Genomic DNA, 72,089 nt, shown 5'->3' with positions numbered 1-72,089 from the left:
TTCTACCTGGACTGGGCTACCTTGAGCCTATCGCGAATCAACTTAACCTTCCGTTCAGACTCCTTAATCAAATCTGGTCCAAAGAATTGTCGGTCTCCAACTTCGTAACTGTTGTCATGGAACGAAACTGGTATCTGATACGATACTCCTCGGGACTCCATGCAAACAAATGATCCTAGTCATGTATATCTTTGCCAACTTAGCACTGGTGTAAGTGGTCTTAACTGGGATGAAATGTGCTACCTTCGTCAAACGGTCAACTACTACCCATATCGAGTCATAGCCTGCTTTCGTCCTGGGTAGTCCTGTGATAAAATCCATGCCTATCTTATCCCACTTCCATTCGGGTATCGGCAATGGTTGTAACAATCCTGCTGGCTTCTGATGCTCTGCCTTTACTCTCTGACATACGTCACAAACTGCTGCATATGCTGCAATATCCTTCTTCATTCCGGTCCACCAGAATGTTTCCTTCAAATCCAAATACATCTTGGTATTCCCTGGGTGAATCGAATACGGTGAATCATGTGCCTCCTACAAAATCAACTTCCTGATCTCTGGGTCATTGGGCACATAAACACGGTCCTCAAACCATAAGGTATCGTGCTCATCCTCACGAAATCCCTTAGCTTTTCCTTTGCTAAGTTTCTCCTTTATAGCGGCAATCTCCTTGTCAGATTTCTGAGCTTCTCTGATTTTATCCATCAATGTTGACTGAATCTCCAATGCTGCTACATAGCCTCTCGGAACTATTTCCAAACATAGCTCACGAAGGTTTTCTGCTAACTCCTTTGGTATACTCCCCGTCATTATCGTATTGACATGGCTCTTACGGCTCAATGCGTCAGCTACTACATTAGCTTTTCCGGGATGGTAATGCAATCTCATGTCGTAATCCTTGATGAGCTCCAACCATCTCCTCTGTCTGAGGTTTAACTCCTTCTGCGTGAAAATGTACTTCAAACTCTTGTGATCCGTGTACACCTCACAATGATTTCCAATGAGGAAATGTCTCCACGTCTTCAATGCATGCACTACGGCTGCTAACTCCAAATCATGCGTGGCATAATTCAACTCATGAGGCTTCAGTTGTCGTGAAGCATACGAAACAACTCTTCCTTCCTGCATAAGCACTGCTCCAAGTCCTCGACGTGAAGCGTCGCAATACACCTCATAATCCTTGGTCTGATCTGGCAAAATCAATACTGGTGAGGTAACCAAACGTTTCTTCAACTCCTGGAAACTAGCCTCACACTCCTCAGTCCAATTGAACTTAGTATCCTTCTTCAACAACTCCGTCATAGGCTTCGCAATCCTTGAAAAGTTCTCACTGAATCTCCGGTAGTATCCTGCGAGTCCAAGAAAACTCCGGATCTCTCCAACTGTTGTTGGTGCTTCCCATTCGGTTACGGTCTCAACCTTTGTGGGGTCAACTGCTATACCTTCTCCGGATATAACATGTCCGAGGAATCCTACTTCCTTCAACCAAAACTCACATTTGCTGAATTTGGCGTATAACTGATGTTCCCTTAGTTTCTCCAAAACCAAACGCAAATGTTCCTTATGCTCTTCTTCATTCTTTGAATAAACCAGAATATCATCAATGAACACTACGACGAACTTATCCAAAAACTCCATAAACACTTTGTTCATCAGGTTCATAAAATAGGCAGGCGCGTTAGTCAATCCAAATGACATAACGGTATACTCATACAATCCATATCTCGTGATGAATGCTGTCTTAGGTATGTCCTGCTCTCGAATCTTCAATTGGTGGTACCCTGATCGCAAATCGATCTTGGAAAACACTTTAGCTCCTTGCAACCGATCAAACAGATCGTTGATCATTGGCAGTGGGTACTTATTCTTGATGGTTACTTCATTCAATCCCCGATAATCTACAACCATCCTTAATGATCCATCCTTCTTTTCCACTAGGAGTACGGGTGATCCCCAAGGCGAAGAACTTGGGTGAATGTAACCTTTATCCAATAACTCCTTAATCTGATTCCTAATTTCTACCAAATCCTTTGCTGGCATTCGGTACGGTCGCTTCGATATTGGGCCTGTGCCTGGCAATAACTCAATCAAAAACTCAATGTCTCTATCCGGTGGCATGCCTGGCAATTCCTCAGGAAATACATCAGGAAAATCCTTTACCACTGGTACTTCTTCTTGCACAACTCCTGTTAGGCAGTTCACTTGTGTCCTTTTTGGTACATGCCGGGATACATACTTGATCCTTCTCCCTTCTGGTGTAGTAAGCAAAATTGACTTACTAGCACACTCAATATTCCCTTCATACTTTGATAACCAATCCATGCCTAATATCACATCCAATCCTTGAGATTCCAATACTATTAGGTCTGAGGGAAACACATAGTTACCAATCCTTAATGGTAACCGATCACACCATCGTCTAGCCATAAACTCCGCTCCTGGTGAGCTTACTAACATGGGTGACCTAAGGGCTTGGGTTGGCAGGTTATAATTATCCACAAATCCCCTTGATATGTATGAATGCGATGCACCAGTGTCAAAAAGAACGAGTGCAGTAAATGACTTAACCAAAAACTTACCGATTACTGCATCGGGCTGATCTTCAACCTCCTCCACATTAACGTGGTTCACCTGTCCCCTATTGAAGGGGTTCGGCTTCTTCCCAGAGCTTCCATTGCCATTTCCAATCTGGCCTTCAGGACATTCATTGGCATAATGTCCGGTCTTCGAACACTTGAAACAGGTGACTTGACTCAGGTCTCTCTTGGTTGGGGTCGATGGGGTTGTCCGGTTTTGGCCGTTGCTTCCTCCATTCCCATTACCATTCTTGTGGCCATTATGGTTGTGCGAGCTACCTCCTCCATGGGTATGCTGAAACTGAAATCCCAGTTTAGGGGTAAAACGGGGCTTCTGCTGGGCTCCAGAGTTATACTTCCCCTGTCCATACTTCCTCTTACGGTTCTCCATCTGCTGTTGCTTCCCTTCTATCATGATGGCACGATCTACCAACTCCTGGTAGTTGTTGAAACTTGCTACCATCAACTTCATGCTTAGCTCATCATTCAATCCTTCTAGAAACTTCTCCTGCTTAGCTGCATCCGTAGCAATGTCATCTGGGGCATAACGTGCTAACTTGCTAAAATCGTCAACGTACTGGCCAACTGTCCTTCCTCCTTGGCGTAAGTTGCGAAACTCACGCTTCTTTATGGCCATAGCTCCTGCTGAAACATGGGCAGTGCGGAAAGCTTGCTGAAACTGATCCCATGTGACAGTGTCAACTGGGTAAGTGGCTGTGAAATTCTCCCACCATGCTGCCGCGGGTCCGTCAAGCTGGTGTGCGGCAAACTTCACTTTCTCACCATCCGTACATCCTGCAGTGGTCAACTCCCTTCCTATCTTGCGGAGCCAATCGTCTGCTACTATCGGCTCGGTGCTACTGGAAAACACCGGCGGATTCAGCCTAAGGAAACGGGCTAAGTGGTCAACAGGTGGTGGTGGTGGTGGGTTGTTGTTGTTGTTCTGCTGATTCTGAACTAACATCTGCATCAATTGATTCTGCTGCTGAATCAACTGAGTGAGCTCCGGTGGAAATCCATTGTCACGTCTCAGAGGCATCTGAGGGTTTTAGAAAAGACGAGAATTAAGAATAGAGGGGTCTAAAGGGAAAACACTACCCATATGCACATGAGGCAAATGCACACAAAATCACTTCAATCAATCAAACAAGGGCTTACAAACGGTCTAACTATCGCAATAGTGCTCGACTATATTGTTTTACATGGGGGAATACTACTACTATCTGGTGGTCATCTAGAAATTTGAACCGGTGGAAGACTCCATGATATCTGCTCCAACTTCGTCTTCAAAGTCGGGTTCACTTGGATCCGAATCGGTGTCGTCAATGATGATGTAGTTGTCAGGACATGCGACGTACTCGTCTTCCTCCTGGGATGCTAACTTCCTCTTGAGTTCTTCAATCTCCTGCTTATGATCGTTATTGTGCCTTGCTAGAGCTACGATCTCGTCCATGTAGTCCTTGCGTGTAGACTTCAGTTCTCCTTCTAGCTCGATGATCCTTGCCTTCGCATTCTTCAACTCCATCATATCATTGCACATCTGGTTCTCGTGGCGTCGAATGTGCTGGTTTAACTCCTGGATGAATGCTGCAATGGATCTATCCTTCTTGGTGCTGACTAACTCCCATTGTTCATCTCGGCGTCCGCAAATCTGGTAGATAGTGTCCTTGAGGTCTTCTTGATAAACTTCTCCAATGCGTCCTATGGTGATATGAGCTGCCATGCTCCTTCCCAGACTCCAGGTTGGTGCATTGAAAACACTATCTATAGGCTTCGTGATTGGCGCGAATGTCCTTCCCGAAACATGAGCTTGAATCTTCCAGCGCTCCTCTTCAGGCAGAGTGGCGTTTAAAGTTCCCGTGAAGCTTGGTAATCCAATGTTCAGGTACTTGGTGACTTCCTTCAGGTGAAATCCAAATGGTGTGCCTTCATCCGGTTGAGCGTACTTAATCTTCACATTCGTCATCCTAATAGAGTAGAAAAGATGAGGAGTTAGAAAATGAGAAGAGAATGGAAATCTATGGCTTTAACTTAGTGGTCGTGTCCTACAGTCAGCGTGTGCTCTGATACCATCTCTGTAGCGACCTGACCCGAATGGATCACGTCTACTGTGCTACGGTGTCATCCCGGGATCAGTAATGCTGACACCACACAGTACATCGAGGTTTTATAGCAGAGTTGCAATCACACACTTATTACATCGATGGCTCAAAAAGAACTTATTACAACAAATATGGCTGAAGGCCATATAATAACGATAACAGCGAAAGACTTGGAAGATAAATGGGTCCATCAACTCCAGCGGCATCACTGAGGATAGGGCCACGACCTAAACGCACCTCAATCGTCGTCTGAAAAGTCTGCAACATTAACGTTGCAGCCCGAAAACGGGTCAGCACATGGAATATGCTGGCAATGTAACACATAGAGAGTAATGGAATGAAACAGCTATACTACATGCATATATGGCTGGTGGAAAGCTCTATGGTTACAGTTTTGCGTAAAGCCAATTTTTCCCTACTGCAAAGGAATAAATTTATTTAACTATTATGGTGGTTGTGAAACATTGAGAATGGTTGACAGCATTCTCAATCCCAATTAAAAGTAATTAAAACCCAACAACATTAATTAGAAGTAACATGTTGAGATTCACAATGATATTCAAGTACTAGATACTCAAGTTGTCCATAACCGGGGACACGGCTAATCATGATTAGTTTGTACACTCTGCAGAGGTTTGCGCACTTTTCCCCACAAGACTCGATCGCCTCCGCTTGGTTTCTCGCACTACATGGTGTTTGAGAAGACGGATGACCGAGACACAGTCTTTCAGAAGCGCTAGCACCTTACATGTGGGGTAGACCGTACCACCTACAACCCCTACATCTGCTAGTCCACCCCGTAAGAGTTCGCACAACTTAGTCAACTATGCCAGAGCCCATAATGGCTTGTGGCTGCACACGGAAGTTTCTAGCATGAAAGATCTTATGATCCCTTTGAGCCTGGGTGGCGGTCCGAAAAAAAACAGGCAAGTCCTGATAGACATCAGGTGCCTCAATCCACCCAGATGTGTGTTTAAGTTGCCACCTTAGATAAACCATTAAAATTATCAACTCACATCTGTCATGGATATCACTCACCCAATCCACGTCTACTAGCATAGCATGGCATAATAAGCAAACGTAGAAGTAACTCCCAAAGGTTTCATAGTAATACAGGTGATAGGTACTACCTCATCTACTTCCCATTCCACAATTTAATTAGATCCTAATCATGCAATGTGTGAGGATTGATCTAATGCAATAAAACATGGGTTGTAGAAAAGGTATGATCAAAGTGTTACTTGCCTTGCTGATGATCCGCGAGTCCTAGGGTTTCGAAGTAACAAGCGGCGCAATCCGGGTAATCTATCGCAGACAAACAACAAGCATACAATAAGTACTCATCTAATGCACAGGTAAAACTCGAACAAGAGAACGAACCAGAAAGTTCAATTTAAGAACTCCGGTTGAGAAGAAAGAAAGAAACGAACAAAGAAACAAACGGCGAAAGAAAACAACTCGGTTCTAGCAAGTTGAAACTAGGTCAAATTTTACCGGGGCAAAAACTTGTTTAAGTTGATTAGACGGAACGGCGGTTTCGAAACAAAACTCCAGGCGCTTGAATCACCTGATTCCGATAGACGAGCGAAAAGAAAGACTAGAAAGAAGATCGGATCTGAAATCGCGATCGCGGAAAAGACGCGGAATAAATCCGACGAGAAGAAAAAGAAGAACGGTTAAACGAACGGACGTTTGTTAACCTAGAAGAATCCGGTGATCACGTTCATTAAGACGAACGGTCCGGCGAACGGTCCAAAGGCAACTAAATCGGAGAAGAAAACGAATCCGATCTAGGGTTTCGGAGAAGAAAACCGAAACGAAAAACCGATCTAGAACACCGGAACGGTTTGGCGAAGAACCGGAAAGAAAACGAATCGGAAAATAAGAATCGGAATGATTAGAAGAAAACGATCCGATGAAAAGAATAGATGTAGCGCGGGGCTACCTCCGGCGAGGGGCTCCGGCGGCGTGGGCGTGGGGCGGCGGCGACGGCTAAGGCGGCGGCGGCGGCGTAGGGCGCGGGCGGCGGCTTAGGGCGCGGGGTGCGGTGGAGTGCTTGGGGTTGAGAGAGGCTTGGAATTTGATGTGTTTAGAGGGGGGTGCTTGGGTATTTATATTGGGGAGGGGAGGGATTTACTTGGGGTAGAGGGCAAGGAATTGGACTAGGAATAGGAACAGAAAAGAGGGAAGGAAAAGATCTAGAAATAGAAAAGGAATATACGGAAGTAGGACCAAAGTCCTACTAGGATTCGGTACAGGAGAGAGGCGGCGGCGGCGTCCTGCGCCTGCGCCTGGCGCGCGGCTAGCGATGGCCTTGGCCGGCTGCTTGGCTTGCGGCGGCTTGGGCCTTTAGCCCGACTGGCCTGCGAATAGTTTTTTTTAACGGTTCAGCGCGCAGAAAAAAAAAACAAAAAGAGATCTAAACGACTCTGAAAAATCTACAGTAAATTTTTCCCGACTCCTAAAAATGAGCCGAACAAAATGAACTTTTCTCCGGACCTAAAATGCAATTTTCGAAAACGCGCATTTTTCCCTATCCAAATAAAATGCAAATAAAACTCCGGCAAAAAAAAATTGATCTATTTATTAAATCTTCATTTTTCCTAAATTTGGGAAAGTCATATTATTCCCTCTCTCATATATTTTTGACACCGGAAAAATTATTGAAGATAAAATAAATAAATCAAATGATCCTATTTTCAAACTTCGAGAAAACTCTCAAATATGAAAATAACGAAATCTCCAACTCTCTCCGAGGGTCCTTGAGTTGCGTGAAATTTCTAGGATCAACCAAAATGCAAGAAAATATGCTATGCATGATGATCTAGTGTATAACATTCCAAATTGAAAATTTGGGATGTTACAGTTTTTTAAAAAAAAACCGAACTTAAAGAAAAGAACCGGGGTCGGTTTATACCGGTTCGCGGTGGTTTGGCGGTTTTCGAGAAAAAAACCAGCGGGCGCGGCAGAGAGGGGAAACGGGTCCCGGGGCTCCGGATATATAGGAGGAGGTGGTGTGGAGGAGGGGCAAGGGAGGCGGCGGCGGTGTCCCTGGCGACCACGGCGGCGGCGCTGTCGTGCGGGCGCTGGAGTCGGGCACGAAGGCGGCTGGGCTGGGCCTGGCTGGCTAGCTGGGCCAGCCCAGTTCGGCAGAGGGAAGTATTTTTTTAAAACATTTTCCAGATAAACATAAACATAAAAACAAAAATAAAAGAAAATATTATATAGGCATATAATATATCAAATTTTTCAGAAAAAGATTTCCAACAACATGAACATTTTTCTAGCATTAAATAAAATTCACACAAATTCAGATAAAACAAAGAGTGCTACTGGTCTATTAAAATCCAACAAAAAACATTTTTAAAAATACCAAAATGATTTCAAATTAATTTTTCTCCCATTTTCTATTGTAGGGAATCATGTTACCTAATTTCCATATATTTTATTTTTGGAGAAAAATAATTTGAATAAAACTCGAATAAATCCAAATTGAAAATTAATTCCAAAAGGACTCGAAATTGATCCTTTGAAACTCCCAACTCATATTTCATAATTTGAAGAAGTCATTTTATCTTCTCTCGTGAAAATCATTGAGTTGCATAAAGTTTCTGAAGTGGAAAATATTTCCCAATGGAATTCAAATATTTTTCAAACACCCCTTTCATTTTAAATGGAAGAAGTCATGTCATCTTCTCTCTAGGGTTTTGTGTTGAAAAGAATTTAAATTCATGGAGATCATAAAATGCAAAAATGAAAGTTTGGGAAAGTCCTTTTATTCCCTCTCATTTAACTTTCAAAAGTTTTAAATTCACTCACTTTCAGACAATCAATCAAACAATCAATCAAATCTATCTATTTATTATAACATTCCAAAATTTAAAATTTTGGGATGTTACAAACCTACCACCCTTAAAAGGAATCTCGTCCTCGAGATTCGGAGAGGCTAGAAAGAAAAAGGTTAGGGTTTGGGGTCTTCTCAAAATCCATCGATCATCATAGAGGGTCTGGGGTGCTACCACCCTTAGAAGCATGGTTACTGTTCCATCAAAACTCATATATTCCATCATTATTCTTGACAGTGTCGGTCTTCTCAGATCTTCAGGATAATTCCTTATCCGGGCTGTTCCGGTAGTGGCATAACCTTACCACAATTTTTCTATCCTTTCATCTTGGTAAGGTTCTTCCGAGATTGGGTCTTCTTAGCTGACGGGTCTGGCGCCAAAACTAAACAACTATCGATATCTCATGGTGGTCAACAATTTATGGTTTCTCCTGCAGGAAATGGGTCTGGGTTGATCCTCACCGTATAAACTACGGTTGGCAAAGCTGCCTTGTACAAGGGAAAAATATTGCTATACCATTCTAAGGTTTAAACAGGGTTTTCATCGTCGTCTCTCTACTATAGGTAAGTCACTCAGATTTACCATTCCATATAGCAAGGCGAACAATAAGAGTAAGTCGGTATGGTGATCAATCCATCCCGCACCCAAATCATTACCTTGTATACAGTTTAGCGAATCTCGCATTCTAACACTCGGTCATCCTCACAAGCATTGCAGAATTTCTCTTGTCGACGAACCAAGTTCGGAATAATCCATTGATTCTGCAAGCCAGACAAACATCTATCGTTCCTTCACCACTCTCAGGTTTTGCGTAAACTCCTATAAAATCTTCTGTCGACAAAGGTATATCCACTTCCAGGGTTTTTCCTTCAGCAAGAATGTGCTTGCTTCTTGGTAGGTCCTGGGGCATGTGGGTTATGGCCCATCTCATCACTTGTAGTCCTTGAGCTTATCATTGGGCAACTGATCATTATTCCAACTTCCAACATCCTAGTATTCTTAAATCCATCCAATTGTACTATCTTCCTTCCTTCTATTGGCACCAAACTAGGGCATGATTACTCGGACTCTTCATGGAATTTTCCATTGATCCATATTTCCAACATCATTCCACCTTTATATCCAATAGTAATTTACCTCTTCATCCTTGTGGGATATCCCTCATACCGAGATAAAAACTTATACTTATGAAGTCCATACTCTACTTCGTGGAACATCATTATCCTTTCCAGGGTCAAGCGTCCTTACAGGGGAATATTGGCCATCTCTGTATGGCGCTTCTTCAACTGGGAAAACGTGAAACACATCTTGAACTCCTGACAGTCCTTCCGGTAACTCAAACTTGTAGGCCACTTCTCTCATACGCTCCAAAACTCGGTATGGTCCTACAAATCTCGGGGCTAACTTTCGCTTAACTCCAAATCGTTTAACTCCTTGCAGAGGGGTTACATGAAGACATGCTCTGTCTCCAATTTCATAGACTACCTCCTTGCGTTTTTAAGTCTGCATAACTCTTCTACCTGGGCTGAGCTACCTTCAGTCTATCTCGAATCAACTTAACATTCTCTTCCGACTCCTTGATCACATTTGGTCCAAACAACTAACGGTCTCCAACTTCATGCCACATAATCTTGGGGCGTCACACATATCGAGACAAAACTCGTATTCATTTTGTCCGAAATCCACTCAGTGGAATATCCTTATTTTTTCCAGGGGTCAATGGTTCTTACAGGGTACTACCACCCTTAAAATGCACAAATCTTCCATAGACCATATTTCTCATATCCTCAGAATGGCCAAAATCCTTCTCCATAGAGTAAAAACTCATAGAGTAACAATCTCTTGCTTTTCCATTACAAGTCTCAACTCAACACCTCAATACAAAAGAAAATGTTCTCACTTCTACTACTCCATTTCTTTTGTTGCAAACTCAACTATCTAGCACAAGTTTCCTTCTCCTTGGGGCATTCTCTGGCAAAGTGCCCTGCTCCATTACCACTAAAACATATTACTTCTGACAAGTATCGAGGTTTCCTTTTTGGGCAATTGTTGAGGTAGTGCCCTGACTCCTTGCACCTGTAACAGGTGATATGACTCAGGTCCTTCCTGGAATCCAATCGGTTTCTCTTCCTGGACTTTTCCATTCCAATCAGGGCTTCTATTTCCTGTGGGTCATATTCTACTTCCTCTGTCGAGAATTCTACTAGATCCCCATTCAAACAATTTTGGGAGATGTTTCCTTCTTCTCCACATGAATAGCAAGACTTGGTGCAGGGTTTACTTAGTTCTTCTTTGGGTGTGTCCTCCACCCCTTCCTTCATCACAGTTTCTTCTAAAATTTCCATGAGGGCTCCTTTCATTACTTCTTTGTTCTGCTGGATGGTTCATTGTACCATGGGGTAAATGTGACACTGAGCAGGATAGTGGGTAGTCCCTTCACACAAGAAACAAGTAATCTGCCTAATTGGGCATTCTTCAACTGGGTGACTTCCTTCGCAATTAGGGCATTCATCCTTGTGTTCTTTATGGGTGTGTCCTATTTCTCCACAAGTCTTGCATGCACAAGGTTTCTTCATATCCTTTCCATAAGGCTTCAACTTCTGGGACACAAGCCGAGACTTTGGCAAAGTCAACTTAAATTATTTCCAAGTGGTTACTCCTTGCCATCCATTCATGGTTTGGTACATCCTCCACCAAGTAGCAGCACCTCTTTCAAAGCACAGAAGAGCATGCTGGGTCATATCATGTCCAACTATAGGGTTGTTCTCCATATGATCCTCCATGTTCCGAATCCATCGGTCTGTCTCCAATTGACTCATTGGTCCAGAAAATACAAGCTCATCTCCATTCATCCTCTATTGGGTCCATGGGTTTTGGGGTGAGATAAGAGGGATAGAGAGGGATACACACAATACAAACAATGGTTTTGAAAAGAAAGATTTTATTTGTGGCCGTCGGGAAAACATCAAACAAATGACAGCTCACAAACGTCGCATCTAACGTAGGTATAAAACAGGGGTTTGGTCTGCTAAGGTCATCGTCGCCAAACTCTTCAAGTCTTGTTCATGCCTCCAATGGCTTCTTCCGATCATGCTTGTCTTCTCAAGTTCTTTTGCCAGATCATCTCTGTTGACGTGAAATCTCTCGTGACATCCTTTAATATTCTGGAGTTGTATTTCAAACTTCTGGTCTCAACATCCTTGGCATGAACCATGGTCTAGTTCCTGACGAATCTCCGGTTTCTCGAGTTTTGCTCCTCTAGCTTGCTACTTCAGCTTCTTGGACCTAAGTTCTTCACGAAATACTTCCTTGTCAAAATACGGCTTCATGGAGCTGCACCTTAAACTTCTTGATGTACTACTCCAGATCCTGGTGATACACCGGCTAAGGTTAAAACTTCATCTTACTAATAGGTGCTCCATCAGCCTTCTTCCATCAAATCCATTCTGAAGAAATGCATCCTTAGCTCATCTCGGTGACCATAGTATCAGTGGCGATGACATCACGGATAACCGTGTTTCTGCCCTTGTCATTTCCATGAGCTATCATTCCATAGTTGATATCTCCTGCCTTAGGGTTTTCCTTGACAAATCCTTGAGTTCTTAACTCTACATGCTCCGGTCTTTCTCCAACACACCTTGATCTCGGGCATTGACAACTTCCATAGTCTGTTAAGTTCCATAAGGGTAGCATTCCTAGGTCATACAAATCTGGGGATTCTTCAGAGCCTTCAAATTCTACTTGTCTTTGGCCTTCAACCGTTGTAGTTTCCATTATCATAATGTATGGTAAAATCCTCTTCATTCCGAAGTGGTCTTAGCTGTCCGATATCTTGTACTTCTTGGAGTGGTCTCATCAGTCGAATCTTCGTGTGGTCAAAAGGGGAAAGGGGTATGGTCTCACTAAAGGGAATTTTTGAATAAGCTCAGAAGAGAAGAGAAGTAAAAGATCTTTTTGAAAGGGAAAGTTGTAGAGAAAAATCTTTGCTATGGGCTTGCCAGTTTCTAGGGTCACGTCCTACAGTCAACATGTGCTCTGATACCATCTTGTAGCGACCCGACCCAAATGGATCAAGTCTCTGTGCTTAAGTGTCATCCCTGGATCGGTATGCTGACACACACAGTACTCGAAGGATTTATAACAGAGGTAAATCACATGTATAAAGTAACGTAAATGCTATTACCTCAATCCATATAGCGGAAGCAACAAGGTTGTGGATTCCCATCAACACCAACGGCAAAGTTGAGTGTAGAAATCGTAACCCTAACGTATCACTTACTCGTCGTAAGAAACCTGCAACATGAGACGTTGCAGCCCGAAACGGGTCAGTACATTGAATGTACTGGCAAATTCACACCATAGAGAATGATGAATAAAGGCTATCACTACATGCATATTTGGCTGGTGGAAAAGCTCTATGGTTATAAGGTTTTTGCGAAAAGCCAATTTTTCCCTACTGCAAAGGAATAAATTTTATTTAACTATCATGGTGGTTGTTGAACATTGAGAATGGTTGACAGCATTCTCAATCCCAATTAAGTAACATCATTAAACCCAACAATATTCATTTAAAGTAACGTGATGAGATCAACAGGATAATCCAAGAACTAGATACTCAAGATGTCCATAACCGGGGACACGGCTAATCATGATTAGTTTATACACTCTGCAGAGGTTTGCGCACTTTTCCCCACAAGACTCGATCACCTCCGTTTGGTTTCTCGCACTACAGGGTGTTTGAGAAACGGATGACCGAGACATAGTCTTTCAGAAGCGTTTGCACCTTACGATGGGTAGACCGTACCACCTACAACCCCTACATCTGCTAGTCTACCAATGTAAGAGTTCACACGACTTAGTCAACTATGCTAGAGCCCATAATAGCTTGTGGCTGCACACGGAAGTTTCTAGTATGAATAATCTCATGATCCCTTTGAGCCTGGGTGGCGGTCCAAAAGAAAAACAGGCAAGTCCTGGAAACCCCAGGTGCCTCAATCCACCCAGATGTGTGTTAGGTTGCCACCTTAGATAAACCATTAATTAACAATCTCACATCTGTCATGGATTTCACTCACCCAATCCATGTCTACTAGCATAGCATGGCATAATAAGAAAACGTAGAAGTAACTCCCAAAGGTTTGATAATAAACAGGTAATAGGTACTACCTCATCTACTTCCCATCCCACAATTTAATTAGATCCTATTCATGCAATGTGTGAGGATTGATCTAATGCAATAAAACTGGGTTGTAGAAAAAGTATGATCAAAGTGTGAACTTGCCTGCAATGTTGATGAAGATGATTCGCACTCAAAACTCTTGATAGATCTACTCGTCACACTCCGGTCAATCTATCGTAAGCAAGCAATAGTAACCACACATAAGCAATCACTCAAAAGATCGGGAAGAACGAAGAAAACAAATCAGAAAACATCGAAACCAAGCAAATAACTCTTGCAACATAAAACAATTTCTAACAGTACCAAAATTATATGAATTTAGCCTTATTAGAATGTTTAGGTCAAGCGCTTCGATTTGCAAAAAGAATCAACTCAAACGGAGTTACGGATAAAAAGATATGATCAAAAGAAGTTTGAATTCAAATCTGATCTAATTCAAATTTTAAAATTTTCAAAAACATGTTTGAGTTGGATTACTGGATAGAGGAGATCATAACGAAGAAGTGGGCGTTGGTTTCGTTGGATTTGGACTAACGAGTAAAAAGTTATGATTGTTTGAAGAACAGGGGCTAAACTGTAAATAAAGTATTCACATCTAGGTCCCTGGCCGAACTTACAGAAAAAGAAAAAAAACTAAAGGTGAACGTTCGTTTTCTAGATCAAAACAGTGGACGTTTGCTGTTTAATAAAACCTAAAAAAACAGATCTAGTCTAGGGTTTTTTTTTTAAAAAAAATCGAACTTAAAGAAAAGAACCGGGGTCGGTTTATACCGGTTCGCGGTGGTTTGGCGGTTTTCAAGAAAAAAACCGGCGGGCGCGGCAGAGAGGGGAAACGGGGCCCGGGGCTCCGGATATATAGGAGGAGGTGGCGTGGAGGAGGGGCAAGGGAGGCGGCGGCGGTGTCCCTGGCGACCACGGCGGCGGCGCTGTCGTGCGGGCGCTGGAGTCGGGGACGAAGGCGGCTGGGCTGGGCCTGGCTGGCTAGCTGGGCCAGCCCAGTTCGGCGGAGGGAAGTATTTTTTTTAAAACATTTTCCAGATAAACATAAACATAAAAAAAATAAAAGCAAATATTATATAGGTATATAATATATCAAATTTTTCAGAAAAAGATTTCCAACAACATGAACATTTTTCTAGCATTAAATAAAATTCACACAAATTCAGATAAAACAAAGAGTGCTACTGGTCTATTAAAATCCAACAAAAAACATTTTTAAAAATACCAAAATGATTTCAAATTAATTTTTCTCCCATTTTCTAATGTAGGGAATCATGTTACCCTAATTTCCATATATTTTATTTTTGGAGAAAAATAATTTGAATAAAACTCGAATAAATCCAAATTGAAAATTAATTCCAAAAGGACTCGAAATTGATCCTTTGAAACTCCCAACTCATATTTCATAATTTGAAGAAGTCATTTTATCTTCTCTCGTGAAAATCATTGAGTTGCATAAAGTTTCTGAAGTGGAAAATATTTCCCAATGGAATTCAAATATTTTTCAAACACCCTTTTCATTTTAAATGGAAGAAGTCATGTCATCTTCTCTCTAGGGTTTTGTGTTGAAAAGAATTTGAATTCATGGAGATCATAAAATGCAAACATGAAAGTTTGGGAAAGTCCTTTTATTCCCTCTCATTTAACTTTCAAAAGTTTCAAATTCACTCACTTTCAGACAATCAATCAAACAATCAATCAAATCTATCTATTTATTATAACATTCCAAAATTTAAAATTTTGGGATGTTACAAGATTCAACCAAATTAATTATATCAGGATCAACAGAGAATTCATAATCCTTATCGGTAACACAGATAGGTGAAGTTGCAAAAGCAGGGTCAGGTTTCATTCTAGCATTAAGAGATTGTTGCTTCCATTTAGCTAATAACCTCTTGAGTTCGTATCTATCTTTGCAAGCTAAAATAGCTAAAGCAGCTTCTTTTTCAAAAACATAACCCTTAGGAATAACAAGCGATTCATATTGATTAGGGGGAGAGTCTTCATCATCACTTTCGTCAATATTATCAGTTTCAATAATTTCATTCTCTCTAACCCTAGCAAGTTGTTCATCAAGTAATTCACCAAGTGGCACAGTAGTATCAAGCATAGAAATAGTTTCATCATAAGAATCATGCATAGCAGAAGTGGCATCATCAATAACATGCGACATATCAGAACGAATAGCAGAAGTAGGTTTAGGTGACATCTTTTGTCCTACCCTCCCGTGGCAGCGGGGTCCTAGCGGAAACTAAGGGATATTAAGGCCTCCTTTTAATAGAGTACCGGACCAAAGCATTAACACATAGTGAATACATGAACTCCTCAAACTACGGTCATCACCGATAAGTATCCCGATTATTGTCACTTCGGGGTTAACGGATCATAACACATAATAGGTGACTATAGACTTGCAAGATAGGATCAACAACTCTCATATATTGATGAAAGCATAATAGGTTCAGATCTGAAATCATGGCACTCGGGCCCTAGTGACAAGCATTAAGCATAGCAAAGTCATAGCAACATCAATCTCAGAACATAGTGGATACTAGGGATCAAACCCTAACAAAACTAACTCGATTACATGATAAATCTCATCCAACCCATCACCGTCCAGCAAGCCTACGATGGAATTACTCACGCACGGCGGTGAGCATCATGAAATTGGTGATGGAGGAAGGTTGATGATGACGATGGCGACGGATTCCCCTCTCCGGAGCCCCGAACGGACTCCAGATCAGCCCTCCCGAGGTTTTAGGGCTTGGCGGCGGCTTCGTATGTAAAATGCGATGAATCCTTCTTCTCTATTTTTTCTCCCCAAAAGCAAATGTATAGAGTTGGAGTCGAGGTCGGAGGAGCTCTAGGGGGCCCACGAGGTAGGGGGGCAGGCGCGCGCCCCACCCTCGTGGCTAGGGTGTGGGCCCCTGGTCTTCATCTTTTGCAAGGATTTTTTATTATTTCGAAAAGATGTTCCGTGAAGTTTCAGGTCATTCCGAAAACTTTTGTTTCTGCACATAAATAACACCATGGTAATTCTGCTGAAAACATCGTCAGTCCGGGTTAGTTCCATTCAAATCATGCAAGTTAGAGTCCAAAACAAGGGCAAAAGTGTTTGGAAAAGTAGATACGACGGAGACGTATCAGGTGTGATGACTACTTGATAGTTTAGTGCACCATGCTTTATGGCTTAGAACCGGGACTTCAAAAATGTTTTGAACGCCACAGAACATATAAGATGTTCCAAGAGCTGAAATGTGTATTTCAGACTCAGGCCCGAGTCGAGAGGTATGAGACCTCTAACAAATACTTTGCCTACAAGATGGAGGAGAATAGCTCAACCAGTGAGCATGTGCTCAGAATGTCTGAGCACTACAATCGCTTGAATCAAGTGGGAGTTAATCTTCCAGATAAGATAGTGATTGACAGAGTTCTCTAGTCACTATCACCAAGTTACTGGAACTTTGTGATGAACTATAATATGCAAGGGATGATGAAAATGATTCCCCGAGCTCTTCGCGATGCTGAAATCGGTAAAGGTAGAAATCAAGAAAAGGATCAAGTGTTGATGGTTGACAAGACCACTAGTTTCAAGTAAAAGGGCAAGGGAAAGAAAGGGAACTTCAAGAAGAATGGAAAGCAAGTTGCCACTCCCATGAATAAGCCCAACGCTAGACCCAAGCCTAAAACTGAGTGCTTCTACTGCAAAGGAAATGGTCACTGGAAGCGGAACTACCCCAAATACTTGGCGGATAAGAAGGATGGCAAAGTGAACAAAGGTATATTTGATATACAGATTATTGATGTGTACTTTACTAGTGTTCATAGTAACCCCTAGGTATTTGATACCGATTCAGTTGCTAAGATTACTAACTCGAAACAGGAGTTACAAAATGAACAGAGACTAGTTGAAGGCAAAGTGACGATGTGTGTTGGAAGAGATTCCAAGGTTGATAAGATCACCATCGCATACTCCCTCTACCTTCGGGATTAGTGTTGAACCTAAATAAATGTTATTTGGTGTTTGCGTTGAGCATAATATGATTGGATCATGATTATAGCAATAAAGTTATTCATTTAAGTCAAAGAATAATTGTTGTTCTGTTTACATGAATAAACCCTTCTATGGTGATACACTTAATATAAATGGTTTACTGAATCTCGATCGTAGTGATACACATATTCATAATATTGAAGCCAAAAGATGCAAATTTAATAATGATAGTGCAACTTATTTGTGGCACTGCCATTTAGGTCATATCGGTGTAAAGCGCATGAAGAAACTCCATACTGATGGACTTTTGGAACCACTTGATTATGAATCACTTGGTACTTGCGAACCGTGCCTCATGGGCAAGATGACTAAAACACCATTCTCCGGTACTATGGAGAGAGCAACAGATTTATTGGAAATCATACATACAGATGTATGTGGTCCGATGAATATTGAGGCTCGTGGCGGATATCCTTATTTTCTCACCTTCACAGATGACTTAAGCAGATATGGGTATATCTACTTAATGAAACATAAGTCTGAAACATTTGAAAAGTTCAAATAATTTCAGAGTGAAGTAGAAAATCATCGTAATAAGAAAATAAAATTCCTACGATCTGATCGTGGAGGAGAATATTTGAGTTACGAGTTTGGTGTACATTTGAAAAATTGTGGAATAGTTTCGCAACTCACACCACCCGGAACACCACAGCGTAATGGTGTGTCCGAACATCGTAATCATACTTTACTAGATATGGTGCGATCTATGATGTCTCTTACTGATTTACCGCTATAGTTTTGGGGATACGCTCTAGAGACAGCCGCATTCATGTTAAATAGGGCACCATCAAAATCCGTTGAGACGACGCCTTATGAACTATGGTTTGGCAAGAAACCAAAGTTGTCGTTTCTGAAAGTTTGGGGCTGTGATGCTTATGTGAAAAAGCTTCAACCTGATAAGCTCGAACCCAAATCGGAGAAATGTGTCTTCATAGGATATCCAAAGGAAACTATTGGATACACCTTCTATCATAGATCCGAAGGCAAGACTTTTGTTGCTAAATTCGGAAACTTTCTGGAGAAGGAGTTTCTTTCGAAAGAAGTGAGTGGGAGGAAAGTAGAACTTGACGAGGTAACTGTACCTGCTCCCTTATTGGAAAGTAGTGCATCACAGAAAACTGTTTCAGTGACACCTACACCAGTTAGTGAGGAAGCTAATGATAATGATCATGAAACTTCAGAACAAGATACTACTGAACCTCGTAGATCAACCAGAGTGAGATCCGCGCCAGAGTGGTACAGAAATCCTGTTCTGGAAGTCATGCTACTAGATCATGATGAGCCTACGAACTATGAAGAAGCGATGGTGAGCCTAGATTCCGCAAAATGGCTTGAAGCCATGAAATCTGAGATGGGATCCATGTATGAGAACAAAGTATGGACTTTGGTTGACTTGCCCGATGATCGGCAAGCAATTGAGAATAAATGGATCTTCAAGAAGAAGATTGACGCTGACGGTAATATTACTGTCTACAAAGCTTGACTTGTCGCAAAAGGTTTTCGGCAAGTTCAAGGGATTGACTATGATGAGACCTTCTCACCCGTAGCGATGCTTAAGTCTTTCCAAATCATGTTAGCAATTGCCGCATTTTATGATTATGAAATTTGGCAGATGGATGTCAAAACTGCATTCCTGAATGGATTTCTGGAAGAAGAGTTGTATATGATGCAACCAGAAGGTTTTGTCGATCCAAAGGGAGCTAACAAAGTGTGCAAGCTCCAGCGATCCATTTATGGAATGGTGCAAGCCTCTCAGAGTTGGAATAAACGTTTTGATAGTGTGATCAAAGCATTTGGTTTTGTACAGACTTTTGGAGAAGCCTGTATTTACAAGAAAGTGAGTGGGAGCTCTGTAGCATTTCTGATATTATATGTGGATGACATATTACTAATTGGAAATGATATAGAATTTCTGGATAGCATAAAGGGATACTTGAATAAGAGTTTTTCAATGAAAGACCTTGGTGAAGCTGCTTACATATTAGGCATTAAGATCTATAGAGATAGATCAAGACGCTTAATTGGACTTTCACAGAGCACATACCTTGACAAAGTTTTGAAGAAATTCAAAATGGATCAAGCAAAGAATGGGTTCTTGCCTGTGTTACAAGGTGTGAAGTTGAGTAAGACTCAATGCCTGACCACTGCAGAAGATAGAGAGAAAATGAAAGATGTTCCCTATGCTTCATCCATAGGCTCTATCATGTATGCAATGCTGTGTACCAGACCTGATGTGTGCCTTGCTATAAGTCTAGCAGGGAGGTACCAAAGTGATCCAGGAGTGGATCACTGGACAGCGGTCAAGAACATCCTGAAATACCTGAAAAGGACTAAGGATATGTTTCTCATATATGGAGATGACAAAGAGCTCATCGTAAAAGGTTACGTTGATGCAAGCTTTGACACTGATCCGGACGATTCTAAATCGCAAACCGGATACGTGTTTACATTAAACGGTGGAGCTGTCAGTTGGTGCAGTTCTAAACAAAGCGTTGTAGTAGGATCTACATGTGAACCGGAGTACATAGCTGCTTCGGAAGCAGCAAATGAAGGAGTCTGGATGAAGGAGTTCATATCCGATCTAGGTGTCATACCTAGTGCATCGGGTCCAATGAAAATCTTTTGTGACAATACTGGTGCAATTGCCTTGGCAAAGGAATCCAGATTTCACAAGAGAACCAAGCACATCAAGAGACGCTTCAATTCCATCAGGGATCTAGTCCAGGTGGGAGACATAGAGATTTGCAAGATACATACGGATCTGAATGTTGCAGACCCGTTGACTAAGCCTCTTCCACGAGCAAAACATGATCAGCACCAAGGCTCCCTGGGTGTTAGAATCATTACTGTGTAATCTAGATTATTGACTCTAGTGCAAGTGGGAGACTGAAGGAAATATGCCCTAGAGGCAATAATAAAGTTATTATTTATTTCCTTATATCATGATAAATGTTTATTATTCATGCTAGAATTGTATTAACCGGAAACATAATACATGTGTGAATACATAGACAAACAGAGTGTCACTAGTATGCCTCTACTTGACTAGCTCGTTAATCAAAGATGGTTATGTTTCCTAACCATGAACAAGGAGTTGTTATTTGATTAACGAGATCACATCATTAGGTGAATGATCTGATTGACATGACCCATTTCATTAGCTTAGCACCCGATCGTTTAGTATGTTGCTATTGCTTTCTTCATGACTTATACATGTTCCTATGACTATGAGATTATGCAACTCCCGTTTGCCGGAGGAACACTTTGTGTGCTACCAAACGTCACAACGTAAATGGGTGATTATAAAGGTGCTCTACAGGTGTCTCCAAAGGTACATGTTGGGTTGGCGTATTTCGAGATTAGGATTTGTCACTCCGATTGTCGGAGAGGTATCTCTGGGCCCTCTCGGTAATGCACATCACATAAGCCTTGCAAGCATTGCAACTAATAAGTTAGTTGCGAGATGATGTATTACGAAACGAGTAAAGAGACTTGCCGGTAACGAGATTGAACTAGGTATTGAGATACCGACGATCGAATCTCGGGCAAGTAACATACTGATGACAAAGGGAACAACGTATGTTGTTATGCGGTCTGACCGATAAAGATCTTCGTAGAATATGTAGGAGCCAATATGAGCATCCAGGTTCCGCTATTGGTTATTGACCGGAGACGTGTCTCGGTCATGTCTACATTATTCTCGAACCCGTAGGGTCCGCACGCTTAAGGTTTCGATGACGGTTATATTATGAGTTTATGAGTTTTGATGTACCGAAGTTAGTTCGGAGTCCCGGATGTGATCATGGACATGAAGAGGAGTCTCGAAATGGTCGAGACATAAAGATTGATATATTGGACAGCTATATTCGGACACCGGAAGTGTTCCGGGTGATTTCGGAGAAAACCGGAGAGCCGGAGGGTTACCGGAACCCCCCCCCCCCCGGGAGAAGTAATGGGCCCTATGGGCCTTAGTGGAGAGAGAGAGGGGCAGCCAGAGGTGGGCTGCGAGCCTCCTCCCCCCTGGTCCGAATTGTACTAGGAGAGGGGGGCGGCGCCCCCCCTTCCCTCTCCCTCCCCACTTCTTTCCCCCTCCTAGTAGGAGTCCTACTCCTACTAGGAGGAGGACTCCTCCTGGCGCGCCTATAGGGGCCGACCGGCCTCCTCCCCTTGCTCCTTTATATACGGGGGCAGGGGGGCACCCCTAGACACAAGTTGATCTTCGTGATCGTTCCTTAGCCGTGTGCGGTGCCCCCCTCCACCATATTCCACCTCGGTCATATTGTAGCGGTGCTTAGGCGAAGCCCTGCGACGGTAGTACATCAAGATCGTCACCACGCCGTCGTGCTGACGGAACTCTTCCCCGACGCTTTGCTGGATCGGAGCCCGGGGATCGTCATCGAGCTGAACGTGTGCTAGAACTCGGAGGTGCCGTAGTTTTAGTGCTTGATCGGTCAGACCGTGGAGACGTATGACTACATCAACCAAACGCTTCGGTTGTCGATCTACAAGGGTACGTAGATCACACTCTCCCCTCTCGTTGCTATGCATCACTATGATCTTGCGTGTGCGTAGGAAATTTTTTGAAATTACTACGTTCCCCAACAGAAACCACCTCAAAGTTATTCTTTCCGATCAATCCATTGGGCTATTCCTATAAGTGTCACAAAAAGCCCAAGAGTTCGTAGTAAAATAACACCTTAAGACACAAATCAACCAAAACCCTAATGTCACCTAGATACTCCAATGTCACCTCAAGTATCCACGGGTATGATTATGTGATATGCATCACACAATCTCAGATTCATCTATTCAATCAACACAAATAACTTCAAAAAGTGCCCCAAAGTTTCTATCGGAGAGTCAAGACGAAAACATGTGCCAACCCCTATGCATAGATTCCCAAGGTCACGGAACCCGCAAGTTGATCACCAAAACATACATCAAGTGAATCAATAGAATACCCCATTGTCACCACAGGTATCCCACGCAAGACATACATCAAGTGTTCTCAAATCCTTAAAGACTCAATCCGATAAGATAACTTCAAAGGGAAAACTCAATCCATTACAAGAGATAGAGGGGGAGAAACATCATAAGATCCAACTATAATAGCAAAGCTCGCGGTACATCAAGATCACGCCATATCAAGAACACGAGAGAGAGAGAGATAGAGAGAGATCAAACACATAGCTACTGGTACATACCGTCAGCCCCGAGGGTGGACTACTCCCTCCTCATCATGGAGAGCGCCGGGATGATGAAGATGGCCACCAGAGAGGGATCCCCCCTCCGGCAGGGTGCCGGAACGGGTCTAGATTGGTTTTCGGTGGCTACAGAGGCTTGCAGCGGCGAAACTCCCGATCTAGGTAATTTGGGGGGGGTTCTGTATTTATAGGATTTTTTGGCATCGGGAACAAGTCAGGAGGGTCCCCGAGTCGTCCACGAGATAGGGGGCGTGCCCAGGGGGTAGGGCGCGCCCTCCACCCTCATGGACGGCTCGGGACTCTTCTGGCCCAACTCTTTTACTCCGGGGGCTTCTTTTAGTCCATAAAAAATCATCAAAAATTTGCACGTCAATTGGACTCCGTTTGGTATTCCTTTTCTGTAAAACTCAAAAAAAGGAAAAAACAGAAACTGGCACCGGGCTCTAGGTTAATAGATTAGTCCCAAAAATAATATAAAATAGCATATAAATGCATATAAAACATCCTAGATGGATAATATAATAGCATGGAACAATCAAAAATTATAGATACGTTGGAGACGTATCAAGCATCCCCAAGCTTAATTCCTGCTCGTCCCCGAGTAGGTAAATGATAAAAACAGAATTTTTGGTGTGGAATGCTACCTAACATAGTTTTCAATGTAATTTTCTTTATTATGCCATGAATATTCAGATCCGAAAGATTCAAGACAAAAGTTTAATATTGACATAAGAATAATAATACTTCCAGCATACTAACCAAGCAATTATGTCTTCTCAAAATAACATAGCCAAAGAAAGCTCATCCCTACAAAATCATATAGTTTGGCCATGCTTCATTTTCGTCACACAAAATGCTCCCATCATGCACAACCCCGATGACAAGCCAAGCAATTGTTTCATACTTTAGTATTCTCAAACTTTTTCAACTTTCACGCAATACATGACCGCGAGCCATGGACATAGCACTATGGGTGGAATAGAATATGATGATGGAGGTTGTGTGGAGAAGACAAAAAGGAGAAAGTCTCACATCAACGCGGCTAATCAATGGGTTATGGAGATACCCATCAACTGATGTCAATGCGAGGAGTAGGGATTGCCAACGGATGCACTAGAGCTATAAATGTATGAAAGCTCAACAAAAGAAACCTAGTGGGTGTGCATCCAACTTGCTTGCTCACGAAGACCTAGGGCATTTTGAGGAAGCCCATCATTGGAATATACAAGCCAAGTTCTATAATGAAAAATTCCCACTAGTATATGAAAGTGACAAAATAAGAGACTCTCTATCATGAAGATCATGGTGCTACTTTGAAGCACAAGTGTGGAAAATGATAGTAACATTGCCCCTTATATCTTTTTGTCTCATTTTTTTGGGACTTCTCTTTTTTATTCGGCCTTTCTCTTTTTATTTTTTATTTTTTTATTTCCTCACACGGGACAATGTTCTAATAATGATGATCATCACACTTCTATTTATTTACAACTCAAAAATTACAACTCGATACTAGAACAAAATATGACTCTATATGAATGCCTCCGGCGGTGTACCGGGATATGCAATGAATCAAGAGTGACATGTATGAAAAATGAATGGTGGCCTTGCCACAAATACTATGTCAACTACATGATCATGCAAGGCAATATGACAATGATGAAGCGTGTCATAATAAACGGAACGATGGAAAGTTGCATGGCAATATATCTCGGAATGGCTATGGAAATGCCATAATAGGTAGGTATGGTGGCTGTCTTCAGGAGGATATAAGGAGGCTTATGTGTGATAGAGCATATCATATCACGGGGTTTGGATGCACCGGCGAAGTTTGCACCAACTCTCTAGGTGAGAAAGGGCAATGGACGGTACCGAAGAGGCTAGCAATGATGGAAGGGTGGGAGTGCGTATAATCCATGGACTCAACATTAGTCATAAAGAACTCACATACTTATTGCAAAAATCTACAAGTCATCAAAACCAAGCACTACGTGCATGCTCCTAGGGGGATAGATTGGTAGGAAAAGACCATCGCTCGTCCCCGACCGCCACTCATAACGAGGACAATCAAAGAAACACCTCATGCTTCAAATTTGTTACACAACGGTTACCATACGTGCATGCTACGGGACTTGCAAACATCAACACAAGTATTTCTCAAATTCACAAATACTCAACTAGCATGACTCTAATATCACCATCTTCATATCTCAAAACAATCATCAAGTATCAAACTTCTCATAGTATTCAATGCACTCTATATGAAAGTTTTTATTATACCCATCTTGGATGCCTATCATATTAGGACTAATTTTATAGCCAAAGCAAATTACCATGCTGTTCTAAAAGACTCTCAAAATAATATAAGTGAAGCACTAGAGCAAAATCATCTAGCTCAAAAGATATAAGTGAAGCACATAGAGTATCTAATAAATTCCGATTCATGCGTGTCTCTCCAAAAAGGTGTGTACAGCAAGGATGATTGTGGTAAACTAAAAATCAAAGACTCAAATCATACAAGACGCTCCAAGCAAAACACATATCATGTGGTGAATAAAAATATAGCCTCAAGTAAAGTTACCGATAGACGAAGACGAAAGAGGGGATGCCTTCCGGGGCATCCCCAAGCTTAGGCTTTTGGTTGTCCTTGAATTTTACCTTGGGGTGCCTTGGGAATCCTCAAGCTAAGGCTCTTGCCACTCCTTATTCCATAGTCCATCGAATCTTTACCCAAAACTTGAAAACTTCACAACACAAAACTTAAAAAAAAACTCGTAAGCTCCATTAGTATAAGCAAATAAATCACCACTTAGGTATTCATTTGAAACAATGTGGAATGGTTTCGCAACTCACGCCACCTGGAACAGCACGGCGTAAAGGTGTGTCCGAACGTCATAACCATACTTTATTAGATATGGTGCGATCTATGATGTCTCTTACCGATTTACCACTATTGTTTTGGGGTTATGCATTAGAGACAGTTGCATTCACGTTTAATAGGGCACCATCTAAATCCATTGAGACGACGCCATATGAACTGTGGTTTGGCAAGAAACCTAAGCTGTCGTTTCTTAAAGTTTGGGACTATGATGCTTATGTGAAAAAGTTTCAACCCGATAAGCTCGAACCCAAATTAGAGAAATGCGTCTTCATAGGATACCCAAAGGAAACTATTGGGTACACCTTCTATCACAGATCCGAAGGCAAGATATTCGTTGCTAAGAATGGATCCTTTCTAGAGAAGAAATTTCTTTCGAAAGAAGTGAGTGGGAGGAATGTAGAACATGATGAGGTAATTGTACCTTCTCCCGAATTGGAAAGTAGTTCATCACAGAAATCAGTTCTAGTGATTCATACGCCAATTAGTGAGGAAGCTAATGATGATGATCATGAAACTTCAGATCAAGTTACTACCGAACCTCGTAGGTCAACCAGAGTATGGTCCGCACCAGAGTGGTACGGTAATCCTTTCTAGAAGTCATGTTACTAGACCATGACAAACCTACAAACTATGAGGAAGCGATGATGAGCCTAGATTCTGCAAAATGGCTTGAGGCCATGAAATCTGAGATGGGATCCATGTATAAGAACAAAGTGTGGACTTGGGTTGACTTGCCCAATGATCGGCAAGCCATTGAGAATAAATGGATCTTCAAGAGGAAGATAGACGTTGATAGTAGTATTACTATATACAAAGCTCGAATTGTCGCACAAGGTTTTTAACAAGTTCAAGATGTTGACTACGATGAGTTTTTCTCACTCGTAGAGATGCTTAAGTCTGTCCGAATCATGTTAGCAATTGCCACATTTTATGAAATTTGGCAAATGGATGTCAGAACTGCATTCCTTAATGGATTTCTTAAAGAAGAGTTGTATATGATGCAACAAGAAGGTTTTAACAATCCTAAAGGTGCTAACAAAGTGTGAAAGCTCCAGGGATCCATCTATGGACTGGTGCAACCATCTCGGAGTTGGAATATATGCTTTGATAAAGTGATCAAAGCATATGGTTTTATACAGACTTGCGGTGAAGCCTGTATTTACAAGAAAGTGAGTGGGAGCAGTACAGCCTTTCTGATAAAATGATGTAGAATTTTGTGGAAAGCATAAAGGAGTGTTTGAAAGGAGTTTTTCAAAGAAAGACCTCGGTGAAGCTACTTACATATTGAGCATCAAGATCTATAGATATAGATCAAGACGCTTGATATATTTTTCAATGAGTACATACCTTGACAAGATTTTGAAGTAGTTCAAAATGGAACAGTCAAAGAAGGAGTTCTTGCCTGTGTTGCAAGGTGTGAATTTGAGTAAAGACTCAAAAACTGACCATGACAGAAAATAGAAAGAGAATGAAAATTCATTCCCTATGCCTCAGCCATAGGTTCAATGAAGTATGCTATGCTGTGTACCAGACCTATTGTGTACCTCACCAAGAGTTTGGCAAGAGGGTACAATGGTGATCCAGGAGTGAATCACTGGACATCAATCAAAATTATCCTTAGTGGAATAAGGATATGTTTCTCGGTTATGGAGGTGACAAAAAGTTCATCGTAAAGAGTTACGTCGATGCAAGTTTTGACACCGATCAGGATGACTCTGAGTCTCAATCTGGACACATATTAAAAGTGGGAGTAATTAGCTAGAGTAGCTCCGTGCAGAGCATTGTAGACATAATTTTGTTTTGCAAAATACATATGGCTCTGAATGTGGTAGACCCATTGACTAAATTTCTCTCACAAGCAAAACATGATCACTCTTTGGGTGTTAATCACATAGCGATGTGAACTAAATTATTGACTCTAGTAAACCCTTTGGGTATTAGTCACATGGAGATGTGAACTAATCACATAAAAATGTGAACTATTGGTGTTAAATCACATGATGATGTGAACTAGATTATTGACTCTAGTGCAAGTGGGAGACTAAAGGAAATATGCCCTAGAGGCAATAATAAAGTTGTTATTTATATTTCTTATATCATGATAAATGTTTCTTATTCAGGCTAGAATTGTATTAACCGGAAACTTGATACATGTGTGAATACACAGACAAACAGAGTGTCCCTAGTATGCCTCTACTTGACTAGCTCGTTAATCAAAGATGGTTAAGTTTCCTAGCCATAGACATGTGTTGTCATTTGATGAACGGGATCACATCATTAGAGAATGATGTGATGGACAAGACCCATCTGTTAGCTTAGCACTATGATCGTTTAGTTTGTTGCTATTGCTTTCTTCATGACTTATACATGTTCCTATACTATGAGATTATGCAACTCCTGAATACCGGAGGAACACTTAGTGTGCTATCAAATGTCACAATGTAACTGGGTGATTATAAATATGCTCTCTAGGTGTCTCCGATGGTGTTTGTTGAGTTGGCATAGATCGAGATTAGGATTTGTCACTTTGATTGTCGGAGAGGTATCTCTGGGCCCTCTCGGTAATGCACATCACTATAAGCCTTGCAAGCAATGTGACTAATGAGTTAGTTGCGGGACGAAGCATTACAGAACGAGTAAAGAGACTTGCCGGTAATGAGATTGAACTAGGTATGATGATACCGACGATCGAATCTCGGGCAAGTAACATACCGATGACAAAGGGAGCAACGTATGTTGTTATGCGGTTTGACCGATAAAGATCTTCGTAGAATATGTAGGAGCCAATATGGGCATCCAGGTTCCGCTAATGGTTATTGACTAGAGATGTGTCTCGGTCATGTCTACATAGTTCTCGAACCCGTAGGGTCCGCACGCTTAACGTTCGATGACAATTTGTATTACAAGTTATGTGATTTGATGTATCGAAGGTTGTTTGGAGTCCCGGATGAGATCACGGACATGACAAGGAGTCTCGAAATGGTCGAGATGTAAAGATTGATATATTGGAAGGCTATATTCGGACATCGGAAAGGTTTCGAGTGATTCGGGTATTTTTTCAGAGTACCGAAGAGTTACGAGAATTCGCCGGGGGAAGTAGTGGGCCTTAATGGGCCATATGGGAAAGGAGAGAAGGGCCTCAGGGGGTGGCCGCGCGCCCCCCCATGGAAAGTCCTAATTGGACTAGGGAGGGGGTGATGCCCCCCTCTCTCTCCTTCTCCCTCTCCTACTCCTTCCCTCTCTCCCTCTTGGAAAAGGAACGGGACTCCAACTAGGATTGGGAATCCTAGTTGGACTCCCCCTATAGGCGCGCCCCTCCTAGGACGGCCTCCTCTTCCTCCCTCCTTTCTATACGTGGGCAGGGGGCACCCAAGGACACACAAGTTGATTTCTTAGCCGTGTGCGGTGCCCCCCCTCCATAGTTTTCCATCTCAGTCATATTTGTCGTAGTGCTTAGGCGAAGCCCTGCTTCGGTAACTTCATCACCACTGTCATCACGCCGTCATGCTTACAAAACTCTTCCTCAGCCTCAGCTGGATATAGAGTTCAAGGGACGTCACCGAGCCGAACGTGTGCAGATCGCGGAGGTGTCGTGCGTTCGGTACTTGATCGGTTGGATCGCGAAGACGTTCGACTACATCAACCACGTTACTTAATGCTTCCGCTTTTGGTCTACGAGGGTACGTGGACACACTCTCCCCGCTCGTTGCTATGCTTCTCCTAGATAGATCTTGTGTGATCGTAGGCAATTTTTTTAAATACTACGTCCTCAACACATGGGAGATGCAAATCAAGTCAGGGGCTGCCCCATCCAAGCCCAAGACTGCTCCCAAGTCCTCTGTACCAAAGATAAGCACTAGGAACATACCTGCTGCTAAGAAGAACAAGGCCCCAGTGCCTGAAATTGAAGAAGATGAAGAGGCCCAAGTGCTTAGAAAGCTCAAGCCCAAGATTCCAGACCATGATGACACTCATCATGTGGCTGAAAACATGAACATAAGGAAAGATGCTGGTCTCAGACTTTGGAGGCATACAGATCCCTATGCTACAAGAAGGACTGTTATAGACTACGTGTTCCACACCAAGGAACAACATGATTTCTATGAGACTGTCCTCCTGGACAAGAGGCCTATTGTCTGTGACATGAGACAGGTTGATTGGAAGTTCATTGACAACAATGAAGATCACTTTCCTGGAGTTTATGAGAGCTTCAGAATGAATGGAGTTGACAAGTTTGTGGGTCAGAAGCTAACAAAGTGGAATGATGAGATGGCGGTGCAGTTTTATTCCACAGTTCACTTTTACCCAGATGGCAAGATAGTCTGGATGACTGAGGGTACAAGGTACCAATCTACTATTGCTGAGTGGGCCAAGCTGATCAATGCTCCTCAAGAAGGAGAAAATGATACTGATGTGTATGCCAAGCCCAGAAAAGACCACGACTCCATGGCACACATCTACAAGGAAATTCCAGATGACACTGATACGTCTCCAACGTATCTATAATTTTTGATTGTTCCTTGCTATTATATTATCCATCTAGGATGTTTTATATGCTATTTATATGATTTTTGGGACTAATGTATTAACCTAGATCCCAGTGTCAGTTTCTGTTTTTCCTTGTTTTTGAGTTCTACAGAAAAGGAATACCAAACGGAGTCCAATTGACGTGCCAATTTTTGATGATTTTTTATGGACCAAAAGAAGCCCCCGGAGTAAAAAAGTTGGGCCAAAAGAGTCATGAGCCGTCCACGAGGGTGGAGGGCGCGCCCTACCCCCCTGGGTGCGCCCTCCTATCTCGTGGACGACTCGGGGACCCCCCTGACTTATTCCCGATGCCAAAAATTCCTATAAATATATAAACCCCCGAAAAGTAACCTAGATCAGGAGTTCCGCCGCTGCAAACCTCTGTAGCCACCAAAAACCAATCTAGACCCGTTCCGGCACCCTGCCGGAGGGGGGATCCCTCTCCGGTGGCCATCTTCATCATCCTGGCGCTCTCCATGACAAGGAGGGAGTAGTCCACCCTCGGGGCTGAGGGTATGTACCAGTAGCTATGTGTTTGATCTCTCTCTCTCTCATGTTCTTGATATGGCACAATCTTGATGTACCACAAGATTTGCTATTATAGTTGGATCTTATGATGTTTATCCCCCTCTATCTCTTGTAATGGATTGAGTTTTCCCTTTGAAGTTATCTTATCGGATTGAGTCTTTAAGGATTTGAGAACACTTGATGTATGTCTTGCGTGGGATACCCGTGGTGACAATGGGGTATTCTATTGATTCACTCGATGTATGTTTTGGTGATCAACTTGCGGGTTCCATGACCTTGGGAATCTATGCATAGGGGTTGGCACACGTTTTCGTCTTGACTCTCCGGTAGAAACTTTGGGGCACTCTTTGAAGTTCTTTGTGTTGGTTGAATAGATGAATCTGAGATTGTGTGATGCATATCGTATAATCATACCCGTGGATACTTGAGGTGACATTGGAGTATCTAGGTGACATTAGGGTTTTGGTTGATTTGTGTCTTAAGGTGTTATTTTACTACGAACTCTAGAGCTGTTTGTGAAACTTATAGGAATAGCCCAATGGATTGATCGGAAAGAATAACTTTGAGGTGGTTTCGTACCCTACAATAATCTCTTCGTTTGTTCTCCGCTATTAGTGACTTTGGAGTGACTCTTTGTTGCATGTTGAGGGATAGTTATATGATCTGATTATGTTATCATTGTTGAGAGAACTTGCACCAGTGAAAGTATGAACCCTAGGCCTTGTTTCAATGCATTCCAATACCATTTTCGCTCACTTTTATCATTAGTTACCCTTCTATTTTTATATTTTCAGATTACAAAAACCTATATATACCATCCATATTGCACTTGTATCACCATCTCTTCGCCGAACTAGTGCACCTATACAATTTACCATTGTATTGGGTGTGTCGGGGACACAAGAGACTCTTTGCTATTTGGTTGTAGGGTTGTTTGAGAGAGACCATCTTCATCCTACGCCTCCCATGGATTGATAAACCTTAGGTCATCCACTTGAGGGAAATTTGCTACTGTCCTACAAACCTCTGCACTTGGTGGCCCAACAACGTCTATAAGAAGAAGGTTGTGTAGTAGACATCAAGCTCTTTTCTGGCGCCGTTGTCGGGGAGGTTAGCACTTGAAGGTATATCTTTAGATCTCGCAATCGAATCTTTCAGTTTCTTGTTTTATCACTAGTTTATTCTATAAAAGAAAACTACAAAAAATGGAATTAAGGTTGCCTCATATGCTTCATCTTGTTAAATCTTTCGTGAAAATAAGGATTCCGATAATTGTGCCAAAGTGTTAGAAGAAGAATGCATCAAAATGTTTGGCACTAAATCTTTGGATGATGAGCATGATTGCAATGTTGTTAGTATGAATTCTTTGAATATCCATGATGCTAATGATATGCAAAGCCACAAGCTTGGGGATGCTATGTTTGATGAAGATGATATTTTTTGTCCCCCAAGTTTTGATGAGCAAATTTATTATGATGATAGCATGCCTCCTATTTATGATGATTATATTGATGAAAGTGGGTTTGGAAGTGTGTCAACTTTAGGAAGTAATGATCCCACTATTTTGGAGGGTGTTGAATCTTATTGTGATAATTATGAAAGTGGATTTGGAGAGGTCATGACTTTATTTAGTGATGAATCCACTATTTCGGAAGAGGTTCCAATTGATTATGAGAACAAAGTTGCTATCTATGATGATTATTGTGACGACATGTATGCTGTAAATAACAATGATAACCATGAAACTTGTCATCTTGATTTTAATTTTCAATTGGATTATGCCTCACATGATAGTTATTTTGTTGAGTTTGCTCCCTCTACTATTCATGAGAAGAAATTTGTTTATGTGGAGAGTAATAAAAATTATATGCTTGTAGATCATGAAAAGAATGCTTTATGTGATGGTTATATTGTTGAATTCATTCATGATTCTACTGAAAATTATTATGAGGGAGGAATATATGCTTGTAGGAATTGCAATAATATCAAGTTTCCTCTCTATGTGCTTAAATTTTTGAAGTTATGCTTGTGTTGCTTTCCTATGCTAGTTGATTCTTATTCCCATAAATTGTGTGCTCACAAAATCCCTATGGATAGGAAGTGGGTTATACTTAAATGTGCTATTCATATTCTTCATGATGCTCTCTTTATTTTTCAATTCGTATCTTTTATGTGAGCATCATTGAAATCATCATGCCTAGTTAGGGGCGTTAAACGATAGCGCTTGTTGGGAGGCAACCCAATTTTATTTTTGGTCTTTGCCTTTTGCTCCTATTTAGTAATAAATAATCTACCTAGCCTCTAGTTAGATGTGGTTTTATGTTTTAATTAGTGTTTGTTCCAAGTAGAGCCTTTAGGATCTTCTTGGGTGATTGTTGTTTGATCTTGTTGATAAAATAGAAAGTATGTGCTCACGAAAACAATTATCATTTTTTACTAGAGAGCGATAAAATACCAATTCCAATTGCAGTAGATCAATATACTTTTTATCCTGGTCGTCTTAATTTTTCAGAATTTTTGGAGTTACATAAGTATTCAAAATCTCCAGATTACTACAGACTGTTTTGTTTTTGACAAATTCTGTTTTCATTGTGTTGTTTGCTTATTTTGATGAATCTATGAGTAGTATCGGAGGGTATGAACCATATAGAATTTGGAATACAATAGATATTACACCAATATGAATTTAGAATGAGTTCACAACAGTACCTAAGTGGTGATTTATTTGCTTATACTAATGGAGCTTACGAGTTTTTTTTAAGTTTTGTGTTGTGAAGTTTTCAAGTTTTGGGTAAAGATTCGATGGACTATGGAATAAGGAGTTGCAAGAGCCTAAACTTGGGGATTCCCAAGGCACCCCAAGGTAAAATTCAAGGACAACCAAAAGCCTAAGCTTGGGGATGCCCCGGAAGGCATCCCCTCTTTCGTCTTCGTCTATCGGTAACTTTACTTGAGGCTATATTTTTATTCACCACATGATATGTGTTTTTCTTGGAGCGTCTTGTATGATTTGAGTCTTTGATTTTTAGTTTACCACAATCATCCTTGCTGTACACACCTTTTCGGAGAGACACGCATGAATCGGAATTTATTAGATACTCTATGTGCTTCACTTATATCTTTTGAGCTAGATGATTTTGCTCTAGTGCTTCACTTATATTATTTTGAGAGTCTTTTAGAACAGCATGGTAATTTGCTTTGGCTATAAAATTAGTCCTAATATGATAGGCATCCAAGATGGGTATAATAAAAACTTTCATATAGAGTGCATTGAATACTATGAGAAGTTTGATACTTGATGATTGTTTTGAGATATGAAGATGGTGATATTAGAGTCATGCTAGTTGAGTATTTGTGAATTTGAGAAATACTTGTGTTGATGTTTGCAAGTCCCGTAGCATGCACGTATGGTAACCGTTGTGTAACAAATTTGAAGCATGAGGTGTTTCTTTGATTGTCCTCGTTATGAGTGGCGGTCGGGGACGAGCGATGGTCTTTTCCTACCAATCTATCCCCCTAGGAGCATGCACGTAGTGCTTGGTTTTGATGACTTGTAGATTTTTGCAATAAGTATGTGAGTTCTTTATGACTAATGTTGAGTCCATGGATTATACGCACTCCCACCCTTCCATCATTGCTAGCCTCTTCGGTATCGTCCATTGCCCTTTCTCACCTAGAGAGTTGGTGCAAACTTCGCTGGTGCATCCAAACGCCGTGATATGATATGCTCTATCACACATAAGCCTCCTTATATCCTCCTGAAGACAGCCACCATACCTACCTATTATGGCATTTCCATAGTCATTCCGAGATATATTGACATGCAACTTTCTATCGTTCCGTTTATTATGACACGCTTCATCATTGTCATATTGCCTTGCATGATCATGTAGTTGACATAGTATTTGTGGCAAGGCCACCATTCATTTTTCATACATGTCACTCTTGATTCATTGCATATCCCGGTACACCGCCGGAGGCATTCATATAGAGTCATATTTTGTTCTAGTATCGAGTTGTAATTTTTGAGTTGTAAATAAATAGAAGTGTGATGATCATCATTATTAGAACATTGTCCCGTGTGAGGAAATAAAAAAATAAAAAATAAAAAGAGAAAGGCCGAATAAAAAAGAGAAGTCCCAAAAAAATGAGACAAAAAGATATAAGGGACAATGTTACTATCATTTTCCACACTTGTGCTTCAAAGTAGCACCATGATCTTCATGATAGAGAGTCTCTTATTTTGTCACTTTCATATACTAGTGGGAATTTTTCATTATAGAACTTGGCTTGTATATTCCAATGATGGGCTTCCTCAAAATGCCCTAGGTCTTCGTGAGCAAGCAAGTTGGATGCACACCCACTAGGTTTCTTTTGTTGAGCTTTCATACATTTATAGCTCTAGTGCATCCGTTGGCAATCCCTACTCCTCGCATTGACATCAGTTGATGGGTATCTCCATAACCCGTTGATTAGCCGCGTTGATGTGAGACTTTCTCCTTTTTGTCTTCTCCACACAACCTCCATCATCATATTCTATTCCACCCATAGTGCTATGTCCATGGCTCGCGGTCATGTATTGCGTGAAAGTTGAAAAAGTTTGAGAATACTAAAGTATGAAACAATTGCTTGGCTTGTCATCGGGGTTGTGCATGATGGGAGAATTTTGTGTGATGAAAATGAAGCATGGCCAAACTATATGATTTTGTAGGGATGAGCTTTCTTTGGCTATGTTATTTTGAGAAGACATAATTGCTTGGTTAGTATGCTGGAAGTATTATTATTTTTATGTCAATATTAAACTTTTGTCTTGAATCTTTCGGATCTGAATATTCATGGCATAATAAAGAAAATTACATTGAAAACTATGTTAGGTAGCATTCCACACCAAAAATTCTGTTTTTATCATTTACCTACTCGGGGACGAGCAGGAATTAAGCTTGGGGATGCTTGATATGTCTCCAATGTATCTATAATTTTTGATTGTTCCATGCTATTATATTATCCATCTAGGATGTTTTATATGCATTTATATGCTATTTTATATTATTTTTGGGACTAATCTATTAACCTAGAGCCCGGTGCCAGTTTCTGTTTTTTCCTTGTTTTTGAGTTTTACAGAAAAGGAATACCAAACGGAGTCCAATTGACGTGCCAATTTTTGATGATTTTTTATGGACTAAAAGAAGCCCCCGGAGTAAAAGAGTTGGGCCAGAAGAGTCCCGAGCCGTCCATGAGGGTGGAGGGCGCGCCCTACCCCCTGGGCACGCCCCCTATCTCGTGGACGACTCGGGGACCCTCCTGACTTGTTCCCGATGCCAAAAAATCCTATAAATACAGAACCCCCCCCCCAAATTACCTAGATCGGGAGTTCCGCCGCCGCAAGCCTCTGTAGCCACCGAAAACCAATCTAGACCCGTTCCGGCACCCTGCCGGAGGGGGGGATCCCTCTCTGGTGGCCATCTTCATCATCCCGGCGCTCTCCATGATGAGGAGGGAGTAGTCCACCCTCGGGGCTGACGGTATGTACCAGTAGCTATGTGTTTGATCTCTCTCTATCTCTCTCTCTCTCGTGTTCTTGATATGGCGTGATCTTGATGTACCGCGAGCTTTGCTATTATAGTTGGATCTTATGATGTTTCTCCCCCTCTATCTCTTGTAATGGATTGAGTTTTCCCTTTGAAGTTATCTTATCGGATTGAGTCTTTAAGGATTTGAGAACACTTGATGTATGTCTTGCGTGGGATACCTGTGGTGACAATGGGGTATTCTATTGATTCACTTGATGTATGTTTTGGTGATCAACTTGCGGGTTCCATGACCTTGGGAATCTATGCATAGGGGTTGGCACATGTTTTCGTCTTGACTCTCCGATAGAAACTTTGGGGCACTCTTTGAAGTTATTTGTGTTGATTGAATAGATGAATCTGAGATTGTGTGATGCATATCACATAATCATACCCGTGGATACTTGAGGTGACATTGGAGTATCTAGGTGACATTAGGGTTTTGGTTGATTTGTGTCTTAAGGTGTTATTTTACTACGAACTCTTGGGCTTTTTGTGACACTTATAGGAATAGCCCAATGGATTGATCGGAAAGAATAACTTTGAGGTGGTTTCTGTTGGGGAACATAGTAATTTCAAAAAAATTCCTACGCACACGCAAGATCATGGTGATGCATAGCAACGAGAGGGGAGAGTGTGATCTACGTACCCTTGTAGATCGACAACCGAAGCGTTTGGTTGATGTAGTCATACGTCTCCACGGTCTGACCGATCAAGCACTAAAACTACGGCGCCTCCGAGTTCTAGCACACGTTCAGCTCGATGACGATCCCCGGGCTCCGATCCAGCAAAGCGTCGGGGAAGAGTTCCGTCAGCACGACGGCGTGGTGACAATCTTGATGTACTACCGTCGCAGGGCTTCGCCTAAGCACCGCTACAATATGACCGAGGTGGAATATGGTGGAGGGGGCACCGCACACGGCTAAGGAACGATCACGAAGATCAACTTGTGTCTAGGGGTGCCCCCCTGCCCCCGTATATAAAGGAGCAAGGGGAGGAGGCCGGTCGGCCCCTATAGGCGCGCCAGGAGGAGTCCTCCTCCTAGTAGGAGTAGGACTCCTACTAGGAGGGGGAAAGAAGTGGGGAGGGAGAGGGAAGGGGGGGCGCCGCCCCCCTCTCCTAGTACAATTAGGACCAGGGGGGAGGAGGCTCGCAGCCCACCTCTGGCTGCCCCTCTCTCTCTCCACTAAGGCCCATATGGCCCATTACTTCTCCCGGGGGGCTTCCGGTAACCCTCCGGCTCTCCGGTTTTCTCCGAAATCACTCGGAACACTTCCGGTGTCCGAATATAGCCGTCCAATATATCAATCTTTATGTCTCGACCATTTCGAGACTCCTCGTCATGTCCGTGATCACATCCGGGACTCCGAACTAACTTCGGTACATCAAAACTCATAAACTCATAATATAACCGTCATCGAAACCTTAAGCGTGCGGACCCTACGGGTTCGAGAACAATGTAGACATGACCGAGACATGTCTCCGGTCAATAACCAATAGCGGAACCTGGATGCTCATATTGGCTCCTACATATTCTATGAAGATCTTTATCGGTCAGACCGCATAACAACATACGTTGTTCCCTTTGTCATCAGTATGTTACTTGCCCGAGATTCGATCGTCGGTATCTCAATACCTAGTTCAATCTCGTTACCGGCAAGTCTCTTTACTCGTTCTGTAATACATCATCTCGCAACTAACTCATTAGTTGCAATGCTTGCAAGGCTTATGTGATGTGCATTACCGAGAGGGCCCAGAGATACCTCTCCGACAATCGGAGTGACAAATCCTAATCTCGAAATACGCCAACCCAACATGTACCTTTGGAGACACCTGTAGAGCACCTTTATAATCACCCGTTTACGTTGTGACGTTTGGTAGCACACAAAGTGTTCCTCCGGCAAACGGGAGTTGCATAATCTCATAGTCATAGGAACATGTATAAGTCATGAAGAAAGCAATAGCAACATACTAAACGATCAGGTGCTAAGCTAATGGAATGGGTCATGTCAATCAGATCATTCAACTAATGATGTGATCCCGTTAATCAAATAACAACTCTTTGTCCATGGTTAGAAAACATAACCATCTTTGATTAACGAGCTAGTCAAGTAGAGGCATACTAGTGACACTCTATTTGTCTATGTATTCACACATGTATTATGTTTCCGGTTAATACAATTCTAGCATGAATAATAAACTTTTATCATGATATAAGGAAATAAATAATAACTTTATTATTGCCTCTAGGGCATATTTCCTTCAGTATTTGAGGCAGTTCCGCTACCAATGACCGTTCCCCTAATAGAAACACTTCGTCTCGGGTTTGGGTTCTTGGGTTTCTTCACTGGAGCGGCAATTAATTTTCAAAGTATGAAAGATTTTTGAATCTATATTAATTTTGAGAATAAAATGCAAAAATACCTTTTGTACCTAGGGACAGCTAGACCCAGAGGCTTACAGGTGGGGGCAGGGTCTGAGTTGACCTCAGTCAATACTTGACTGGTCAACGGGTGAATAGTGCCCGTAGGGGCCCGGTTGCCATGGACTCAGTTTTATTAATTCATTTAATTTGAGATAGTTAACAGGAGTGGCCCACATGTCATTTTCTATTAAATTAAATTAGCACTAAATTAACCCTAACTAATCTAGTCCTAATCAAGCAAGGGCCGGCCGCACTGGACAATGGCCAAGCCGGCCACAACACACACGCATACTACACACTCGGCCATGGCATGCCCATGGCTAGTAGAAAGCAACAGCAGCCGGCGGCAATTGCAATGAGCAGAGCAGCGCAATAGCATAGCGGCAGCGGCTCTAGGCAGCAGCAGAGCAACGGTAGGAGCTTGAGCAGCAGCATGTATGCAGCAGAGTAGCGGGGATCGCGGGCGCGCGGCCCCGGTAGCGGCGGGCGCACGCACGAGCGGGCGCGGGGCACGGCCAGGGCACGGGCTGGCGGGCAGGGGCGCGCGTGGACGCGGCCATATGCAGCGAGCGTATACAGACGCGAAGCTTCGGCCATGGCGACCATGCCCGTGGGGCGACAGTAAATGGAGCGAATCAAGATCGAGGTCGAGGGGAATCAAAGGAGGAGCTCACCACGAGGCGTATGGAGAGCTCGGGGAGGCGCGGGGTGGTCCATAGCCGAGGCAATCGACGGCGAATGGCGGCGGCCGTGCGCGGAGAAGACGGTCGATGGCGGCGCACGGGGCCCTCCTAGCTCGAGACCTTAGTCGAGGGCGAAGGAGGCGACGATGCAGGAGCCCCTCCATGTATTATCAAGCACCGGGGAAGCCAGTGGCCGTGACGACGACAGCCACCATGGCGAGCAGCTCGGGCATGAACAAACTCTAAGTGAGAGAGAGGGAGCGAGGGGATTTGGGGGCTAGGGTTTGGGGACGGAGAGAGGGGCGTCCGGGGGGGGTGTTATGTAGTCGTCGGGGAGGCAGGGATGGTCGCCACGCACGGCACAGCCGGCGGATGGCCGCCACGGCTCCGCTGCCTTCCACTGTAGCGGGAGGTTGAAGGACAGGTGGGTGGGCTGGGCCATTGTTGCTAGTTGGGCTGTTGTGCACGTGGGTGTTTTCTTTATGTTTTCTATTTTTTTGTTAAATAAATTATAACTCCTGTTTTACATTCATTTTGAACACCAAATGAATTTAGTTCTACAAGATACTTCACACATAATTCAAATAAAATATTTTGGTGCAGCAAGCAAAGTTTTCAGGTTACTAGAAAATGTTCAGATTTATGTTTCAATTTAAATGCTCACATATAAATGTTGCTGGTCCAACTATTGGTTGCTATGGTCAAATTAGTAATCCAAGTAAAGTTTATCTTACTTTATCATTGTTTAGGGATTTAATCAGATGGTATGAACATTTATTGAAAATCTAGAAAACATTTTTGTTTTCTTATTTCTGAAAGTTGAATTCGAGAGTTGAATTTAATTCTTTTAATCATGACGACATGGCAAATCAGCAGGAGATTACTGTAGCACGATCTTTGGGGTGTTACAAGTTTCACTAGTGGCTTCTCTCAAGATAACATATATTATGGTGGGTGAACAAATTACTGCCGAGCAATTGATAGAAAAGCGCATAGTTATGAGAATATCTAGGCATGATCATGAACATAGGCATCACGTCCGTGTCAAGTATACCAAAATGATTCTGCATCTACTACTATTACTCCACACATCGACCGCTATCCAGCATGCATCTAGAGTATTAAATTCATAAGAACAGAGTAACGCATTAGGCAAGATGACATGATGTAGAGGGATAAACTCAAGCAATATGATATAAACTGAAGGAAATATGCCCTAGATGCAATAATAAAGTTGTTATTCATATTTCCTTATATCATGATAAATGTTTATTATTCATGCTAGAATTGTATTAACCCGAAACTTAGTACATGTGTGAATACATAGACCTTCGGTACATCAAAATGTCCGTGATCACATCCGGGACTACGAACAACCTTCGGTACATCAAAATGCATAAACTCATAATATAACTGTCATCGTAACCTTAAGCGTGCGGACCCTACGGGTTCGAGAACAATGTAGACATGACCGAGACACGTCTCCGGTCAATAACCAATAGCGGAACCTGGATGCTCATATTGGCTCCTACATATTCTACGAAGATCTTTTATCGGTCAGACCGCATAACAACATACGTTGTTCCCTTTGTCATCGGTATGTTACTTGCCCGAGATTCGATCGTCGGTATCCCATACCTAGTTCAATCTCGTTACCGGCAAGTCTCTTTACTCGTTCTGTAATACATCATCCCGCAACTAACTCATTAGTTGCAATGCTTGCAAGGCTTAAGTGATGTGCATTACCGAGAGGGCCCAGAGATACCTCTCCGACAATCGGAGTGACAAATCCTAATCTCGAAATACGCCAACCCAACATGTACCTTTGGAGACACCTGTAGAGCTCCTTTATAATCACCCAGTTACGTTGTGACGTTTGGTAGCACACAAAGTGTTCCTCTGGCAAACGGGAGTTGCATAATCTCATAGTCATAGGAACATGTATAAGTCATGAAGAAAGCAATAGCAACATACTAAACGATCGGGTGCTAAGATAATGAAATGGGTCATGTCAATCAGATCATTCACCTAATGATGTGATCTCGTTAATCAAATAACAACTCCTTGTTCATGGTTAGGAAACATAACCATCTTTGATTAACGAGCTAGTCAAGTAGAGGCATACTAGTGACACTCTGTTTGTCTATGTATTCACACATGTATTATGTTTCCGGTTAATACAATTCTAGCATGAATAATAAACATTTATCATGATATAAGGAAATAAATAATAACTATATTATTGCCTCTAGGGCATATTTCCTTCAGTCTCCCACTTGCACTAGAGTCAATAATCTAGATTACACAGTAATGATTCTAACACCCATGGAGCCTTGGTGCTGATCATGTTTTGCTCGTGGAAGAGGCTTAGTCAACGGGTCTGCAACATTCAGATCCGTATGTATCTTGCAAATCTCTATGTCTCCCACCTGGACTAGATCCCTGATGGAATTGAAGCGTCTCTTGATGTGCTTGGTTCTCTTGTGAAATCTGGATTCCTTTGCCAAGGCAATTGCACCAGTATTGTCACAAAAGATTTTCATTGGACCCGATGCACTAGGTATGACACCTAGATCGGATATGAACTCCTTCATCCAGACTCCTTCATTTGCTGCTTCCGAAGCAGCTATGTACTCCGCTTCACATGTAGATCCTGCTACAACGCTTTGTTTAGAACTGCACCAACTGACAGCTCCACCGTTTAATGTAAACACGTATCCGGTTTGCGATTTAGAATCGTCCGGATCAGTGTCAAAGCTTGCATCAACGTAACCTTTTACGATGAGCTCTTTGTCATCTCCATATATGAGAAACATATCCTTAGTCCTTTTCAGGTATTTCAGGATGTTCTTGACCGCTGTCCAGTGATCCACTCCTGGATCACTTTGGTACCTCCCTGCTAGACTTATAGCAAGGCACACATCAGGTCTGGTACACAGCATTGCATACATGATAGAGCCTATGGATGAAGCATAGGGAACATCTTTCATTTTCTCTCTATCTTCTGCAGTGGTCAGGCATTGAGTCTTACTCAACTTCACACCTTGTAACACAGGCAAGAACCCATTCTTTGCTTGATCCATTTTGAATTTCTTCAAAACTTTGTCAAGGTATGTGCTCTGTGAAAGTCCAATTAAGCGTCTTGATCTATCTCTATAGATCTTAATGCCTAATATGTAAGCAGCTTCACCGAGGTCTTTCATTGAAAAACTCTTATTCAAGTATCCCTTTATGCTATCCAGAAATTCTATATCATTTCCAATTAGTAATATGTCATCCACATATAATATCAGAAATGCTACAGAGCTCCCACTCACTTTCTTGTAAATACAGGCTTCTCCAAAAGTCTGTACAAAGCCAAATGCTTTGATCACACTATCAAAACGTTTATTCCAACTCCGAGAGGCTTGCACCATTCCATAAATGGATCGCTGGAGCTTGCACACTTTGTTAGCTCCCTTTGGATCGACAAAACCTTCTGGTTGCATCATATACAACTCTTCTTCCAGAAATCCAGTCAGAAATGCAGTTTTGACATCCATCTGCCAAATTTCATAATCATAAAATGCGGCAATTGCTAACATGATTCGAAAATACTTAAGCATCGCTACGGGTGAGAAGGTCTCATCATAGTCAATCCCTTGAACTTGCCGAAAACCTTTTGCGACAAGTCGAGCTTTGTAGACAGTAATATTACCGTCAGCGTCAGTCTTCTTCTTGAAGATCCATTTATTCTCAATTGCTTGCCGATCATCGGGCAAGTCAACCAAAGTCCATACTTTGTTCTCATACATGGATCCCATCTAAGATTTCATGGCTTCAAGCCATTTTGCGGAATCTAGGCTCACCATCGCTTCTTCATAGTTCGTAGGCTCATCATGATCTAGTAGCATGACTTCCAGAACAGGATTTCTGTACCACTCTGGCGCGGATCTCACTCTGGTTGATCTACGAGGTTCAGTAGTATCTTGTTCTGAAGTTTCATGATCATTATCATTAGCTTCCTCACTAACTGGTGTAGGTGTCACTGAAACAGTTTTCTGTGATGCACTACTTTCCAATAAGGGAGCAGGTACAGTTACCTCGTCAAGTTCTACTTTCCTCCCACTCACTTCTTTCGAAAGAAACTCCTTCTCCAGAAAGTTTCCGAATTTAGCAACAAAAGTCTTGCCTTCGGATCTATGATAGAAGGTGTATCCAATAGTTTCCTTTGGATATCCTATGAAGACACATTTCTCCGATTTGGGTTCGAGCTTATCAGGTTGAAGCTTTTTCACATAAGCATCGCAGCCCCAAACTTTCAGAAACGACAACTTTGGTTTCTTGCCAAACCACAGTTCATAAGGCCTCGTCTCAACGGATTTTGATGGTGCCCTATTTAACATGAATGCGGCTGTCTCTAGAGCGTATCCCCAAAACGATAGCGGTAAATCAGTAAGAGACATCATAGATCGCACCATATCTAGTAAAGTATGATTACGACGTTCGGACACACCATTACGCTGTGGTGTTCCGGGTGGTGTGAGTTGCGAAACTATTCCACAATTTTTCAAATGTACACCAAACTCGTAACTCAAATATTCTCCTCCACGATCAGATCGTAGGAATTTTATTTTCTTGTTACGATGATTTTCTACTTCACTCTGAAATTATTTGAACTTTTCAAATGTTTCAGACTTATGTTTCATTAAGTAGATATACCCATATCTGCTTAAGTCATCTGTGAAGGTGAGAAAATAACGATATACGCCACGAGCCTCAATATTCATCGGACCACATACATCTGTATGTATGATTTCCAATAAATCTATTGCTCTCTCCATAGTACCGGAGAATGGTGTTTTAGTCATCTTGCCCATGAGGCACGGTTCGCAAGTACCAAGTGATTCATAATCAAGTGGTTCCAAAAGTCCATCAGTATGGAGTTTCTTCATGCGCTTTACACCGATATGACCTAAATGGCAGTGCCACAAATAAGTTGCACTATCATTATCAACTCTGCATCTTTTGGCTTCAACACTATGAATATGTGTGTCACTACTATCGAGATTCAATAAAAATAGACCACTCTTTAAGGGTGCATGACCATAAAAGATTTTACTCATATAAATAGAACAACCATTATTCTCAGATTTAAATGAATAACCGTCTCGCATCAAACAAGATCCAGATATAATGTTCATGCTTAACGCTGGCACCAAATAACAATTATTTAGGTCTAATATTAATCCCGAAGGTAGATGTAGAGGTAGCGTGCCGACTGCGATCACATCGACTTTGGAACCGTTTCCCACGCGCATCGTCACCTCGTCCTTAGCCAATCTTCGCTTAATCTGTAGTCCCTATTTCGAGTTGCAAATATTAGCAACAGAACCAGTATCAAATACCCAGGTGCTACTGCGAGCATTAGTAAGGTACACATCAATAACATGTATATCACATATACCTTTGTTCACCTTGCCATCCTTCTTATCCGCCAAATACTTGGGGCAGTTCCGCTTCCAGTGACCAGTCTGCTTGCAGTAGAAGCACTCAGTTTCAGGCTTAGGTCCAGGTTTGGGTTTCTTCTCTTGAGTAGCAACTTGCTTGCCGTTCTTTTTGAAGTTCCCCTTCTTCTTCCCTTTGCCCTTTTTCTTGAAACTAATGGTCTTGTTGACCATCAACACTTGATGCTCCTTCTTGATTTCTACCTCCGCAGCTTTTAGCATTGCGAAGAGCTCGGGAATAGTCTTATTCACCCCTTGCATATTATAGTTCATCACGAAGCTCTTGTAGCTTGGTGGCAGTGATTGGAGAATTCTGTCAATGACGCAATCATCTGGAAGATTAACTCCCAATTGAATCAAGTGATTATTATACCCAGACATTTTGAGTATATGCTCACTGACAGAACTGTTCTCCTCCATCTTGCAGCTATAGAACTTATTGGAGACTTCATATCTCTCAATCCGGGCATTTGCTTGAAATATTAACTTCAACTCCTGGAACATCTCATATGCTCCATGACGTTCAAAACGTCGTTGAAGTCCCGATTCTAAGCCGTAAAGCATGGCACACTGAACTATCGAGTAGTCATCAGCTTTGCTCTGCCAGACGTTCATAACATCCGGTGTTGCTCCAGCAGCAGGCCTGGCACCCAGCGGTGCTTCCAGGACGTAATTTTTCTATGCAGCAATGAGGATAATCCTCAAGTTACGGACCCAGTCCGTGTAATTGCTACCATCATCTTTCAACTTTGCTTTCTCAAGGAACGCATTAAAATTCAACGGAACAACAGCACGAGCCATCTATCTACAATCAAGCATAAACAAGCAAGATACTATCAGGTACTAAGTTTCATGATAAATTTAGGTTCAATTAATTTACTTAAAAGAACTCCCACTTAGATAGACATCCCTCTAATCCTCTAAGTGATTACGTGATCCAAATCAACTAAACCATGTCCGATCATCACGTGAGATGGAGTAGTTTCATTGGTGAACATCATTATGTTGATCATATCTACTATATGATTCACGCTCGACCTTTCGGTCTCCGTGTTCCGAGGCCATATCTGTATATGCTTGGCTCGTCAAGTATAACCTGAGTATTCCGCGTGTGCAACTGTTTTGCACCCGTTGTATTTGAACGTAGAGCCTATCACACCCGATCATCATGTGGTGTCTCAGCACGAAGAACTTTCACAATGGTGCATACTCAGGGAGAACACTTCTTGATAATTAGTGAGAGATCATCTTATAATGCTACCGTCAATCAAAGCAAGATAAGATGCATAAAATATAAACATCACATGCAATCAATATAAGTGATATGATATGGCCATCATCATCTTGTGCTTGTGATCTCCATCGAAGCACCGTCATGATCACCATCGTCACCGGCGCGACACCTTGATCTCCATCGTAGCGTCGTTGTCGTCACGCCAATCTTATGCTTCCACGACTATCACTACCGCTTAGTGATAAAGTAAAGCATTACAGCACGATTGCATTGCATACAATAAAGCGACAACCATATGGCTCCTACCAGTTGCTGATAACTCGGTTACAAAACATGATCATCTCATACAATAAAATTTAGCATCATGTCTTGACCATATCACATCACAACATGCCCTGCAAAAACAAGTTAGACGTCCTCTACTTTGTTGTTGCAAGTTTTACGTGGCTGCTACGGGCTTAAGCAAGAACCAATCTTACCTACGCATCAAAACCACAACGATAGTTTGTCAAGTTGGTGTTGTTTTAACCTTCGCAAGGACCGGGCGTAGCCACACTCGGTTCAACTAAAGTTGGAGAAACTGTCACCCGCAAGCCACCTATGTGCAAAGCACGTCGGGAGAACCGGTCTCGCGTAAGCGTACGCGTAATGTCAATCCGGGCCGCTTCGTCCAACAATACCGCCGAACCAAAGTATGACATGCTGGTAAGCAGTATGACTTATATTGCCCACAACTCACTTGTGTTCTACTCGTGCATATAACATCAACATATAAAACCTAGGCTCGGATGCCACTGTTGGGGAACGTAGTAATTTCAAAAAAATTCCTACGCACACGCAAGATCATGGTGATGCATAGCAACGAGAGGGGAGAGTGTGATCTACGTACCCTTGTAGATCGACAACGGAAGCGTTTGGTTGATGTAGTCATACATCTCCACGGTCCGACCGATCAAGCACCGAAACTACGGCACCTCCGAGTTCTAGCACACGTTCAGCTCGATGACGATCCCCGGGCTCCGATCCAGCAAAGCGTCGGGGAAGAGTTCCGTCAGCACGACAGCGTGGTGACGATCTTGATGTACTACCGTCGCAGGGCTTCGCCTAAGCACCTCTACAATATGACCGAGGTGGAATATGGTGGAGGGGGGCACCGCACACGGCTAAGGAACGATCACGAAGATCAACTTGTGTCTAGGGGTGCCCCCCTGCCCCCGTATATAAAGGAGCAAGGGGAGGAGGCCGGCCGGCCCCTATAGGCGCGCCAGGAGGAGTCCTCCTCCTAGTAGGAGTAGGACTCCTACTAGGAGGGGGAAAGAAGTGGGGAGGGAGAGGGAAAGGGGGGCGCCGCCCCCCTCTCCTAGTCCAATTCGGACCAGGGGGGAGGAGGCGCGCAGCCCACCTCTGGCTGCCCCTCTCTCTCTCCACTAAGGCCCATATGGCCCATTACTTCTCCCGGGGGGTTCCGGTAACCCTCCGGCTCTCCGGTTTTCTCCGAAATCACCCGGAACACTTCCGGTGTCCGAATATAGCCGTCCAATATATCAATCTTTATGTCTCGACCATTTCGAGACTCCTCGTCATGTCCGTGATCACATCCGGGACTCCGAACTAACTTCGGTACATCAAAACTCATAAACTCATAATATAACTGTCATCGAAACCTTAAGCGTGCGGACCCTACGGGTTCGAGAACAATGTAGACATGACCGAGACACGTCTCCGGTCAATAACCAATAGCGGAACCTAGATGCTCATATTGGCTCCTACATATTCTACGAAGATCTTTATCGGTCAGACCGCATAACAACATACGTTGTTCCCTTTGTCATCGGTATGTTACTTGCCCGAGATTCGATCGTCGGTATCTCAATACCTAGTTCAATCTCGTTACCGGCAAGTCTCTTTACTCGTTTCGTAATACATCATCTCGCAACTAACTTATTAGTTGCAATGCTTGCAAGGCTTATGTGATGTGCATTACCGAGAGGACCCAGAGATACCTCTCCGACAATCGGAGTGACAAATCCTAATCTCGAAATACGCCAACCCAACATGTACCTTTGGAGACACCTGTAGAGCACCTTTATAATCACCCATTTACGTTGTGACTTTTGGTAGCACACAAAGTGTTCCTCCGGCAAACGGGAGTTGCATAATCTCATAGTCATAGGAACATGTATAAGTCATGACGAAAGCAATAGCAACATACTAAACGATCGGGTGCTAAGCTAATCAAATGGGTCATGTCAATCAGATCATTCACCTAATGATGTGATCTCGTTAATCAAATAACAACTCCTTGTTCATGGTTAGGAAACATAACCATCTTTGATTAACGAGCTAGTCAAGTAGAGGCATACTAGTGACACTCTGTTTGTCTATGTATTCACACATGTATTATGTTTCCGGTTAATACAGTTCTAGCATGAATAATAAACATTTATCATGATATAAGGAAATAAATAATAACTTTATTATTGCCTCTAGGGCATATTTCCTTCAGTTTCGTACCCTACAATAATCTCTTCGTTTGTTCTCCGCTATTAGTGACTTGGGAGTGACTCTTTGTTGCATGTTGAGGGATAGTTATATGATCTAATTATGTTATCATTGTTGAGAGAACTTGCACTAGTAAAAGTATGAACCCTAGGCCTTGTTTCAACGCATTGCAATACCGTTTTCACTCACTTTTATCATTAGTTACCTTGCTGTTTTTATATCTTCAGATTACAAAAACCTATATCTACCATCTATATTGCACTTATATCACTATCTCTTCGCCGAACTAGTGCACCTATACAATTTACCATTGTATTGGGTGTCTTGGGGACAAAAGAGACTCTTTGCTATTTGGTTGCAGGGTTGTTTGAGAGAGACCATCTTCATCCTATGCCTCCCACGGATTGATAAACCTTAGGTCATCCACTTGAGGGAAATTTGCTACTGTCCTATAAACCTCTGCACTTGGAGGCCCAACAACGTCTACAAGAAGAAGGTTGTGTAGTAGACATCAGACACCTTGGAAACTCATAAGTTTGGTTCTGTGTATTATCTACTGTCAGGGTTGCCAACAATCAACACTATCCTCAGGCACACTTTGTTGCCCAAGCCTGGAGATCACAGGATGATCGGAGGGCACTCCATCAACTTGCTGCATATGTTTGATGTGCCAAAGAAATTCAAGGTGATGTCCTTGATAGTAGAGACAGTAAAGAGGACTCCAGCTGACCAGAAGAGATGATGTGGCTATGCTCCACATATTCAGATGCTCATAAATTCTAAGATGGGCACAAGCACATATTTGTTGGATAAAGATCACCTTCCCTTGAGACCTAATTTTGAGGATAACACTATTGTGATGGATGCTTCACATCCCACTTCTCTTGAGGCTCAAGAGAAGAGAGAGAAGGCTAAGGCTGAAAAAGCTTCAAAGACTCCAGATCCCTCAGTTGTCAATCTCAAGACCAAGCAGGACCAGCTCAGCTACCTGCTTGAGGCCACTGTGAGAATAGAGAAAGGACTAGCTACCCTGACTCGAAATTAAGAGAGCCTTGAGAGGATCTTTGAGACAAAGCTGCATGTTGGACATCAAAGTCATGAGATTCAGACTTCAGTTGAGAAGATTCAGGAAGACCTTGAGGACAAGAGTGACAGGACAACCATAGATGCTTATCATAGGGTGCCAAGAGGACAGAGGTCTGTTGCAGTGCCAGTCATTGACACTAGAGCCACAACTTCAGCTCCTGCAACCACGGTTTCAGTTGCCTCTCCAGTGGCAACCCCTCCAGTTCCTCAGACGTCAGCTGAAGTCTTTGCAGATGTTGTTCTCTCCACGCCATCTTCGCACTCCGGAGCTCCAGGAGATCATGCTTAGAGTGCCGTATATCACTATGCATTTTCAAGCTTTTTGGTAACTTGTTGCCAAAGGGGGAGAAAGTGTATGGATCATAGGCTTTGAGAGGGAGTGTGTGTTTTGCTGTTTTTTGGTCTCTCTTGCTACTTAGTTGCTCTTGCTACTTATTTGCTTGTGTTTGCTACATTTTTGTGCTTGTGTGTGAGATACTGATCATGTGGTTAATCATACTACGCTTTATTATGCTATGCATATGATCATGTGAATGATGCTATCTTATATCTCTTATGTATGATCTATCATATTTGTCTTGGTGATCAGTGCATGTTATGTATGTTCTATCATTTTGAGCGCTCCACCAAGATGTATGTGACATGGAAGAGTAACCCATGAGCCTAATCGATTGTACATTTGCATTCAAAATCAAATCATAAACAATGCACAAATTTAGGGGGAGCTCTTGCTTATCACATACTTCTCAAAGCGACGATATAGTTCACTCTTATAATCATTTTGTCGAAGCTTTGATCTATATGTTGTCATCAATTACCAAAAAGGGGGAGATTGAAAGCGCAAATAATCCCTGGGTGGTTTTGGTAATTCATAACAACATATAGCTCATTGAACTAATATCCTTTCAAGATGATTATTTCAGAAAGTTCAATGATTGGCATGGCATAGACTAGAGATGTGGACCCCTCAAAATGCTAAGGACAAATATTGGCAAAAGCTCAAGACTCTTCATTTCTATTTTAGTGATCCAAGATCACATTGAGTCCATAGGAAAGCCAATACTATTAAAAGGGGATGAGGTGTTGCTTAATGATATACTTGCTTAAAATACTTAGTGATATGCTCCAAATCCCTCAACCACTTCCTCAAATCCAAATATGTACTAAACCTAAAGTCACACTCAGCCCTACCGATTTGATTCATCCGGTGCCACCGAGTTCACTTGACATAGCCATAGCCAGAAACCGTAATCAGTTCGGTCTCGCCGATAGGGGATCGTCTCATCGAGATGGGATTGAAAACTCTCTGTTTCCCTTCATAACATTTCGGTTTCATTGAAATGAGTGATTGGCCCCACCGAGTTCGCAATGCAAACTCTCTGTTTCCTTTTCGTAACGTTTCGGTCTTACCGAAAGGAGCGATCGGTCCCACCGAGTTTGCCTGACCAACTCTCTATTTGCTTGTTACTAAAATCGGTCTCACCGAGTTGAAGTAATCGGCCAAACCAAGATCAAGTTTTGCCCTAACCCTAGCTCATCGGTCCCACCGAGTTGATCATGTCGGTCCCACCGAAAACCCTAACGTTCACATTTTGAACTAAATGGGTCTCACCGAGTTCACATATTTGGTCCGACCGAGTTGGCTCTTTTGTGTGTAACGGTTAGATTTTGTGTGGAGGCTATATATACCCTCCACCCTCCTCTCCATGTGTGAGAGAGCCATCAGAACGTGCCTACACTTCCACCATTCATTTTCTGTGAGAGAACCACCTACTCATGTGTTGAGACCAAGACATTCCAATCCAACCACAAGAATCTTGATCTCTAGCCTTTCCCAAGTTGCTTTTCACTCAAATCATCTTTCCACCATAGCCAAATCTGTGAGAGAGAGTGGAGTGTTGGGGAGACTATCATTTGAAGCACAAGAGCAAGGAGTTCATCATCAACACACCATCTATTACCTTTTGGAGAATGGTGTCTCCTATATTGGTTAGGTGTCACTTGGGAGCCTCCGTCAAGATTGTGGAGTTGAACCAAGGAGTTTGTAAGGGCAAGGAGATGGCCTACTTCGTGAGATCTACCAAAGTGAGGCAAGTCCTTCGTGGGCGATGGCCATGGTGTGATGGATAAGGTTGCTTCTTCGTGGACCCTTCCTGTGTGGAGCCCTCCGTGGACTCACGCAACCGTTACCCTTCGTGGGTTGAAGTCTCCATCAACGTGGATGTACGATAGCACCACCTATCGGAATCATGCCAAAAATCTCCGTGTCTACATTGCGTTTGCCACTCCAAACCCCTCCCTTTACCTTGACATGCAATGATTTACATTCGGCTGCTATACTCTTAGAATTGCATGTGTAGGTTGATTGCTTGACTTGTGCTAAGTTGTTAAAATCTACCAAGACTTAAAATTGGGAAAAGGCTAGATTTTTATTTGGTTAAGTAGTCTAATCCCCCCTCTTGACCTACTTTCGATCCTACAGCAATACATGAGCGTGAGCCATGGATATAACACTATTGGTGGAATAGAATATGGCGGTTGTGGAGAAGACAAAAGGAAGGAGATAGTCTCACATCAACTATGTGTACAACGGGCTATGGAGATGCCCATCAATAGATATCAATGCGAGTGAGTAGGGATTGCCATGCAACGGATGCACTAGAGCTATAAGTATATGAAAGCTCAAAATAAAACAAAGTGGGTGTGCATCCAACTCGCTTGCTCACGAAGACCTAGGGCAATTTGAGGAAGCCCATCATTGGAATATACAAGCCAAGTTCTATAATGGAAATTTCCCACTAGTATATGAAAGTGACAACATAAGAGACTCTCTATCATGAAGATCATGGTGCTACTTTGAAGCACAAGTGTGGAAAAAGGATAGTGACATTATCCTTTCTCTCTTTTCTCTCATTTTTTTGGGCTTCTTTGGCCGCTTTTATTTATTTTTTGTAAAGTCCGTAGACTCATCCCAACTTGTGAGGGAATCATAGCTTCCATAATCCTTTCCTCACATGGGACAATGCTCTAATAATGATGATCATCACACTTTTATTTACTTACAACTCAAGAATTACAACTCGATACTAGAACAAAAATATGACTTTATATGAATGCCTCCGACGGTGTACCGGGAAGTGCAACGACTCAAGGGTGACATGTATAAAAAATATTAATGGTGGCTTTGCCACAAATACGATGTCAACCACATGATCATGCAAAGCAATATGACAATAATGAAGCGTGTCATAATAAACGGAATGGTGGAAGTTGCATGGCAATATATCTCGGAATGGCTATGAAAATGCCATGATAGGTAGGTATGGTGGCTTTTTTTGAGGAAGGTGATGGTGGGTTTAATGCACCGGCGAAAGTTGCGCAGTACTAGAGAGGCTAGCAACGGTGGAAGGATGAGAGAGCGTATAATCCATGGACTCAACATTAGTCATAAAGAACTCACATACTTATTGCAAAATTCTACAAGTCATCAAAACCAAGCACTACATGCATGCTCCTAGGGGGATAGATTGGTAGGAAAAGACCACCGCTCGTCCCCGACCGCCACTCATAAGGAAGACAATCAATAAATAAATCATGCTCCGACTTCATCACATAACGGTTCACCATACGTGCATGCTACGGGAATCAAAAACTTTAACACAAGTATTTTTACCAATCCACAATTACTCATTAGCATGACTCTAATATTACCATCTTTATATCTCAAAACAATCATAAGGAATCAAATTTCTCATAGTATTCAATGCACTTTATATGAACGTTTTTATTATATCCCTCTTGGATGCCCATCATATTAGGACTAAATTCATAACCAAAGCAAATTACCATGTTGTTTAGAGAGACTCTCAAAATAATATAAGTGAAGCAAGAGAGTTCAATAATTTCTATAAAATAAAGCCACCACCGTGCTCTAAAAAGATATAAGTGAAGCACTAGAGCAAAATTGACTAGCTCAAAAGATACAAATGAAGCACATAGAGTATTCTCATAAATCATGATTCATGCGTGTCCCTCTCAAAAGGTGTGTACAACAAGGATGATTGTGGAAAACTAAAAAGCAAAGACTCATATCATACAAAACGCTCCAAGCAAAACACATATCATGTGGTGAATAAAAATATAACCTCAAGTAAATTTACCGATAGACGAAGACGAAAGAGGGGATGCCTTCCGGTGCATCCCCATGCTTAGGCTCTTGGTTGTCCTTGAATATTACCTTGGGGTGACTTGGGAATCCCCAAGCTTAAGCTCTTGCCACTCCTTATTTCATAATCCATCAAATCTTTACCCAAAACTTGAAAACTTCACAACACAAAACTCAATAGAAAACTCATGAGATCTGCTAGTATAAGAAAATAAAATCACCAGTTTTGATACTATTGTGAACTCATTCTTTATTTATATTGGTGCAATATCTACTGTATTCCAACTTCTCCATGGTTCATACCCCCCGATACTACCCATAGACTCATCAAAATAAGCAAACAACACATAGAAAACAGAATCTATCAAAAACATAATAGTATGTAGTAATCTGTAAATCTCGAATACTTCTGTAACTCCAAAAATTCTGAAAAATTAGGACAACAGAGGCAATTGTATATTAATCTTGTGCAAAAAGAATCAATATTTTATCGCGCTTCTGTTAAAAATTCAGAGAAAAAAATACGGGTGAATTGAGTTAGAATATGATGTCAAATGATTGATAATCACTTCAAATTTCTCAATGTAATCGGCCACAGTGGTCAACTACCGCACTGTGTAAAATCGGTGGATGAGCATTTGATGTCCATCACGCCCAAAACGAGTGCACAATAGTGAGGTAAAAGACTCCTAGTCCAATTCAGCCAGTTTCTTCTGAACTGACTGAAGCCAGATCGAGGCTGTCCCCGAAAAATTGAGAGACGCCATAGGCACCCAGAATGACTCAGTGACCGCAAACATGGAGAAATACTATTCACACAACGTTTTCCACAGCCGTGGGTTGTCGCCCATGAACTGCGGGAAATAGATCGATGGGTGGGTTTGACCCAGGCCGACCAGTAGTTGACTCGCTTGCGCGAAAGGCGATGGTAAGGGAGGTGAGGGAGCGATGGTATACTGACCCGTGGCCGGGAGCGGCGACGGCGTCATGAAGGACGTTGCCGGCAACCCCCATGGCAGAAGAACATCGTCGTGGTCCTCAGACCCGTGTGTCGCCGGTGCCACGCCCAGCACAATGCCCGCGTCGACGTTGTGCGTCGTTGGCAGGGGTGCCGCGCCCGCGCCTGGCCCATTGCCCTCGTCGCGCTCCGGTGGTGGAGCGGGCCGCGCGAGTTGGAGTGCTGAGAACGCCTCGCCGAGGTCCGCGACGCGCCGCTCCAGATCGGGACGCCACTTGACGAGGTCGTCGATCTTGGCTGTGGAAGCCTGTATCGAGGAGATGGCAGTGGTGTGGGCTGCCAGCGTGGAGTCCAACCGGTCAAGGAAGGCCTGGATGGACGAATCCATGGAGGAGAGTTGCGATCGCGCTTGACGAAGATGTGGCACCTCGATGAATTGCGCCAGATCGACGCGAGGGAAGGGTGGGGGCTTGGTCACTGATACCAAATGTAAGAGAGAGGTTGGGGATCACTCGATCTAACACTATTTCATACCAATTCAAGTCTAGTATCTCGATTTACACACAATTGTGATTACAAGAATGGGAAAACTGGGTAGGTGAGATCGGAAGGTAGCCGCCGCCGCCGAAGCCATGATCCTTTGGATAACTGACTGCATAGATGCTTTGGCCTTAAGTAGCCGCTGTGGTGGACGCAGTTGTGTGCACCCACTCCGGGCCTTGGTAGGGGGCGTTTGCCTAGAGCGCTCGGCGTGGATGATCTCCGTGGCCACCACGTGGACTGGCAGGTGGCCCCGGTATGTCAGGGTTGCTGACAACAGGTGCATCAAAAACTGCAACACGGTCTGGTGGAGTACCTATGAAGGCTCAAGGGCAACGTCTAGTTCGACGTGTGACGCACTATGGTTTTTTGTGTGCTTGAATTATGAGTTTGCTTCGTTGAACTATTTGATCTGTATTGATTTGTGTGATAAAGATAAAAGTTAGTTTATGTTGAATTTGTGCCGAAACACATTGTATTTGGGGCAAATTTGCATTGAAATTGGGTCAAAATCGACAGGTGGGGGACGAACTTGAGGGTCGGCTGGGAACCCAAGCCCCCCCACGTCGAAATTACCGTCGGTTCGCCCCAAACGGCGATATTTCTAATCCTTGAAGGGTCGAACGACTGGAGATGCTATAATGTCATTGGAGGAATGGAGGGTGCGCAGATCTGGCGTCGCACTGCATCTGGTGCGGTTTACTTTAGCTCCTCCTCCCCACTCGAATTTCCCCCCTTTTTACTCGTGGTGTACGTCTTTTTATCAGTCACAGAAAAAGAAAAGAAAATGAAAGGAAAAGGGGCATCTTGGCAGTTGGCACCACGGAACCCTCCAACGTTGCGATCTCGCCCCTGAACTGTCCGTGGATGGTCGCGGGCCCCCCGCACTGGTCGCTTTCGTGCCGTGTGGGCTAGTGGGCGTTCGTCATAACGACATAACCAATGGCCTGCACTGCAAAAGAAAATAAAAATCAGAGGAGAAAAAAAGAAGGGGAGGAGAAGGAGACAGGGGGTCAGTCTTCTTCCTCTGTCCCTGTGCTGCTGCTGCCTTTGCGTCGGAGATTGCCCAAGGCTAGATTCGAGGAGGGCTGGCTCCCTCGCCCTCCCTCTCCCTCCCCGTGGCTCCACTGTATCGGAATCCGCGACCGGCTCCGTTCCAAGCGGCCCTGGATTATTTTACGCAGGTTAGGTTTTGCTGCTGCCTCTGCTTCTACCAGTACTAGTACTACTCATCTCCCTTGGTGTTCTGTTCTGTTCTGTAGTGGAGCTCTACTTCATTTGACTTCGCTAATCCCCACACCCGATTTGGCTCCCCGCATTGCGCACAGCCGCCCCTCTTGCCACCGCCCCCGCCGCATGACCCCCCCAAGATTGTCTGGCCATGAGCTCAAAGTTTCAGCTCACCGGCGAGAGAGACAATAGATGATGAACATGTGCGATGCGAGGGGGATATTGAGTGCTGTAGGGCTAGGCCGTGTCTAATTTACGGTGGAATTCGTTAGGGTCTCTCAAGATTCTCGCCCCCTTGCGCTCATGTCTTCCTTTTCCGCCGGTTTTCAGCTTGTGGCCAAGAAATGTTGCAAAGATTCGCCGCCTTCTTCCCCTCAAGTAATTCACCTCATTCTTGCCTCCTCGGTGATTTGTTTCAGACTTAACCTCGCCCTTCAACTTGTCTAGAACAAAACCGCAGCTGCCAAACGGTTCCCACCTTTTGGATTTCACACCTTGAGGTTCATACAAGCTTGATTAGTTCTATTTCAAATGCCCACTAATCAGTTCGTGTAGTTGGTCTAGCTATTTGTGCTTCTGCTCTGTTACTGCCTATTTGAGTGATCCGGATCTGTGCACAATTTGACTCTGTGGCCTATTTGCCTCCTCAGTGATACCTGTGACCAATTTGTTAGAACATTGTACATACGGCCATGAAAATTATAAATGGCAAGGAACAGATTAAATTATTGCAGTACGGATAGGGAGCAGGGTAAAATAATTGAAGTTCTACACTAGTGCTTTATTTGTTCTAGGACTATCTACATTGTTGACACCGTTGTATCTATATACGGTCTTCTTTTAAGGAAGACCTTCTGTAACATTTTTCCCATTTATCTTTTTATTTTGTTCCAACCAAGTCAAGTCACTAATATCTGCTGCAATTTCACAGACCATCTTCCTTTTATTATTCTATTGCTATTAAAGCAAGCCTTAATATATTTTTTCTGTCTCCTTTTGGGGGTCTATTTCTATCTTTATATGCATAACGTGGTTTTATAAGAGCTTAGGTTTGTTTTTTGTCCTGTGCTTGGTTATAGGGTCCTGATTTTGTTGTTGGAGGAATGTCCTCAGCCAGCTCTTCTCAGTTCCCAGCATCAACAGAGCGAGAATCTACAACTGCTAATGATAATGCAATACCTCATGATCCAGGTGATAACAAGCATATTCTTGTATCGTATCATCTCTCTACACTGAACACCTAGTAAGTTGTAGCCATTTTCATCTGTCAATCTGATCTTCATGGATTCTGCAGGTGCTGATTCTGCTGGACCAGCACAAAGCAGACTTTCGCTTCAGTTGGATCAGCGGTCATTACATTTTTCTGTTAATGCTTGGGTAAATGGCTTAAATGGACAGATGTACTTTGTCAGCAATTACTGTATCACATGTAATTTTTCTATATGTCAACATCAATCCTTGCTGAATATCTTAGTCTTGTCTAAGTTGGTGCATCTCTTAAAAGTGTCAGATCCATCTCAATCTTGTACTCCACCAGATAACTATTTTTAGGCTTAGTTGAATGGAGTGTTAAACAACAGCTCACTTCTGTTAGTGAGATTAATCAGACTAACTACTCCCTCTGTAAAGAAATATAAGAGCGATTGGATCACTACTTTAGTGATCTAAACACTCTTATATTTCTTTACGGAGGTAGTACTAGTCTGAGCATATTTTGCTTTAACCAAGCCTGCACCCTGGCGATCATGAAAATACCTTCATCTTGACCCTTCATTTGCCTAATGGAAGTTTAGTTTAAAAAAAATCATAAGCGAATGGATGGTCAGGATTATTACAAAATTAGGCATATGTTAGAGCAGATTAACACAGTGTTCTAAGTTTTCTTTCGCCAAAACACCAGTAGTCAAGGATAATTGGTCCTTGGTTTTTGTACGAACAAGATCTTAGTGCCCTCCCTGCATAATTTGAACTGTATGAATGGATCTTTATACTTTTGCCTAGAATTGCATCAAACTATCCATTTTATACTCCCTCCGTCGGAAAATACTTGTCATCAAAATGGACAAAAAGGGTTGTATCTAGAACTGAAATACATCTAGATACATCTCCTTTTATCCATTTTGATGACAAGTATTTCCGGACGGAGGGAGTACTTTATAATATCAGTTTCCCAACTTTTGATAGTACCTAAGTTAGTCTGTGGAACACATAATCTTGTATGCTTTATTTTCACTTGCATGTATTATGATGAGCAACGGGAGATTTTTTGTTGATGTGTGCAAATCACATTTTCTTTATCATACACACTTCTTTTTATAGGTTCTTATTGTTGCATTGATCGGCATCATTCCACTGGCAACACGACAACTGCAACTCAAGGGATATCGTTTGTCACTTCTTGGCACAACCTGTACCACAGGTTATGCCATATTTGCTCTTTATGGGGTCAGTAACATGAAACTGAGTGTGGTATTTACTTTTTTTTAATTCTTCCTCCCACTTCAGATACCTTGCACAACTTAACTAACATTTACCCTTCCTATCAGCTACCCAGAGTAGGGAACACACAGGCTGTTCAGGCCTGGTGCCACCATGTAACTTCATCAAAGGATTTTATTCCATTCATGTACTGCCTTATGTTTGTTACATCTAAACTACACTTGAAGCGTAAGCATATGAAGTATTTAATCTTTGAGATCAAAACTTTCATGTTACTACCCAAACGTCTCAGCTTTCCTGCACATGATGAGTTAACCCTTTGTGGCAGTTGTTTTGGTACCGGTAATTTGCTGGGCACTTGAACATGTGGCCAGATTTCTACGGCGCCATTTTACCAATTCCTCTCTCTACAGGTAAAATGAACCTGACAGACTTGTAGGCACAACATGTTTTGCCTTCTATGCATACACAGTGCATGTTATCATTCCAGCTTTGCGCATAAAGAATCAATAGCTTAGGCATGATCTCCGTACTCATTAGGTTATTATCTTGGCTTTTTTTGTTATATGCTTTCATCTCTCTGAGCCTCAACCCCTGAAAGTACTCTTTGTTGCCTTTTTGTGCAACGGCTAACAGACCACATGAGCAAGCCCCTGTCCATCAGTAGTCAAACGCAAAAAAAAATGTTTTATGTGTATTAAAATTGCATGGTAACAAGCCGATAAATGCAGAATAATCATTTTGTATGAACTGAATCTGCTATCAGTTTACAATATTTTGCCCGTTGAATATGCTGGCAAAATGGATTATAACTGTCATGTTGCTAATTTGTAGGGCATACCTGGAGCCGCTTTGCACATGGGTTGAGGCAAACACAACTGCAGTCAACTTTCTGATTGCAAATGCAGAGATTTTGTTGGGCTTTCTTATGATCTTATCACTGTTCTCGTCAGTAGGCCTGCCTTGTTCATTGTGATTAACCCCCTTCCAGTGGCCACGTAACCTTGCATTTATATTGTTCTTTTACTTTTGTAGGAAACAACGCAATGCTATGCAAACATTCATGTACTGGCAGGTTAGTTTCTGATAAACATCGATTGGCTTTGCCAAATGATCTTTCTTGTTTACTGTTAACTGGGTTGTTGGCTTTTTCACACATAATACTATGATCTGTAAATTCTGCCATCACACTAAAATTGTCCAATCAGCTTTTGACAATAGTAAGCGCTCACTGAGTTCTACAACACATTAAACATTTATCACACTTACTTTTGTAATGCGTTTGTATTGACCTGCATATCACCTATACTGGTATACTTGCGGTAGGATACTGGCCTGGCCGCAGGAGGGGGGATGTACCTCGTCGGCAGTTGGGCCTCAGGGGAAGGAGGACTCAAGGAAGGAGTATTGGGATTAGATTGGTTTATGTCTTGTTTGGTTTTTCCTCATGGCCAAGTCCTATTACGTAGGGATGTCCACAAACTCCTTTAATATAGGGGAGTGGAAGCTGATTGCATGGAATCCTAAGAGCATCTCCAACCGGACCCCCCCCCCCCCCCCCCCCCATTTTGTCCCTATATGTCCGGTCGGATAGCCCAGATAGGAGAGAGAAGGAAAAACTCCACCTAACCGGACCCCTCAAATCGTCCTCATATGTTTGGGCTGTCTGCGAACCTTCAATATGAGGGTGTCCGGGCGTGTCCGAGCAGTCCGCCACGGCCCACCCTGGATGTAACGCCCCGGCCAACTGTCCGTTGTGCCTGACTACCACCTAGGATCTAGACTAGCCTCACGGGCCAACACTAGTCTTTCCTGCGCACCTTGTCCTCACTTATGCGCACCAGGGATCAACTTCCTGGTCGGTCACTCATCCTCAAATAGCTCCAAGTCAAGCACACTTAACTTTGAGGTTCCTTTCGGATGGGCTCCCGGAAAAGAAGGTGCACCTTGTTGATATAAGTAGTCTATATCATTCTTATTAAGCCAGGATGTCACACTGGGGCACCTTTTGTATTTCTTTATTTTTTTCTCTTTCTCTTCCATCCCCACCAATCATATGCATGCATCTGGACAATTTGAGGGGCACGGCTGCGCGGGCGTACAATTGAGGGTTCAAAGCAGGCACGCCCGCGGACGGGCCAAATTAGCCCATTTGGGTTGGACATGCTCTAACAATAGGAAATTACTGTACTAACTTCTTAGTTGAGAAAGGAAATAACTAGGCTCTATCAGCTGTCTAAGCCTCTAAGGCATCTCTCTTGCTGCCCATCCTTCTGGAGCATGGGGCTTGCTGAAGCCCATGTAAGGGTACACACATGACAAATATATGGGAAATAGTCCGGAATTAATATCTTCCAGTAATCTAAAGAGACCAGTCAAGCAATTTCTACAATGGCTGCGCCAAGCCACCAACTTGACTAAACACTGCCGCTTCCTTTTAGAAAAGGACCTAGGCAATGGGTGTTGCTTCTGTTAATCTGTTAAAAACTCAGTTAGATTGGTTGTATAGTCAGGACTGTTGTATGCCTGACAATAGCAGTATAGCACGTAACTGATTTTGGTTAGTGAATTTTAAACCTGGGAAGTGGTAACCCCAACTCTTGTATGTTAATAGAGCCGGACAATGTCTTTTGGTCTCAATAACCTGGTACCATGAGCTACATTTTAGAACATTTCATAAAGGCACTATTAGTATTCATCTGCTTAGCCCAAGTAACATTTTGTTTTGTTTAAGGACAAGAGGAATTTGCATGATATTTCACCTGTAATTCAGATTATAGACGAACTTATTACTATTACTATATTAACAGTACTCTTGGTGAATTCATATCTCACTCTGGTTATCCGGAAATTGCAGTTGTTGAAGCTAATGTATCATTCTCCTTTCACTGCTGGCTACCACAGAGCTATCTGGCTAAAGATTGGCCGGACAGCTAACCCCTACATCAGCAGTTACACCCCTTTTCTTCATGACCCGATAAACGCCGGCATGAGATGGTGGTTCAGGTAGGACGGACATGGTGCCGGTAGTCATGTAAAGGGATATAAATGTTTTTGGTGACGTTTCACAGTTAACCCAAGAGATCTTTTTCTTAGCAAAGGTGCAGCTTGTGAGTGACTTATTATTAGTCTTCTTTTTTTGGCAATATCGAGCTGATGATAGCTAGTGATGAGTAGTAACTCTTGTAACTTACCCCGTGATTGTAGAACTTAGTCAAGATCTTAGAGACTATAATCTGTTTGGCATGAAGTGAAAAGCGGAAGTGATGTACTGTTGTGTAATTCATCTCTTGTGGAACCAATAGTATTCAACTACACTATGCACCTGAACCAATATGTGGTTGGATGATTAGGAGGACAGTGGTTTTCGCTCTATTAGAGTTCAAGTCCTAGACTTGCATTGGTGCTTGCTTTTTTCTGGATTTATTCTAGTCCTTCCGGGGATTGGAGTATCACTAAAGAACTGGCTATGGACAGGGGACAGGGGTACGTGGAAGCTTACTATCCATGTGCTAGAGCCATAAGTTGGTTGCGACTTGCAAGATCTTATGGTTTCACCTCTAAGGACTGACTTTGTTGTTGTTGTCGTTGTTGTATTCCAGTCCTTTCAGTGATTTGCATTCACCTCTAAGCGTCTGTTACAACTTCGGCTGTGCGAGCTTTTAGGCAAAATCATTCATTTTTGAGTTGGAATTTCTTTTATTTGCTGTATAAATTAGACAACCAAAGTGACTGCTGATGATTCACTTTCAAGAGCTTTGCTTCACCGCTAATTGCCCACTTCTCCTGCAAATCATGACGATTCCTCTCTTGAGCTTGTATTGGTTAGTCCGGGCTCCGGATATGTGCCTTCACCTGTCTCTGTAACTTCCATCAGACGCGTCCGTCAACCAAAAAGTTAAGAGTGAAATGACTAATTGGCACAGAGCAATAAGAGAGATCAACTTCGACCGAAGGAAGGTGGCAGTCGAGAACGGCCCCAGCCTTTTTATTTCCCGACTCAACAAAAACAACGTGTTTGGATGTTCCTAACCAACAGCATACATAAAAACTGCTACATACTACTAGTCCCAGTGCATATTCAGCCCACTGAGCTCTTAACCAAATTTAGATCCCCGAGTTTCTGTCAACGCCATTCCGTTATTCCTTACCAACACCTGGTAGCTGAGGCAAATTGGTTATGTTTGCCTCGAAGTGGGCTTGAATCTGGAGTCTGAGATTCGCCACACCACCCCATCATGAAAATTTCATAGAGGCTATATCGAGCACCAAACATCAAGTTACCCCTAGTTCTGTCCACATCCATTGGTTCTCCTTGAATTCACTTCAGCAGCCCAGCTCTTGCCAATCTCTGTCTGGAACTTGCCTGCAATAACATGTTTGAAAAGTATATTTAGCAAAAGGAAGCAATTTCAACTTTTTACGGTCTATACAGTTGATCAATCACATTACCAGCAGTAGAGAGGAAGAACTCATCTAGCACTTTTCCATGCTCTGCATTTTTCAAGATGTGCAGAGTCAGCATAAATGGATTAGTACATTACATATGTGCAGAAGAGGAAGATGGCAACATATGCACACAGGATTGATACATTGCACAGTGCTGGAAGCAAAAACAAGTTTGGCCGTATGAATCAAGTAGTTTCCTGTTATTGTCAACAAGGTAGCAACAGATTCCAACTATGTTCTTGCCGAAGCCAGGTATACATGAGTTTCGCTAGACATTACTATTATCAATATCAAAGGATCACAAAGATGCAATAAGAACATGGTGATTTAGACGCATATTATTGATAAGGGCAGGTTGTTTCAGAATAAGGAACCAATGCACACCATGCCAGAGTTCGTATATGGGGAAATTATTTAAAATTAGCAAGTGACTCATTCTTTGAATGCAGACAAATCAACTATGGCAGAAGTTAATACCCTTCTCATACTCTAACGCTTGAAGAATCATTTCCACCTGAAACAAAACAAAAAATAGCAACAGGTGAAATCAGCTGGACCAAACAGAACATAAAAACAAAGAAAACAAAACAGAATGTGCATCAGAGTAAACCAAAACAATACACATGAACATGTTTGCATGAGACAAAACTTTTGAAGTAGTATTATTAATCCGTTAACAAACTTAAATGCTTTCAAGTGCCAGAACTTTGCATGTCTGGAAGGAAACCCAAACTAAAGAAACTTGCATGGCAACAACAAATGATAACCCTGATATATATGATACAAATTAGATGACACATGTAAAGGAAAGCAGAACCAATATTAATTAACAAAGTATGAAGTTAAGAAAATAATGGCAGGCTTACTTTATCAAAATCCTTTACGAGATTGGCTTCAACAGAGGAGTTGTTTTCGTATTCTTCCCACAGCTCCTTAATTTCCTCAGCTAGAAAACAGTAAATTCAATAATGTTAATACAATGTTATCAAACATTCATTTAAGAACTGAAAATTCTTGTCACAAATGGAGACATACCTGTTGATCCACCACCAAGAACTTCACACATTTCATTTAGAGCTTCTTGTTCACGCCTGCTTTTTTCTGCTTTAGGTATGCCGTCAGATGGAGTGATGTCGCCAACAATAGCTGTTAATAAAATAAGGTATAAGGTATGAATAGTTGAAAAGCACTTGGTTGAAAACTGAAAGATGCTAACAAAAGAGCAGGTGAAGGACAGCACACAGAATCAACAAGTAAATATAAATATGTTTATTGGCCTACCTTCAGCAATGTCGTGAACGATAGCTATTTTGATACACCTGTTACAGCAAAATAAATGTTCCTTTAGCAGCAGGTAAAATAGTAATGATTAATGAAGATGGCACCTAAAAATGTCACTTTAATATCAATATTAAAAAGGGGAAACATAGAAAACTTAACCTTTCTCGATTTACAGCAGGTAGGTCATCAGCAATCAAAGCCATCAGGGCCATACGATACATGTGATCAGCAATAGACTCGGGACCCTTGATGCTGTGATTTATCCAGCCTTTCCTTTTAGTGGTCTGTGGTAAGAGCGGAACAAGGAATAACCAAATAAACCTCAGAATAGTGCAATATGATGGATACCATCTCCAGCAGATCCCTAAGACTAGTACCTAATAAAACCCACCCCTCTTTTGTGTATACACACTTACATGTCAGTGGGCCAATTATTATTTTTCCTACCCACTCCATCAGCGGTGCCCTGCCCTACCTTCGGGATGCTCCGGAGCTCGTGCAACAGCGCTGCAGCTCGAACCAGCCGTGTTGCCACTTGCAGCAGCCGAGCTTGGCCCACGCAGAGGGGAGGCAACATGGGGACGGGGAGCCATGGCAGCACACAAAGTAGCTCCAGCAGCAGGCACGGGACGGCAGTTCACACAGTACGGATAGGTGGTGGCTGTGCAGAGGGGACACAAGGCGGCGCGCGCTGGAGAAACATGTGGCAGGGGTGAGGAGGGGATGGTGCAGCGGTGGACGGAGCTCCGGTGGTGGCAGACAGCTGGGCAAGGCAGCGCGCAGCGAGAGGCAGCAATGGCCCTCAGCCCCTAGGGGCTGAAAATTCAGCTCACCAAGAATAAACACAGAAGGATAGAGGGTGGGAGGGGGCACCCCTACATGTAGGAGGTTGGGCCTGGTTTTTAGTTGGCCGCCTAAATGTTTTAGGCATTGGCAGCCATATAGGGGATCTGTTGGAGGAAGAAATAATCGACTATTGAGAGCTTTTATGTAGTGGATAGGTGATCTGCTGGAGAATCTCGCATCATAAGCATGGGGGCATGAAGGCATGAATTGAAAACGGAGTCCATGTCCATGCACTCCACATCATATACTTAGACATGTGAGCTGAGCAGCCATCGTGAGACGTCATGAATCACCAATTCACCATACGAATTGATCGTTTCAAAACTTGCATATACGAAGCCCTGCTCGGATCGAGTATAGTTTTTGTGTGCTCGCCGGTATTTAGCACAAGTTAGCAAAGCTATATGAAAATTATTTACTGTTTTGCCAGGACCTAGGAGTATCACTAGTCTGATGGCACACCACGTAAGGCCAGCAAAGGAAGGAGCAAGCATCACGTGATTTACCTTGAGGCTATGGCAGAGAGTGAGGAAATCGATGGCCGAGGCGGCGGAGGACGCCGCGGAGGACGCCGGCGAGGGCGGCGCGACTGCCGCGGCGTCCAGCGGCGCCGGCGGCCGCCTGGGGAGGGGCGATCCGCCTGGCCCAGGGCTCCCGGAGACAGCGCGGGTGCCACAAGCGAGGCGTCTCGAAGGGAGGATACGCGGCGGCGAGCGGCGGAGGAGGCCCCGCGCGGGAGGGGCGGGTAGCCGCGAGCTAACGGCCATCGGAGGGAGCGCGGTCGCCGGGTTGGAGGGGATCAGTGGAAAAGGCGGAGGAATCGGCGGGCGGCGGCGGCTTTGCTTTCCTTCTCCTCTTGTGCCGTCCTTTGCTCGCCCCTCCTGCTTCTGTGGAACGGGGCAGACGGCATACGTCGAGTCGAACCGGACGCCCACGCTCTCGAACCAACCTTGCCCCTCGTCATCATCCAGCCGTCCGTGTTGTCACTCGTACCTACCCGTGGCGCCTCGAGGCATTTGGCTCGGTTGCATCGCAAAAGATCCACTGCAGCTGTGCAGAATTGGAAAAGGCAAGTTGCGTTTTTTTCATTCTTCTGATTTTGATTTCAGAAACATTTGATAGCCGCGAATCAACCTGTGGTTGAGTTGGTTAGGTGGACAGTGGTATCCTCAACCCACCAGGGTTCAAATCCTTGTGCTTGCATTATTCCTGGATTTATTTCAGGATTTCCGGCGATGCGCTGCTCATAGGAATCTCGAAACGCTCGAATCGGTCGTTTCTCACAGGCTCGAGCGATGCAACTCTCCAACGGGCCGACCCATTTCATGACCGTGCGCGTTTTAAATCATGTCGTCGCCCTGGTTTTGGCGCACCAGCGCGCGGGAAAGGTTCGCGCGCGCGCCGCGGCCAGCGCTCGTTATAAAGAAGGCGCTCCCTCCACAGTCTGTTCGCCGCCCACTCTCGCCGTCTCTGCGCCACCATGTCGATCCGTCGCCTGGGTGCTTCGGATTTTCGCAGAGTCCGCGGGCGCCGCTCCGGCGCCTTCTCCTCCAAGATCTGGTTTCGCGAGAAACATCTCATCCTCGGCACCTTCGACACCGCAGAGGAGGCGGCCCGCGCACATGACGCAGCGGTGATGACCCACAAGTATAGGGGATCTATCGTTGTCCTTTCGATAAGTAAGAGTGTCGAACCCAACGAGGAGCAGAAGAAAATGATAAGCGGTTTCCAGCAAAGTATTCTCTGCAAGTACTGAAATAAGTGGTAACAGATAGTTTTGTTATAGGATAATTTGTAACGAGCAACAAGTAACAAAAGTAAATAAAATGCAGCAAGGTGGCCCAATCCTTTTTGTAACAAAGGACAAGCCTGGACAAACTCTTATATAGAGAAAAACGCTCCCGAGGACACATGGGAATATCGTCAAGCTAGTTTTCATCACGTTCATAAGATTCGCGTTCGGTACTTTGATAATCTGATATGTGGGTGGACCGGTGCTTGGGTACTGTCCTTACTTGGACAAGCATCTCACTTATGATTAACCTCTATTGCAAGCATCTGCAACTACAACAAAAGTATTAAGGTAAACCTAACCATAGCATGAAACATATGGATCCAAACCAGCCCCTTACGAAGCAACGCATAAACTAGAGTTTAAGCTTCTGTCACTCTAGCAACCCATCATCTACTTATTACTCCCCAATGCCTTCCTCTAGGCCAAAATAGTGGTGAAGTGTCATATAGTCGACGTTCACATGACACCACTAGAGGGATGACAACATATATCTCATCAAAATATCGAACGAAGACCAAATTCACATGACTACTAATAGCAAGACTTCTCCCATGTCCTCAGGAACAAACGTAACTACTCACAAAGCATATTCATATTCATAATCAGAGGGGTATTAATATGCATATAGGATCTGAACATATGATCTTCCACCAATTAAACCAACTAGCATCAACTACAAGGAGTAATTAACACTACTAGCAACCCACAGGTACCAATCCCGAACTTGGAGATAAGAATTGGATACAAGAGATGAACTAGGGTTTTAAGAGGAGATTGTGCTGGTGAAGATGTTGATGGAGATTGCCCTCTCCCGATGAGAGAAGCGTTGGTGATGACGATGGCGATGATTTCCTCCTCCCGGAGGAAAGTTTCCCCGGCAGAACAGCTCCGCCAGAGCCCTAGATTGGTTCCGCCAAGGTTCCGCCTCGTGGCGGCGGAGTTTCGTCCGAGAAGATGGCTTATTATTTTTTCCCATCGAAAGACTTGATATAGCAGAAGATGGTCATCGGAGGGCCATCAGGGGGCCCACGACGTAGGGGGCGCGCCCAGGAGGGTAGGCGCCCCCCACCCTCGTGGGCAGGGTGTGGACCCCCTGATGAACTTCTTCCGCTGAGTATTTTTTATATATTCTGAAAACGTCTTCCGTGAAGTTTCAGGATTTTGGGAGCTGTGCAGAATAGGTCTCTAATATTTGCTCCTTTTCCAGCCTAGAATCCCAGCTGTCGGCATTCTCCCTCTTTATGTAAACCTTGTAAAATAAGAGAGAATAGGCGTAAGTATTGTGACATAATGTGTAATAACAACCCATAATGCAATAAATATCGATATAAAAGCATGATACAAAATGGACGTATCAGGCGGCGTGGCGCCTCCTGAGGCCTCGTTGGGATATGAATTTTCCCAACGTGTCGAGCCAGCGGCCACAGGATCTGGCGCCTCTCCCGCGGCTTTTCACCGACGAGGATCGTCGTGTCCACCGGAGGTGGCAGCGTCGCCTCGCCATCGTGGAGAAGGACGTGGAAGCCTTGGTGGTGTGGCGCGGAGGCTTCCCGCAGGACATCGTCGACGAGCGCCAGTTCTACAAGCAAAGGAGGTTGGAGAGGGACGCGAGGAGGAGGGAGCGAGCCGTCTATCGGGAAGACAAGCGTTCGCGCAAGCAGGCAGCTCAATTGAAACTGGAGCTACAAGAAACGGCGGGTTGGGACTTTGGAGACGAGGCGTATGCTAACGCCTACATTCAGACGTCGGAGAAGGATATTACCGAGTCGGAGTCAAGCGACGAGTAGTAGTCTTTTCTTTTATCTGTGTACGCTAGAACTATCTATGTATCCATTTTTATCTGAAAAAATGGCCGGCGGCGTCGGCGACGTAGTAGGCGGGCGTGGGTGTGAATCCAATGTGCCACCGACCAGCGGGCCCGGTGAGGAAAGAGGGCGAGCGCGCGCGCGTCCGTCTTGTGTCCGCGCCAACGTAAATTAGGCTCAAAATGGGCCAGGAATGGGTCGGCAGGCGGACGAAAGCGGACGCGCGTCCATTTGGGTCGACGCGCTGGGCCGGCTTTTTTGTCCGCGCCGACCCAAACGGACGCCCGCGGACGAAATGGGTCGCCCCATTAGAGTTGCTCTCAAGCACGTGGGCATTTGAGATTGCACGCGAGGAGCTACACTTAAGACGCCGCGTTACTTCCCGAAATGCTGCCGTAACTCCCCTCATCCTTTTCTCACCGCTCACTCTCCCCCCTCTCCACTCTCACATCAAAAGCAGCGAGCACGAGATCTGGAGGGCGAGCATCGGAGCGAAGATCTAGATGGTAAGCATCGGCCTCATCACTTCACCTGCAGGCGTTCGTCAATGACGGTAAGCCCTCTATTTTGGATGAAGTCAATTTATCATGTCCGCATTCAATTTACGCATCGCACACTAGGCATCCAATCTACCCCGTGGGTTCGATTTGGCACTTGATTTAGGCATACCCGATTAGAGATTTGATCGGTTCGAACGGGATTGAGTAAGATTTTTACTAGGAGAGCGTAAATCAAGCTTTACATCCATTGACATCCATCCCAACAAGCACTAAATCCTAGCTGGAGTGGGCCTGAAGGAGCTGGGAGTGGCGATAGCCTTGAGGTTTGTAATCGTTGACCTCCAAGGGCAGGGTACAGTCGTCTGGCTCAGGCGCTGTGACAGCCGTCTCCACCATTTTGGCATTGTCAGCGTCCTGAGGCTCAGTCGGTTCGTCATTGGCAGCATCCATCATCTCCTCCTCCTCCTCGTCCTACAGAACAATGGTGGTCGGCGCCACCGTGATGTCCAATTGGTCATGAGAGGCCTTGACAAAGCCTGTACTTGGCCCATCAGGCTCTCTGACCTGGATCGGCCGACTCGACCTCATCCATCGCCCACCACAGTATGTCCACTGATATAGCGCCTTTGGCTAGGTTAGGATACAACCTCTTTAACTTCATTTTCATCGCCTTCGACAACATAACGTCTGCCTCTTTATGCATCTCGTCAATGCTCTTAAACTGAGAACACACCTCCATGGTTTTTGCGAACTTGGTGCGGTCATCGAGCGAGCACCCAAGGGAGAATGCCCTCCATCCAATGCCGTTAGAGAAAGGGCGATGCTAGGCGTCGGTGCGCCGGCCGAACGTTTCGGCCGGTCGCACCCTAGCCGTCAGATCGGCCTGTCCCGAGCCGTTGGATCCTTATCCAACCAGATCGTCGTCTTCCTCCCGCGAGCGCGTAACGAGCGTCGTCTTCCTCTCGTGAACCGGGGTTCTCGCCCGCCGCTCCTCCCTCGCCTGCCCTCCTCGTCCCTGGTCGCCGTCCTCGCCGGCCGTCTTTCCCGGCCGCCTGGTCGCCGGTCGCCCCGGTCCTAGTCCTCGGCGACCATCCTCTTCACCGGCTTCGCCCCATGCAATAGCCCATCCCTGCGGTTGTAGCTTCCATGGCCACCGTTGCAGCTCCGGTGGCGACGACCGGAGCTCACCAGTGTGCTCGCCGGCGCTCATCCCCCGCTTGCGAACAAAAAAAATCGAGTGCCCAGGGAGATGCCCAGTGCTGCAAACTATGACGAAAAAAGCTACAACTAGCGATAGGAAAAGCTTCAACCTGCTACGAAAAAAGCTTCAACCAGTATACGACTGGAGCTATGGATGACCAAGAAAAGTTACAACCGGTGACAGAAAAAGCTTCATCTAGCGATGAAAAAAGCTTCATCGGACTATAAAAAAAGTTTCAACCGTGAAAACGAAGGCATGGACGAAAAGTTACAACCGGTGACAGAAAAAGCTTCATCTAGCGATGAAAAAAGTTTCATCAGACTATAAAAAAAGTTTCAACCGTGGAAATGAAGGCATGGACGAAAAGTTACAACCGGTGACAGAAAAAGCTTCATCTAGCGATGAAAAAAACTTCATCCGACTATAAAAAAAGTTTCAACCGTGGAAACGAAGCCATGGACGAAAAACGAAAAGTTGCAACCGACAGTTATAAAAGTTACAACCGCATTGAAAAAAGCTTCAAAACTTCTTATCTCAGCTGCGACCCCGCGATGACGATGACGCCGTTTTGCTGCAACCGCAGTAGATTTTTGCTACCACCGGCGATCGAATTTGCTACAACCAGTTTCAGCAAAAAAATCGTCGTGGGGTGTAGTCTGCCATGGTTGGTTGCAGCTCCGGCGTGGCCGGGTCCGGCGAGGTAGGCAGAGCTCCAATGCTGCGAGGTAGCGCGTCGCCGTGGTAGCACCCCGTCGCCCCAGTTGCAGCATCTCCCGTGTTCACCGCCCCTCGGTCGCCAGCGAGATGGGATGGTCACCGCGCAAAGCCATGGAAGCTTCAAGCGGGGAGGGGAGGCGTGGTGCTGCAACCGGGGGGCGAGGGGGGGAGGGGGGAGGGGGAAGGGATGGGGAAGGGGTGGGGAGGAGGGGGCAGAAGAAGAGGGCAGCGCGCGCCCCGGCGAGCTGCGCGAGATGTGGGGGAGCTGCAATGAAGGAGACGCGAGG

At 43.5% G+C, this 72,089-nt stretch overlaps 2 protein-coding genes across 4 annotated transcripts; one reads left to right on the top strand and one right to left on the bottom strand.

Annotated features, from left to right (window-relative positions):
- Positions 1-56,493: 56,493 nt before the first annotated feature.
- On the top strand, positions 56,494-62,528 carry LOC125544225 (uncharacterized). Of its 2 annotated transcripts, none has more exons than XM_048707839.2 (9): positions 56,494-56,723; positions 57,849-57,960; positions 58,064-58,146; positions 59,089-59,214; positions 59,316-59,436; positions 59,537-59,621; positions 60,043-60,156; positions 60,244-60,283; positions 62,066-62,528. In XM_048707839.2, the coding sequence occupies exons 2-9, from the start codon at positions 57,873-57,875 to the stop codon at positions 62,216-62,218; spliced, it is 810 nt and encodes a 269-aa protein (XP_048563796.1). In that variant the 5' UTR covers positions 56,494-56,723; positions 57,849-57,872; the 3' UTR covers positions 62,219-62,528. The 2 variants fall into 2 exon arrangements, with proteins under 2 accessions (XP_048563796.1, XP_048563794.1); XM_048707837.2 differs by lacking the exon at positions 56,494-56,723 and adding an exon at positions 56,767-57,147.
- Positions 62,529-63,153: 625 nt separating this feature from the next.
- Positions 63,154-66,733, bottom strand: LOC125544226 (uncharacterized). Of its 2 annotated transcripts, XM_087547301.1 has the most exons (9): positions 66,398-66,733; positions 66,291-66,346; positions 65,098-65,222; positions 64,939-64,976; positions 64,693-64,803; positions 64,524-64,603; positions 64,135-64,171; positions 63,661-63,702; positions 63,154-63,574 (listed from the first exon to the last, which is right to left on the bottom strand). In XM_087547301.1, the coding sequence occupies exons 1-9, from the start codon at positions 66,549-66,551 to the stop codon at positions 63,495-63,497; spliced, it is 723 nt and encodes a 240-aa protein (XP_087403427.1). In that variant the 5' UTR covers positions 66,552-66,733; the 3' UTR covers positions 63,154-63,494. The 2 variants fall into 2 exon arrangements, with proteins under 2 accessions (XP_087403427.1, XP_048563797.1); XM_048707840.2 differs by having other exon boundaries at positions 66,291-66,732.
- Between the last annotated feature and the right edge of the window lie 5,356 nt (positions 66,734-72,089).

The sequence above is a fragment of the Triticum urartu genome, chromosome 3A (genome assembly GCF_056163025.1).
Source record: "Triticum urartu cultivar PI428250 chromosome 3A, HENAU_Tu73, whole genome shotgun sequence".
In the NCBI taxonomy this organism is placed as follows: domain Eukaryota; kingdom Viridiplantae; phylum Streptophyta; class Magnoliopsida; order Poales; family Poaceae; genus Triticum; species Triticum urartu.
The sequence above is the reverse complement of the archived record's forward strand: the minus strand, read 5'-3'. Positions and strand labels throughout refer to the sequence as shown.

Bases quoted from the DNA above. Each gene is read 5' to 3' on its own strand.
- LOC125544225 (XM_048707837.2), top strand. From the start codon at position 57,073: ATGTCTTCCTTTTCCGCCGGTTTTCAGCTTGTGGCCAAGAAATGTTGC. The intron at 57,961-58,063 runs GTGATAACAAGC...TGGATTCTGCAG, and splicing joins TGCAATACCTCATGATCCAG to GTGCTGATTCTGCTGGACCA. The intron at 58,147-59,088 runs GTAAATGGCTTA...TTCTTTTTATAG, and splicing joins ATTTTTCTGTTAATGCTTGG to GTTCTTATTGTTGCATTGAT.
- LOC125544226 (XM_048707840.2), bottom strand. From the start codon at position 66,551: ATGGCCGTTAGCTCGCGGCTACCCGCCCCTCCCGCGCGGGGCCTCCTC. The intron at 64,977-65,097 runs GTTAAGTTTTCT...TTGCTGTAACAG, and splicing joins CCTGCTGTAAATCGAGAAAG to GTGTATCAAAATAGCTATCG. The intron at 64,172-64,523 runs GTAAGCCTGCCA...GTTTTGTTTCAG, and splicing joins TCGTAAAGGATTTTGATAAA to GTGGAAATGATTCTTCAAGC.